Source organism: Sturnira hondurensis, unplaced genomic scaffold, assembly GCF_014824575.4.
Source record: "Sturnira hondurensis isolate 20B ecotype Veracruz unplaced genomic scaffold, ASM1482457v3 Scaffold0006437, whole genome shotgun sequence".
Taxonomy (NCBI): Eukaryota; Metazoa; Chordata; class Mammalia; order Chiroptera; family Phyllostomidae; genus Sturnira; species Sturnira hondurensis.
In genome coordinates, this window is record NW_028079068.1 from 11,502,396 (window position 1) to 11,574,484 (window position 72,089).

General features: G+C 37.5%; 1 protein-coding gene across 4 annotated transcripts; it reads left to right on the top strand.

Annotated features, from left to right (window-relative positions):
* The first annotated feature begins 994 nt into the window (after window positions 1-994).
* ZNF800 (zinc finger protein 800) lies at window positions 995-50,177 on the top strand. Of its 4 annotated transcripts, none has more exons than XM_037049280.1 (6): window positions 995-1,188; window positions 2,135-2,253; window positions 7,806-7,901; window positions 16,601-16,744; window positions 19,342-21,034; window positions 47,802-50,177. In XM_037049280.1, exons 2-6 carry the CDS (start codon window positions 2,193-2,195, stop codon window positions 47,989-47,991), a joined length of 2,184 nt encoding a protein of 727 aa, XP_036905175.1. In that variant the 5' UTR covers window positions 995-1,188; window positions 2,135-2,192; the 3' UTR covers window positions 47,992-50,177. The 4 variants fall into 4 exon arrangements, with proteins under 4 accessions (XP_036905175.1, XP_036905174.1, XP_036905173.1 ...); XM_037049279.1 differs by lacking the exon at window positions 995-1,188 and adding an exon at window positions 1,393-1,477; XM_037049278.1 differs by lacking the exon at window positions 995-1,188 and adding an exon at window positions 1,580-1,669.
* Window positions 50,178-72,089: the final 21,912 nt, after the last annotated feature.

Genomic DNA, 72,089 nt, shown 5'->3' on the forward strand with positions numbered 1-72,089 from the left:
TATCAATTAATGGGCCTACTACAAACTTTCCTTTGAATTCTGACAATGGATTTTAGTCCCTTGATTACTCTTCCGAATGTACACGGAGCCTATCTACTGAACTTTGCTTTTCTAGGACCCTGAAAACTGCAAAGGTTTGGAGTGGATCTTAGCGGCGGGGGATAGACGAAGTGAATGAACTTTTTCTCTCTCAAAATTTCCTCATACACGTATTTGCTTCTCTAAGATTTCTATTCCAGCAGTTGGGCAGAAGGCAGAGAAGGTAGCTCTCTTGTCCTCAAGAAGCGACACACTGGTTTGCTGAACTTGACAGACCACAGATACCTCAGATCTTCGGGGATTTTCCAAGCATGACGCGGGAGACGAGGTGGGAATGCGTACTGCACACGTGACCCAACTTCACTTTCAGGTTCCGAAGCGAAGCGCTGCCTGGAATCAATACCGATCTTCCACCATTAAATTGTTTTCCTCCAAAGGAGGACCAGATGAAACCCCCTGAAAGGCACACTATGAAAATTCCTAGGGGAAAAAGATCGACGTTTACCATTTATAAGTGCGCCGACTTCCTTTTCGGAATCAGCACCTCTTCACGGCTCACACATTTGCTAAGCCTTTCCCAATAGTTCTTTCCCGAGCTTTCCCAACCCTCCCTCAGTTTCAGTTCCACTCTAAGGAGAAAAGCCATAGCAACAGTTTGGTTGCCGAGCAGCCCGTCTCAGGGGCGCGAAAACCGAGCCAGGGTCTCACTCCTCTTCGTGCGCGCAACACAGGGCTTCGGCTCTCCAACTACCCGAGGGAGTAAGCGCATGCTAAGCGCAGGTCAGCGTCCCCCGCCGTGTCGCGGCTCCAGGAACACCCATCGCGGCTCCCTCCCCCGCCCGGTCACCGCACTTCGCCTCCCCACAGGCGGGGGCGCCGGGCCGGGCGCATGCGCGAGGCGCTCCCGGGCGTGCCGGCCACACTACCCCCCACCCACTCGGAGAGCTTGTCACTTCCTGCCCTCGCCCCATCTCCGTCCGGGGTCAGTCAGTCGCTCCCTGTCGCAGCCGGAGAGTCTCTGCTTCCCCCTTCTTACCCTCTCCGTGGCGGTAGCTCAGGCTCTTCGGGGAAGGGCAGACGGAGAAAGAGAGAGACTGACTTAATAAAGTTTCCTGAAACAGCAACTACTACCAAAAAAAAAGGCCCAAGGTTGGGGGAGACTCCCATTCTTCTCCGCCCCTTTCCAAAAGCCTGAGGGACCGTTGCAGGTGGAGAGGTGCCGGGGGAGCCGGGCTTCGGCGGCAGCCGTTGCCCCGGTGAGGAGCTACTGAGCTCCTGCCCGCTCCGGTTCCAGCTCCTTCGGTGGCGGCGGCGGCTGCTGCGGGGCGGTTCCTCCTGTCAACTGTCTGCGCCCGAGCGCCGCCCGCCCTCCAGCTCCTCAGCGCGGAGGGACGCCGTGAGTCGCCGCCGCCGTCGCCTCGGGCCTCGGAGGGACTTGGTGAGCTGTGGCGCTTCCGCGTCGGCGCCGGCGGGGACTCTTTGGGAGCGCGTCGGGCCCGAACCCCAGTTCCCTTCGTGTGGTCCGCGGAGGCCGCTTCAGGTGGGGCCCGAAGCCGCCTCCCACTCCTGGCTGCCCCCGAGGCCGACCGGCCTTCCTTCCGCCGGCCCGCTGGCCCGCTTTCGGAGTTAAGTAAGTTGGGCGCACTTGGTTGTGGGGACCGGGGTTGCGCCTAGGAGACCCCAACGCACGTGCGAGGTGGGAGGCCGTGGGCCGGCCGTGGGGAAGCCGCTGCTGAGCCACCCCTGCCGTCGCGCCCCTCGCCCCGCCGCCCCTCGGGCCGGGGCGCAGACCGTGCCACCGCGCTCCGCGCCTCCATCTCTGCGCGCGCCCGCCCGGGACGGCGAGGCCGCCGCCCGCGCTGCCGGCCAGGCCTTCGTCCTGTTCGGTGCTGCGCACCGGAGGCTGCGTTTCCGGGTAGGACGGGGAACCTGTTCGGGAGTTCGGGCCGGAGAAGCCTTCGTGCGTTTTTCTTTTTCCAGTTCCAGAAGGAGCGGGTCCGTGGAGGGACAGCGAGGGCGGGTGAAGGGGACATATCTGGAAAATGTCCCCCCAGGAAGTTCAGGGTGAGTGACTGGTTTGTGCTTCTTTCAACAGCCAAGCCGCAATGAAGAGCTACTTACAGTGAAAGGAAAGTAGGTCGCGCCCACTGAAAATGCCTTTAAGGGACAAATACTGTCAGACTGACCACCATCATCACGGATGCTGTGAACCAGGTATCCCTCTTTCTTCTCCAGTTACTTTGCCCTCCGTCATTGTCACTCTGCCCCTGTTTCCTTCCAGTTTTCTTTTCCTGCTGCCCAAGAAGTCATTCCTAAGTAATCAGGCTATGATTTTCCTTAGCATAAAACTGGTTATGAAGCTAAATGGTTGTACAAATGAGAGGTCTCCGCTTTTTGATCCCTTAAAAAAAGTACCACAAGTGTCACCTTAAATCTTTTCCACAAGATCAGTTATCCAGTCCCCTTTCCTGCTGTTTCGAGGCAGCCTGCAGTTAGTATGCCCCATGCTCTGTAAATGTTTAAAACTGAAGAAAGGGAAAAGTAGTAGAATACTAGCATGAACCTTCATGAAACTTGTTTTATTTAAACTTGAAAAAGTTTAGTTTCTTATGCTTTTTTAAAATCAGAGATTAGCCCTTAAAGCCTAAAAATGAATTTAGTTTGGGCTAAAAAAAGTTGGTTGAACTCAAATTGTTGGGAGAAATAGGTTTTGCCAAATGCAACCTTTTAAAAAATATCTTGGACATAACATACTGTATTGCAGAATTTTTAAAAATCTGATTGTTTAGATAGGATATGTAAGTATTTCCAGGATAATTTATTCAATGGAACTTTTAAAAGTTGAATTTATGAAGTGAAAAAGTTACTTTTTTGTAGTCTCACAAAGAATACTTAGAAAACTTTAATTTGATAAATGTAATATGTAAACTGTTGATAGTTTTTCTGCTTAGAAGCTTAATGTGCTTTTTCACAAACTGGTACAACTTAGAAGGGAATCATTGGATATGCACTATCTCTAAACCAAATAAAGTCTAACCTATTGTAGTTAAAGGCAGGTGTTTATCATTATTTTTGACCTAAGAGTTATTAGGACTTTCTATACTTTTGCTTGCTTTTTGTTGGAGTGTTTTAACTGCTCTAATGTATTCAGTTTTACCACAGTAGTGTTTAGAGTGCTCTTTTGTTTAATGGGAAAAATTTGCAATGGTAAAAGAGAAGAACTTCCATTTTCAGAAAACTTTGGTGTATGTGAGAATAAAATTTGTACAATAAGCCTATCACCACTGATATGCTAAAAATCAGTAATAACTCACCTCTGCTAATAAAACAGGTTATCTCATGATGGGATCGTTTCTATTCACCTGTCCGCTTATCTATCTGACTTTCAACACCCTCCTAACAGTGCATGTTTTGTGTATTTGAGATGAAGATATCACTTATGTTTTAGCAGATGTTGGGTGGGGTTTGCTACTTTTGAAGTAGAAGGCTATGAATGCCTTTACATTTTTTATTTATTAATTTTAGAGGTAGGGTGAGCGAGACAGACACACATATTGATTTGTTCCACTCATTTATGCATTCATTGGTTGCCTCTTGTGTGTACCCCAACCTGTGGCCTTGCCATATAGGAATGATGCTCCAACCAGCTGAGCTACCCCACCAGAACTGTGAATGTCCTTTATACTTGTGTTTCTCATGCACTTTTTAATTCCAGGGTTTTAAGAATTGTTTGTTTTTGTTTTTAAGAATATTTCAATTCAGATTGAACTAATTAATGAAATCATCTTATTCAGGAAGAAGTTTATTGATTCATTTCTTTGATAGGTTATTATTGAGTACCTGTTAGGTGCTAGGCACTGTCTAGACAATGGAAATATAAGTGGTGAACAAAACAGATGTCATTTCCTTGTACAACTTTTGAGTGGGATGAGAGAAACATAAATAAAACAAGATAATTTGTGACCAAATCTTATTTAGTGTATTCTGGTAATTAAAGTTTTCTAGAGACTTTAATGTCTTTTCAAAGATGCTTTCCAAGACAGAAAACTGTACTTGAAAAATAATTAAATAAATTTTTAAAAAAGATGCTTTCCAGAGTTGAACTTTTAAATATGTATTGGAATTTTTTTGATTATTTTTCTCCATAATTAACAAGATATTAGATAAGTTGAATTAATTAAAAATTTCAGTTTTCTTTTACTTTAAGCTTTTCATGCAGTTTATTTTGCAAATTATCAGGTCAAAAGTAATTGGTATTTCTTTGCTTTGTTATAATTAAAACACTTTCTGAGCATTTAGTTCAGTGGAAAGGTAGAAGTTTGTTAACTTATAGGGTAGTTAATTGTCATTATTTCAGAGGAAGGTAGGTGCTGGGTGTGAGGATGTTTCCAGGATTGAGAGGAATATATTATGATAGAAGATGACATGATGTTTGAAAAATTATTTTTTTTCTTTTTGAAAAATTCTTTAAATGGGCTCTCCTGAGAGGTCCGTCCTGGTTTGGATTATGAATAGTGGGTAAGTTCCTTAGATGAGAGCAGTGTATTTTTAAGCAGGCCTTGATAGGATGGGTCAATTTGTAGTGAAGGGTAGTGTTATAAGCCTCTTAGTGTATGTGCTTTTTTAGTTACGTTTGTTAAATGATTGTACTTATTTATTTTTAGAGAGAGTGGGAGGGAGGGAGAAAGAGACGGAGAGAAACATTGATGGGTTGCCTCACATATGCCTGAACCGGGGCTCGAACCTGCAATATAGGTATGTGCCCTGACTGAGAATCTAATCAGTGACCCTTCACTTTTCTGGGACAACACCCAACCAACTGAGCCACACTGGTCAGGGTGGTAGTTATATTTTAAGAATGTTATTTGCTATAGAAATTTTCAGCCTTTCAAAAGTGCAGAGAATGGTATAAGGAACCTGGTAAAACCATTTCATAACTCCCATCAGTTATCAATACATGGAGAATCTCTTTTCATGTCTGTTCTCCCCTTCCCTTGATTTTCTTCTACACCGTCCAACTGCTCCATCATGCTTTTATTTGACAGCAACTTCCAGACCTCATAAGCAGAAGGATCTTTTAAGGGGCTTGTTTTAAGGTATGAGAGACTCTTACAAAAGCAGGTGTTTTATTCTTGAAGTGTGTTCCTGGAAGTATGTAAGCGAGATCTTAACTTCTTAGGGTTTGGGTTTTCGGTTGGAGGGAGATGCCTCCCCCTGCCCAAATGGTTATATAACCTGATCTTGGGGAGGAGGCGTTAGGATGGATGATAGGAGATTTTATGAAGTATTAATACATAAAACTTTTTAGTGTTGAAAGTATGTTTTCAAATGAAGAAATGCTAGTTTCTTAAGTGGGAACTACACAGATATGTATATCAAATGAGGAAAGGGGACTGTAAGAAGTTGCTGTTTTTTCCTTCATCCTTCCCTTATTCATTATTGTTTTTCATGCTTCTCTGCTAGAATTCTTGCCACTTAAAGAGACAGGCTTTGAAGCTTTTAGTTCTCTACCATTGTACAACTTCCACTTTCTCTTTTGTAGTTGTTACTATTTATTGTAAAGTTATCAGTTATAAAGTACAAATGATGGAATCCATCCAATCCATATAAATGATACCACCAGTCTATTTATGAGCTTCTGTAATTGTTTCTCTAAGGTGTTCAGTTCTACTTCTCTTAGATTTTGGAAAAGATTTCAGTTTTTGGTGTCAGACAAGCAGTTGATTTACACATGATGGTGATGCTGGTGGTGATGATGATGGTGGTTGTAGAAAATTGGTTGAGCAGTTAGTATATTCCATGCTCTGTTTTTAACCAGTTTTCCTGTTAGCTAATTTAATCCTCACATAGTCCTGTGATCCAGCTACTTTTATTATCCTCATTTTAGGGATAGAAAAGAAAGATCAGAGATTTTAATTTTTTCCTCATTTTAACTAGTAAGTGGCAGAAGGAGAATTTCAGTACAGTCCAGCTCTGGAGTCTTAATCACCTCAGTTAGTTAGTGCCAGCGTTAGCTCTTCTTAAAATGAGTTGTATTTGGGTGTATGTTCTGAATTCATTTAAAATGCCCCTAAAGTTTCTCTTAAGATTAGGAAAATTTTGCTTAATGAAACGCCTTGGTCCTGAGACACAGGTCCTCCTATTTGTGTGCACTGGCCACAAACCTAAAAGAGACTCTAAGGCTGTGTCAATATGCATAGTATAGCAGACTTCAGCCCCCTTGTCAGCTAAATGCTGTCCAAGCCCAGGTCCTGAAGCTGTAGCAACACATATTACTGAAATAACCCTCCTTATTTCCCCACATTGAGCAGATTGGGTGAAGATGGTAATAGTTCAATAAAACATAACATTGAGAAAAAGAGGTGATTAAAGTGGGCAGTTTTTCTCCAACATAACCATCTCTTTTTATTTGATTTCTGACAGAAAGTTCAGGTTCCCATTTCAGTTACCTTGTTTCATAATTACCATAATCTAATTTATTGCATACTTCACAGCTAATCTGAGAGTTTTGGAAAGCAGGGATGATCTAACCTCTGTATATGAAAATAAAAAAATTATTTAAAAAATGGAAATATACATATTTTTAAAGATTTTATTTATTTACTTTTAGAGAGAAGGGAAGGGAGGGAGAAAGAGAGAGAGAGAAACATCAGGTTTGTCAGCGATACCTCAGTTGGTTGCCTCTTGCATGTCCCCAACTGGGGACCTGGCCTGCAACCCAGGTATGGGCCCTGGAAATCGACCTGGTAAGCTTTTGGTTTGCAGGTCGCCACTCATTCCACTGAGCCACACCAAATGGAAATATTTTAACTTATAATGAAAATGTATACTTCCTCAAATGCACACTTCTAAAAGCTCTGAAGTACTAGCGAACTGTGAGGCAGAAAGCAAAATTGCCCCTATAAATACCACCTTAATAGAACTTTTGTTAAGTTTTGTTTGTAACCCAGAAGACTTCTGTGTTTATTCATACACTCACTTTATACATTAAATTTATTTCTTTGTGTATCTTTTGAAATATATATGAATATAAATGAGATCATATTCTATAGCCTGTTTTTGTTGCTTAACAATCTGTTACTGACATCTTTTGTTGTCAGTACACATAGATCTAGTTCATGCTTTCTAACAGCCATCTGAGATTCCACAGTGTGAATGGTTAATAGTTTATTTATTTTGGTTCCTTTTGAGACTCTTAAATTGTTGGAACTTTTTCTCAATTATTTACAGTGCTGCAGAGTGCTGCAGTGAACATTGTTGTACATCTGTCCTTCCTTGTTCAACCAAGTTCTTTCCTTAGGCAGTGGTTTTTAGGTTTTGTTTTCACAATTGCCCAGAGAGCTTTATTAGATTGTCCAGAGGGAAGGTTTTGGAATGGCTTATGAGGTGCAGTCAGGCCATCATTGCCCTAGGATTTTGGTTAAATATAGTGGTCCTTCTTCAAGGGGAATAAAAAGGCAACCATGATGAATATATATTAAATAATACCAGGATAGGAAGATGTTTGCATTTAAACTAATTAGCTTTAAGTAGCATTATTTTAGCCTTGAATTGAGACTAATTTTATTTTTATCCTTTTTATTGAATTGAAAATTATTTTGGTTATTTTTTCTCATTTTATTTTGCCTTACAAAGATGATGGTGAAATACATATAAGTGTGATTGTCATTTACATGATTGTAGCAACCATTGTTTTACTTCAGTAGTAAATGATTTAAATAACCCTTTTTTGTGGGGATCGGGGTGGGTGTTTGTCTTCCATGTAGTTTATATCCTGGAACCTGGAGATGCTCCTTTGTTACAGCAACCACTACAGACATCCAAATCTGGTATTCAACAAATAATTGAGTGCTTTCGATCAGGTATGAATGTTTTAGGATGTACTTTTTATTCTTCACATAATAGTTTAAAAACTACCTAGAAATCCTTAGAAGTAATCTAGAAGAAAATGAAAATGTATATGCACTGTTTTAGTAGAATATTTTTAATGTCATATTTTTAAAAAGTGGATGAATAAATAGTGATGTAGTCTAGAGATTCTTTTTCCATGCTATATATTATATATTGATTTAAAAGTAAACTTAGTATCGTTTAAAGAAATGTATTAAGTGGTATATATCTGCAGATAAAGTGCCTCTTCCTCTTAAAGATTCATTGTTATTTTTGACATGTTCTTTATAAACTCTCATAGGGCAGTAGTATATTATACTGGGTCTTTATAAGTTTTGGAAGAGTGAATTATTTACTCAGACTGTCTAAGATATCACTTGTTCTAGGTTAATTACTTTATTATCTCTGTAACTCACCTTCTTCTGCCTAACTCTAGAGTTTATGGAGTTTGAATATCTGTAATAGAGCATAAGATAGAAAAAAAGACTTACTGCAGCCTGATATCTTCAGATACATTTGTTTAGTTTTTCTTTCCATTAGATTATTATAATAATTAGGTATATAAGTGTATTTGTGCAGTTGTAATCCAGTGCTTTAAAGTAGTTGTTGCTTACTACATATAAGTAAGTGAGAACTGTTAGAACTCCTTCCAAATTATCAGTAAGATCTTAAGTTACTGTGACTCTTAAGATCCACTTGTCCATCTCAAGTGGATTCGGCTTCTCTGACATTGAAAACTATTGAGTCAAATGGGAACAAGCAAACACACATGACAGATGGGTATCTAACTGACAGTCATTTAAAGGGTTAGAATATCTTTTTGTTATTTTATTTATCTTTGTGAAATTATTAAGATAAATATGAAGTTATATTATTATTTATCTTAATGAAAAATACCCAGATTCAGAGGAAAAGATAGTTTATGTGCAACCATATTGTTTTGTATTGAGAAATTTTTTGACGTGCTTGTTTTAGAACATTATAAAGCGAAAAAAGCATATATTTGGTTTAGTTTAGGATTCCAAGAAATAAATTGTTTCTTAATTTTAATAAAAAGGATTTTGTTTTTGCCTGTCCAAGATCATTTCTTCGACTTTCTATCTGTAGTCCTCATGGCATTGCTTTTATGTCCATTTAATTAAGTGTTGAGTATATACTGTATTCCTATGCTTAGGTTGATTGGTGATATAACCTGTTTAAGGGTGCTTTTTGTTGTTTTTTTACTGACGATTGTTGCTTGTGATTAACAGTAATAATTGATAGGTCAAATTCTCTTATGGTAAATACAGTTAAAATTTTAGTTGATAGGGACTGTATTTAAATACATTTCTGGCATAACAGAAGAATGATTAGTTTCTATTTGCAGTGAGTTTCTATTATCTAATTTTAATACAGAGATAAAATTTATTCTTGTTCATTCTTACATCCTGGAAATGAAGGTAATAGCTTTTCCCATTTAGTAATATCCTTGCTTTTTAGAAACTCATAATATGGAATTAATAAGGTTATTTTCTACTCTTTCATAGTGTTATTTGATTAAAAAGTTAGAATTGGTTCTTTCATAAATGCTTTGTTTTATAAAAAAATGCCGCTTCAACAAGAACTATCCTCAAAAATCTATATTTTTTTAACTTTGAAAAATAAATACATTAAAGTGAAATTGTTTCTTTCTTATGCTGTGGTCATATCTGTTTTCTGTATTCACCATTTCTTTATAAGCTGAAGAAAAGGGAGTGTGAAAATTTGTAGTACGTTTTTTAAAAAAATGTCTCCAGCAAATTTGCCTTCTGAGTTATTTTTTATTTAGGCAAATTCCGAAGGTACTATAATTTTAATTCTTTAGGTACCCAATAATTTAAATTACTAGTGATTTAGAAATATAGTGACTAGTATAAAGAAACTAATTTTGTATTTAAAAAGGAATTGTTTTACTTCACTAATGTGTCTTATAACTAAGCAATTTTAATCTCTTCAAGATAGTAATCTGTTACATATTTGGATAATCTAAAGTCTACCAAGGTAGCCCTTCTACAGCTCTGAGGTGTTCAAGTTGTGGCTGACTGCAGTTTTGGGAGGATGAGATGGAGGTTTGGAGGGACTGAAATCTTTTCCCATTCTGCAGGTTACTCCCAGTCCCAGTGTACTCCCAAGCCTGCCTTCAATAACTCACCTCTATCTAGGCTTTTTTTCAATACAGCTAGGTCACACATACTGTATTTAAAGAACTGTCCTGCTGATGTTATATATCTGACAGATATTTAAAGGTGGAAGTCCATGCTTTTGCTCTTGTTAATGCTTCAGAGGCTAAGTCAGGTTGGGCAGTAGTCATGTTAGGATATCTACCTTATCTTCAAGCTCAGATAATTGTCTTTAGCCACAGTGTCATCTCTATTTAAGTGACTCACCTTTTCCTGCCTACACTGGGGTGTGTGTGACCTGGTATTAATTCCTACCCAAGCTGGAAATTCATAAAAGGCTGGGGAAGGAGTTGACTCACTGTTTAGGTCCACCAACTCCATGTGTGCTCTATTGACTGCATGACCAGTTTTGACTGCATTCTCTTTGCCTCATACTTCAGCTTTTGCTTTGGCCTGTTTTTCTGGCTTTAAATTACAGATGATTCTTTACCTTTGATAGCTCTATATTTTTGTCTGCTTGACTTATAAGTTAATTTGAATAGATTTATCTTTTTTGGATTAAGTGATATTTGCTTATGGGTTTAAAAAAATAAAGAAATACAAATAGATATACAGAAATAAGTTTTTTTTCAGGCAACCACTAACCCTTACATATACATGACCATACTTATTTTCTTCCTAATAGAAATGGTAGAAGAATCTGCGTAATGTTATGCATATTTGCTTTATTAACAGTACAGTCCACTGTTATTTGACATCTGTCTGTAGATGTCTCTCTCTCACTCTCTCTTTCTCTCTTTTTATTTTTTAAGAAAACTGCCTGTTTTGCCCTCAGTGACTTGCAGGTTCTACCCTGAAATTCCTGACAGTTGGGTGACTTGAGATGTTGTTTGCTTGGAATTCTTGACTTCTGGTACTGCCTTTTCTGCACCCTTCCTTTTGCTGGAGCCTTGCCTTGGCTGTGGTAGTCCTTCTAGGATCACTTCTGTGACACCCTGTCTTCAAATTTCCCTTCTTTTTATTAACACTTTTATTTTAGTTTCCTTCCTTCCTGATCTTTCTTTTTAAATGGAAACAAAATTTTAAATAATAAAAAGTATACTTTCATGAGACATTATTAAAATGGATTTAATTGAGCTTAATATCCTTTCTTAGTCTTGGTAGAGGCAAAGGAGCTATGGATTGTCCTAAGGTTAGAGAAACAAAGAAGGGGGAAAAGAGGATAATCGTTTTTTCTGGTATTTAAAATTGGTCTTTAATGTGAAGTTGACATTTTTTTGAATTCTTGAAATATATAATATAGTAAAAAGAGATAATATATAATATTATAGAAGAAAGATTCTGCCTGTAGAATATACAACTCTGTGCAAGGAACGTCTTTTTTGAATTTTAAGAAGGAATAAATTGTAGGGAAAATGAGAATTAGCTTTGTATGGTGTTTGCTGTTGTCATCATTTTCCTAAATTTAGGTTTGGTCATTTAACTTAGAATTTTGGGGGGTTGTTTTGTTTATACTGCTTAAAGCAACATTCATGTCAGTTAGTATAAGCTGTAACTGGGTCCTGATGCCCCAGTCTTGACTCTGTAATAAAGACAGGATGGAATTATGATTTATCAGAGATACATAAAGGAGTGCCATTTTTTCGTGGTTACGTAACAATTCTAGGACATTAAAATTTTAGATATTTTATTTATTTTTCATTGCCTTTAGGGAAGAGAGGAAGGGGGAGCTAGAGTGACAGAGAGAGAGAGAGGGAGAGAAAGAGAAAGAAAGAAACATCACCGTGACAGAGAAACATCAGTTGGTTGCCTCTTGTAGGTTCCTTGATTAGGGATTGAACCTGTAATCTAGGTATGTGCCCTGACCAGGAATTGAGCCTGCAACCTTTGATGTATGGGATGATGTCCCAACCAACTGAGCCACACCAACCAAGGCAAAATCTAGATATTTTAAAGATGAGACATTTTTTGATAAATAAGAAAATGTAGATTTACTTATTGGATTGATTTATCACTGATTTAATTAATCTTCAAAGCATGTTACTTGGGGCTATATTGCTAGAAGAGTGGCCATTTTTTATTAGTCTGGGAATTTCTCAAGGGCACAGATTGTATACTTCACTTCATATCTTCAGTGAATAACAGCACCTGGTGTTTAATAGGTGTTCAATAAATACTTGTTAAACCAAACCAAAAAATGTATGGAGTAGCCACTAAAATAACTTTATTTTACTTATAAATTTCTTGTAGTATGTGGCAGTGTTCCATGATTAGCTTGGTGTGTGTGTGTGTGTGTGTGTTTTAATCAGCTCCTTTAGGTGGTGGTTTTAAGATAACAATTTTAATTTTCTTAAGTTTTCCTAATTCTTACCTTTAAGTGCTTATGTTAAGGGATGATTAGTTAGAAATTTTTTCATACTTGTCTTACAACTCAGGAGATTTGACAGGAGTTACAGATTTCCTTGCAACTTTGGGATAATAATTGTGAAGACAGCTCATGTGTGAGTCAACAGTAAAGCAAGCAGTATACATTTTAAATGGTTACTGCGATAACTTAAAATGGTCATTGACCAACAAATCAGTATATTAAGAAAAAAAGTGAAAGCTTATCTTTATCTATCACAGAAGAGCCTAAATTAATATTATGCCATGTAAAGTGACTGTTATCCAACCTAATGTAAAACTTTTTCTTTTGGAAAAAATCCTTTAAATATGTTTGTCAGTATATACAATGTATTTGGCATTAAGGAATAGCACAAGGTAAACCGTTATGCTATTTATCTAATATGAATAGATATGAAATTCATGTGAAATTTATCTAGTTTTTTAAAAGATTTTATTTATTTATCTTTAGAGGGGGAAGGGAAGGAGAGAGGGAGAAAAATATCAATGTATAGTTGCCTCTCCTGTGTCCTCTGTTGGGAACTGGCCTGCATCCCAGGCATGTGATGTGCCCTGATTGGGAATCGAACCACAGTCCTTTGGTTCGCGGGCCCGTGCTCAATCCACTGAGCTACACCAGCCAGGGCAAATTTATCTAGTTTTTATTACACATCTATATTGTAAGAATCCGAAATATCCACTAGTTAATTTCTAGGCATCAAAAACCTTGGAGGGCTGTTTTTTTGAAAAATACTAATTGATGATCTGTATAAGTAGTGACTGCTAACATAATTTAAGGTAAGAAAGAGAGAGGAAAAGGAATAATTAGGAGCAAGGCAGCCTCGATTTCTCTTTCCCTGAATCAACGATTGTGGAAGAACTTTGTCTTGCTGTCAAGATAGATGACCACGTCTGTTGTGTCAGGTGATAGGAAGTTTTAACTATTGACAGAGGCACAGTTGGTTGACTGTATCTAATTGTTAGCAAAGCAATTAGGAAATGTAACTGATTATAATAAAGGTATAAAAAACACCCCCAAACCTTAAATGGCTACTGAAACTAACTTGGGGAAAACTTTTATTGTCTGTATTCATGGAGTTAAAAAATACAACTTTATTCTCATTGGTAAAATGTAGAGTTTGAAAATCTTTGAGGTCTCTTCTTTGATTTGCCCATGAACACTACAAAGGCTAGAAAAGTCTTGTTTTTATAGAGAAAGTCTTTTTTTTAACACATAGAGAAAGCTCTTTAATACATCATTTAAAAAAATGTTAATCAGGCATGGTCCTGAGGCTGGAAATAAAATGATGAAATGGTGAGCATTAAGGATATCTTATCCATCCTTTTAGAACTTCCAGGTTAATGGGGATACAGAAAAGTAATTAATTACAAGATAGTGGGATAATATAGTGTAGAAGTATATAGGGTGTTATAGGAATATAGGTGAAGAATTTGTAACAAAAAAAAACAAAACAGGAGGGATCAGAGAGGCTCCCTGGAGAATGTGATCTATAACCTGAGATCCGAAGGGTTACTGCAGGTGAGTCAGACCAGGGAATAGGGAGAATGTTGCAAGAAGAGAGAAAAAACTTAGGGGAAAGCCTGAAAAGTGTGATAGAGAATTTGGTGAATCTGTGGTCCTGAAAGACATTGGTATGCCTGGATCAACACAGCTGTTTTTATTGTGTGTGTATTTGTATGTGTGTATAGGTGGGATGTGGGTAGGGGAGCTTTGTGATCAATAAATAAGATTGATTAGTCAAGTTTAGAGCCAAATATTTACCTATTTTGGATGCTTATTGGGAACTCTACTGAATATAGAGTTCCCTACTGAATATAACTCTAACTAGGAATATATAAGAAATTGATACTGCATTTTTTAAATGGTTGATTGGGAGAACCTGGTAGACAAAATTATGTGTCTGATTTAGGGATGCAGTTTTATATTTTTATGAGTAACTTTAAAAAAATGCATAACCTTATCCTGCACTGCTTATGTAACTTTCAGTTGAGTCCTTAAACTAACCTAGTTCAGGTGTTATTTCTTTGTCTGTCTTTAGTCCCTGTTGACTTTTTAAAGGCAGAGTTGAATCTTTAGTATATGTCTTGCAGGTTTAATTTAGGATTAAAGTGTGTAAAAATTTGCTATTTTCTTCCTACTGGTATACTTCCACTCAGCTGTACTTCCTTAGAACTCTTTAGATCAGTTAGAGAGGTTTATCTAAATATTTTTTTCATTCATCTGCCTCTCACAGTTTGTCATTCACTTAGGAGTTTATAACTCTGAACTCTAAATACAGCAGCAGTTTATTCATATTTTGTAATGTGAAGTGGACTACACACATGTATGTGTCTATATGTATATATGTAGTTTATATATCAATATACTTTTTTATAAAGAATAATTTTTTTAAAGATTTTATTTATTTTTCTTTAGAGGGGAAGGGAAGGAGAGAAGGACAGAAGTATCAATGTATGGTTGCCTCTCATACGTCCCATGCTGGGACCTGGCCTGCAACCCAGGCATGTGCCCTGACTGGGAATCGAACAGTGATCGTGTGGTTCGCAGGCCCGCGCTCAATCCACTGAGCTACACCAGCCAGGGCCTTTTTTATAAAGAATAATTTTATAAAGAATACTCAAGCTGTCTTCAGAATCTTTTTAAATTTGTTTTCTGAATACATTTGGTTTGTTCATTTTACTAGATGGATATATCAAAATGCAAAGATTATAACAGCTCTTTAAGGTCACACAACTATCAGAATTGGAATCTCTTAAGAAATAGTAAAGTTCTGATAACCTGCTAATCAGTCTTTTTGCAGTGGAATTTAAAGGTTGGTCTATTTTCAAAATAAGATTAAATTACCAAGTGATTACATAAAAAATTAAACATGAGCAGATTATTAAATATTGAATCAGAAGTATTTAACTTTTATGGATCCTTCAGTATTAATCATATTAGTAAAGTAGTATTTACTTTTCAGTAGTTCCAGAGCTTAGTCAGTCAGATGCTTGTTGGATGACAGAACACTTTATAGCTAGATAGTCTTAAAGGGTTTTTTTCCCCCCAGGATACTTGTTTTAGTTTAAATCAATATTATCATGTTATTTTATTTGAGAAAATTCATTAATTAGTAAAGCATTGCAGGTCAATTTCGTCAATTTACCTGTGGCAAAGACCTGTAGGAAGTAGTGACAAAAGACCTTCCATTTGTGTTTTATTCCTGGTGGGTGTTAATATTTTAAAGATCGGGTGCTTATTGCCATTTATTTTTTTCTCTGCCTTTGATCTTTTGTCACAGTGTTTAGATTCCCTAGATCACTGAAATTTCTTCAACAGAAATTTATTGAGCACTATTAGAGCTGAACACTTATAGTTATAAATAAGATAGACTTGGCTGCTTTGGAGTTTTTAATCCTAGTGGAGAAGACAGGCTTTAAACTAGTAATTATGTCAATATTTAATTAATTACAATTGAGGTAAGTTTTTGAGAAATAAAGGTTTTGAGTAAATTTATAGTAGTATCAAGAGACCTAAGCAAAATTCAAAATTATGGACAAGATTCACTGTCACACTAAATGGCCATAATTCTATGTTGGCCTAGAACCTGAGGTAATTTGATCTAACCTTAAAAATAAAAGTCACAGTCTTGGGACATGATTTTGAACTTCTTTAAGGAATCAGGGGAAACGTGTTACAAAATTCTTATGTTCACTTTTTAATGTAGAAACGAGCTGGAAGAACCAGGCAAAATCTTTGGCAGGGAGTGGGAGGAGATGGAGACATTTAATTTTTCAGTTCCAGTCTAGATCTATAGAATCAGAGTCTCTAGAGGTGGATCACATACATCTTTGTTCCCAGGTCTTTGTGATGAGCAAACATGTTGAGACCACTGTTGGGATATCCCAAGACTTGACTGGCTGCTGGATTAGGACAAAAACACCAATTTTAGCTTCCTAATATCCAAATGATAGAAGGATTTTTGCTTAGAACGTAGTTCGTAGCTTTGTTGTGAATAATACACTGTGGTAGTGACAGAAATGCCTGTATGTTTTGTTTTTAAAAAGTAAAACTGCACTATTGGATTTCAATAGTGGTGGTTCAGTTTAAAAGTTACTTTTGTGTTAAGTTTCCTTTTTTTTCCTCTCAGGAACTAAACAACTTAAACATATTTTATTAAAAGATGTGGACACTATTTTTGAATGTAAATTATGCCGAAGTCTCTTCAGAGGATTACCAAATTTAATTACCCACAAAAAATTTTACTGCCCACCAAGTCTCCAGATGGACGACAGTAAGTTTTAATCCAAGTATTCAGTTATGCATTTTATGATTAAGTATTCTTATATTACAACTATATGTTTGCATTAAATTATGGATGTCTAGTTACAGATAATTTAATGATAGAGAGTAAAATTAAATACTTTACTCAATGTTATATTCATTTTATTTGTTTATTTTTGTTTTTAAAAGATTTTATTTACTTTTAGAGAGAGGGGAAGAAAGGGAGAAAGAGAGGGAGAAAGAGAGGGAAACATTGATGTACAAGAGAAACATTGATTGGTTGCCTGTTGCATGCCCACAACTGTGGACCAGGCATGTGCCCTGAATGTGATTTGAACCAGTGAGTGACATTTTTTTGGTTTGTGGATTGAAAGCCCAGTCCACTGGGCCATGGCAGTCAGGGCTATATTCAGTGTTTTAGATATGTACTTTCATGCCTGTGTTTTTTACTTGGATTTTCTTCAAGCTATATAAGGGGCTGGAATATATATAAGGGGTTAGTTTTATGATTATTTATTTGTATTAAAATATTGAGTATTGTTTTTGAATGTTCATATGGGTCATATATTTTATATTCAGGGTTTTTGTAAGTTAAAATATTAATTTTCGAAGGGGGCTATTGGTATTTTTCCTTTTTACTTCTTTAACAACTTGTTACCAGAGATGACTGATTGATTACTTAGATTACTCTTGAGTAAATGAGTTGATTTCTTGGGACTGGTAGAGAGCATTAAATATTTATTAATCTTTCTAGTGTTTTCTGAGTCTTGATTTTAAGGTCAGTTTGTTTTCAGTGAAATTTATTTAGATTAGTCATTTTATCAGAAGTTAGATCGTATTGTGGGTTAACTTGAGATCTGAAATAGCTTTAGGTGATGAAGGCAGATAGTAGACTAATAAAGTCTTTGTGAAACAATTTGTTTGTTGAATTAAGTGTATTGCCTGTGTATGATTGAGTTGCAGTATATATAATGGTGTTATTTTCTTCCTTTAAAGAACTAATGTAAATTCCTTGAAATATTTTAATAAAAAATGACTTTCATTTTTTTTTAGATTCAGCTCTTTGTGGACTTATAAAATATAAAATGTGTTCTACCAGTTTGATACTATTTTGCATTGTGGACTTTGTGCATTTTTTCAACTTAACCTTTTTGGGATAGGAATAAAATGCAAACTTCAAGTATTAGCTTGAAGCTGATTTAAGGCATGTGATAGGACATAATATTAATTTGTTTGGATACTGCTGTTAGGTCTACTATACTTTTTTTTCAAATCGTTGAGATATAATAAAAGGGCAGTCCCTAAGAATTAGGGTCTTTTTTTAATCCTTACCTGAGGATATTTTCATTGATTTTAGGGGTAGGGAGGAGAAGGAGAGGAGAGAGAGAAAGAAACACCAATGTGAGAAAGATCAGTTGGTTGCCTCCCATAGTCATTCCAATTGGGTATTGAACCCACAACCTAGGTATGTTCCCTAACTGGGAATTGAACCTGCAACCTTCTGGTGTATGGATGATGTCCTAACCAACTGAGCCACCTGGCCAGGGCAGTGAAGATTAGTTTTAAATCTAGCTTTTTAGTTAAGTACCATTAGAAATTAAGTTAATTTTCTGGTAGTTATTATTTTTTAGTATGAAGTTGACTTGTAGAGGGAAATAGGTAAATAGATTTGCTGGATTAATGTGCTCTCTTCTAGGCAATACTCATTCTAGAAATACTTTTGTGAAAGTGTTATTCTTATAGAAACTTCATTTTAAAAAGGAAGTAGATGAGAAGAGCTATAATAAATCATTTGTTTATTTCTAAATAGAAAATTTGATGCTGTATTTAATAAGTAATAGGTAAATTTAGAGTTGTATGTGGAAACATAACTAGTATTAGACAACTCTGTTACAATACAAATACTTAGTTGCCTACAGAAGGTGTAATTATTATACAAGTAAATAAAAGTAGCTCTTATATTTGGGATAAATCTATAGTTTTTAATCATTTGTTTTAATAGAATTGTGTCATGTTAAGGAGACATATAAAGGGACTAAGTTTAGCAAATACTTGTATATATCATGTCATTCATGTTTATGTTTTCCTATAAAGTTCTTTATTTTCATAAGTATGTCTTCATATAATTAGAGTAGGAAATTTATTATGGATAAGGTTATTTAACAGGAATGCTGTTATGTGTTCTTTAAAAAATTATTTTCATATATATAGTAAAATTCTTCATGATATTTTATCCATCTTGGGTTATGAGAACTTAGATTTGCCTTTGGTTGCCTAAAATCTTAGACTGAAAATATGAAATGCTAATTTATTGTTAGGACACCCTGTGCTTACGTATTTTATAGTAAGGGCACTTAGAAGTGGAGTGACTCTCAGTTGCGTCTAATCCTTAACATTTATGTACTAGTATTATGTTGAGGTTTTGAATTAAAGCAAATTTTAGTTTAATACTAGTTTTTATTTTCATAAAATATGGGAAAGGGATAATGCTGTTATAAAAATAAGCAACCAGAAATATAATAAATTTTAAGATTGACATTTGTAACATATTAAAAATTAGAAAAGCTAATATTTAATGTTAAAATATTGTTTTTTTTCCCCTAACAGACCTTCCTGATGTAAATGATAAACAAAGCCAAGCCATAAATGATCTTCTAGAAGCCATATATCCAAGTGTGGACAAGCGAGAATATATTATTAAGCTAGAACCCATAGAAACTAATCAGAATGCAGTGTTTCAGTACATTTCAAGGACTGATAATCCTACTGAAGTCACAGAGTCAAGCAGTATTCCTGAACAAACTGAAGTTCAAATACAGGAAACTAGCACTGAACACTCTAAAACAGTTCCAGTTCCAGTTACAGAGATGGAAACTGTAGAGCCTCCTCCTGTTGAGATCATTGCAGATGAAGTTGCACCTACATCTGATGAACAACCTCAGGAATCACAAGCTGACTTAGAAACTTCTGATAATTCTGATTTTGGTCACCAGTTGATATGTTGTCTTTGTAGAAAAGAATTTAATTCCAGACGAGGTGTTCGTCGTCACATTCGAAAAGTACACAAGAAAAAGATGGAAGAACTAAAAAAGTACATTGAAACACGAAAAAATCCAAACCAATCCTCTAAAGGACGTAGTAAGAATGTTCTGGTTCCATTAAGTAGGAGTTGTCCAGTATGTTGTAAATCATTTGCTACAAAAGCGAATGTAAGGAGGCATTTTGATGAAGTTCATAGAGGACTAAGGAGGGATTCAATTACTCCTGATATAGCAACAAAGCCTGGGCAACCTTTGTTTCTGGATTCTGTTTCTCCTAAAAAATCTTTTAAGACTCGAAAACAAAAGTCGTCTTCAAAGGCTGAATACAATTTAACTGCATGCAAATGCCTCCTTTGCAAGAGGAAATATAGTTCACAAATAATGCTTAAAAGACATATGCAAATTGTCCACAAGATAACTCTTTCTGCAACAAACTCTAAAAGAGAGAAAGGCCCTAATAATACTGCCAACAGTTCAGAAATAAAAGTTAAAGTTGAACCAGCAGATTCTGTAGAATCTTCACCCCCTTCCATTACCCATTCTCCACAGAATGAATTAAAGGGAACAAATCATTCAAATGAAAAAAAGAACACACCGGCAGCACAGAAAAATAAAGTTAAACAAGACTCTGAAAGCCCTAAATCAACCAGTCCGTCTGCTGCAGGTGGCCAGCAAAAAACCAGAAAACCAAAACTTTCAGCTGGTTTTGACTTTAAGCAACTTTACTGTAAACTTTGTAAACGTCAGTTTACTTCTAAACAGAACTTGACTAAACACATTGAGTTGCACACAGATGGGAATAACATTTATGTTAAATTCTACAAGTGTCCTCTTTGCACTTATGAAACTCGTCGAAAGCGTGATGTGATACGACATATAACTGTGGTTCATAAAAAGTCATCCCGATACCTTGGGAAAATAACAGCCAGTTTGGAGATCAGAGCTATAAAAAAGCCCATTGATTTTGTTCTAAATAAAGTGGCAAAAAGAGGCCCTTCGAGGGACGAAGCAAAACATAGCGATTCAAAACATGATGGCACTTCTAACTCTCCTAGTAAAAAGTATGAAGTAGCTGACGTTGGTATTGAAGTAAAAGTCACAAAAAACTTTTCTCTTCACAGATGCAATAAATGTGGAAAGGCATTTGCCAAAAAGACTTATCTTGAACATCATAAGAAAACTCATAAGGCAAATGCTTCCAATTCACCTGAAGGAAACAAAACCAAAGGCCGAAGTACAAGATCTAAGGCTCTTGTCTGGTGAGGAACAGTTAACAGAGTTTTGCTTTTACCCCCCACCGAACTAAAATCATTTGACCATAATTTATAGCTGGTTCCATTTTAACACGTTTGCTTCCATATATCTCATGGCAGTGGGAGCTGCAAGAGTAATGCGCGTATTGCATTTCCTCTTCAGTGACCTTTTTTTTCAGTGGCTTGGGAACAAAAGTTAACTTCAGAATTTATCTTCCGTAGGACAATGCAATATAGTTATAGGTAGATGGCACAGGGCAAGTTCTCTCCTCTCTGTTGTAAAATACACATTTATATTGGCTTATGTTTACAATAGACGTCTTCTGTTTAACTAACTTTGCACAGGTTTAATTTGATTCAGTGACTTAGTCTAATTGATGCATTGTAGGAAAATTAAATATATTAGAATGAATTTGTGAAGGCAATAATTATAGGAAAAACTCTTTTGAGGCACTGTAATTATTGTAAAAGTAAATCTGTGACAGCTAAATAAAGTGCTGCAGTTAGAAAAAATCCCCAAATTAAATTTAGGATGATTAGTATTTATTATTTACATTTGACATAGTGCTTCTAGATAAAGGGGAAAACTTGATAAAAGTTTGAAATTTCTTTTTTCTCCTCCTTGGGAGTATGTACTATTTTTAAGTTTGATCTATGAAAGAAAAATGATTACTTAGGTCCCAAATCCTCTTAAATTTTCCTTTTTGTTTAAATAAACTTTTTGGTGATCATTTCAATATAGTTAATATTATTAAATAGGGATTTTCTTGTGTTTTTTCCCCTTTTTTTGTGTGTGTGTGGTTGTGTGTTGCAAGAAAAGTAAAATCCCTATTGGGAAGAAAGAAAAATATTCTACTCTTTTAGAAGGTTTTGGAACAAATGTAGATTTTAAAAATGCAATGTAAAATAAGGATTAGACTCCCTGTACTGCTTTTTCAAGTCTCTATATTTTTAAAGTTTACTTTCAGTATCTTTGTCCCTATGTTAAGGCAATTAATATATTTAATTAGTATTAAATTAGTTTTGGATTTAACTTCTAAAGCAGTAGTGCTGAGCAGGTTAAATGTTGTGGTTTGATTATCACATATTTTTAAAAGAAATACTTTTGTGGAAAACTTGAGATGAAACCATTCTTTAGAAGTCACTTATTATTGTGTAATTTTAAAAACAAGCTTTTATTGGTAAACTCAAAAGTGTTCATTTATTCCCATTTCTCCTCAGATAACTTCAAGTGATGTACGAAAAGGTTTGGAGTTCATTTTTGTGGAAAGACTTTAAATTGGTGTTAGAACCACTAAACGTCTTCAAATGGTATTTTGAGGAAAAAAAAAAGTTTTTATAAATATTTGACTGTAACTGCTGTTTTCTCACTAAAGTGATTATCATCTAACCACTTGTTTCAAAGGCACTGCCTTTTCCAGCACTTTTGAAGTAGCTGTGACATTACATATTGTCATCACAGTCCATCAGTTAACCACCTTTGACCCTGTGCATTTGGTCTACAGTTTCTACAGAAATGTTGCAAATTTTGTTTTTCAAACATTTTGTTGATTGAAGTGATGAACAACCTGAAGAAAATATCACCACTGGTGATTTTTAATTGACAAAAAGACTTTATATCTTAGTGATTTTAGTTGTGTTCCACCTTATTTGGCAGAATTTTCATCTGGATTGTACAGATACATGATTTCCTAGTGAGTGTATGTTAGGACCAAAGACAAATTAGTTTCGATACATTATACATATTTAGCCTACTAAATGTTTGTCATTATTTTTGCATTCATTTACTTCTAACTTGTTCTCCAGCACTTAAATATTTGAAAATTTCATTCTAAAATATATATTACAGGAAAGTTCTAGTTCATTTTCATCCATGGATCATTACGTTTTTTATTTGTAAACATCTGAGGGTTTTATGGAAATTTAACATTCCCAATTTTTAAAAAGTTTTATACAAAGCACTTTAATGATAGAAACAAGTTAATTTGTCAGTTTTTTTTTAAAGACCACACATTTACTAATGTTAATATGAAGGTAGTAAGTAGCTTACTAATATTTTATGGATGCAGACAATCCATGCACAACCACTTCTTATATTAGTTTATTTCTTTAAATATTGCTTAAAAAAAAGTCAGATGGGGCATAAACCCTGATTTTTTTCCTCCCAAGTAAAATCTTAAATGACCACTTTAGATAATATTTGATTCCTACTGTAAAATTTGGAAAATAATGATTTCTTGTTCATTTTTATAATCAAGATTTTAGGAAAAACAAATACATCTATCTTTATGAAATTTTGGACAGGGTTTATGTATTGATATTTTGTACTTTTTAGGGAATATTTTATTTTTTAGTAATTTTTGTCAAATTATAATTTTAAAAGGTACAGCAGAGAATATACCATGTTTTTATAGAGGTTCACACCTGTATTTAGGAGGGACCCTGTCCATCTATATACTTTTTGTATACAATTTTGAAATGTTGAAGATCCACAAGGTCATTATAAAATATTTCTATAGCTAGAAAAACATTTACCCTTCCCAGTGCTTTGCACTAAAATATACTGTGAAAGGAAACTAGAAAGACTGTAACTGTTGCTGGAAATGTTCTATATTGAATGTACATGCTCTTGTTGGAAAAATGTACTATATGTGATGGAAATAAACCAGACTTGGAGTTATTTCAGCTAAATGTGCTTCAACAAAGGTGCATTGGTTGAAACTTAAATGTTTTATTATCAAATTTAAATATATTCATTGACTATGAGCAGCTACACTTGAATTATATCTTGATAGTTTTATTTTTAAGAATTAGAGTTATAATTTCTCTTTAATTTAAAAACAGATTTACTTTTCCACATATGGAAAACTTGTACTTATAGGTCTAACTTTAATGATTAATAGTGTAATATATTTAGGGAACTAAATGTGTAGGTGGTATTTCATTTATAAACCATCTTCTTTAGTTGCACATTATTAAACCTGTATGTTTGACTTTTGCAAGGTGTTATCTTTTATGCATTCCTACACACAAGACATATTCCAAAGATAAGACTTAAATACTTAAACCAAAAGACGAGTCCTAAAAAGCTTGGGGTAGCTGTTTGCCTACAGCCTTTCATCTGTATGTCAGACTTTTCTTCTCTGCTTTACTTGTTAAGTACTGTGTGGAAGAAAGAGAAATAGCTTGATTTTTGTGGAGGGTAGCCCAGTCCCTGGAACTTCACTCACCTGTTTCCACATATCTTCTCTGTCATAGCTCTAGGGCCACAGAACAGGAATTTAGATGGTGGAATTGAGGGTTCAGGGACTGTCAAAAATGTTATGTGGGTCGTTGAGGAAAAACAGCACTTTTTCAGGCTTGGTTTACATTAGAAGGGCCTAGAGAGATTAGGAATATTTTATCATAGTAGCCGAAGAGATTATGGTGGACATAGAAGTTAGAGGTTAAACTGGGACTAGTTTTTAAGGTAGAGTGAACAAGTAAGAAGTGATTAAAATTCTTTGTTCTTCCTATTCCTTTCTGGTCTTCATTCTTATTTTTTAGTTTAAGTTTCGTTCTTGAGCCCTGTCATTCTTGAGATTCTTGAGAAGAGATCTAGGAAATTTGTGCTGGAAGATTTTTTTTTTGCTATATAAACATATTTATAGCACTATTTGTTACCGTTGTAGGGAGTCAAAGGAACCATCAGAAACTTTGTAATATATAAAGACCTAGCTGTGGCTACAAATAATATTCACCTTTGCTGCTATTTGCAATTAAAGAGTTTTTCTGTAGGATTCAACTCATCTTTCTTCCTTAATATACCTTCCTCCCCTAAGTGTTGGAAGAGTAGAAACAATAAAAGAAATGGCTTGTACTTCATCTTCCCAAGTTTGTATAGTGTGAGAACTGGATGGGGTATGGCTGACACTGGGCATGTTTTTCCTTAGTGTTCTTTTTTTTTTTTTTTAAAGAGTGTTTTTTAAAATATTTTATTTATTTATCTTTTTAGAGGGGAAGGGAAGGAGAGAGGAAAGAAACATCAATGTATGGTTGCTTCTCGTGCACCCCCTGCAGGGAACTGGCCCCTGCCGGAAACTGACCTGCAACCTAAGCATGTGCCCTGACTGGGAATCGAACCGCGATCGTCTGGTTCGCAGGCCCGCACTCAATCCACTGAGCTACACCAGCCAGGGCATTTCCTTAGTGTTCTTAATGTTCTGCATTCTGTTCGTCAGGTTGACTATATATTCTTAAGCAATTTCGTCTGCCATGTGTTCACTGCTGCCGCACCACAGAGGGGAACATAGGTGCATCTGGTTGGGAAAATGCTGAAAGTTGGAGGTTTTTCTGTTTGTGCCTCCTCAGCTGAATTAAATTGCTTATTTGTGCATTTTTGAAGTCAGGCACTATGTGTTGATTATTTTGTTTAGTGCCCAGCACATTTTGCTGTATACCCAGGCACTTTAAATAAATTGAATGATATTAAAGTAATTACTAGCTTTTTCCATTTCAAAACTGTGCTGTCATATTCTTTTGAGACTTGGGGTCCTAATTTTATAGATTTCTAGTATCTCAATATTGATAGAATTCACCTATTTTAGAAAATGCTACTGCTACTAAAGTGAGAGTTTATGATAATAAAAAGGAATTCTTAGAATTAGCTAATAATAATGAACATTCATAGAGTGTTTATTGTATGCCAAGCACTCTGCTAATCCTTTACATACACCAACATCCCTATGAAGTAAGAACTGTCATTTCCTTTTCCCCATTTTATAGAACAGGAAATTGAAACTTACAGAAGTTCAGTGATTTACTCAAGTTCACATAGGTGGGATATTACAGAATTGAGACTTGACACTAGGTCTGACCACAAAGCACGTGCCCTTGATCAGTACCCCTGACATTTGCACATTTTACCATTTGCAAAGCTCAATCACTATATTACCTTATTGGTAGCCTAGTGTGATGTTTTGAAGCCAAATGGTGAAATTTTTGGATTCACGAATTATTTCCTGTGTGCATTGTGCAAGTTACTTAAACAGTTTGTGTCCTAGTTACCTTACCTATAAAATGAGGATCCCAATATTTCCTAACCTCATAAGTTGTTTTGAGAATAAAATGAGAAACATTTAAAATACTTAGAGTAATGCCTGACATGATACAATAAATGTTAGATATGATTACTATAAGTGATCAAAATGTGGAACTTTATTACCCCTTTAGAAAAATATGCATTAAAAGAGGGAACTTTATTGCTACATATCATATTTTAGCTACTGCTTTTGTGTTTAATTCAGTCATTGAAAATACCATTTTCTATAAATTCTAATCTGATATTACTAGTTTATCATTCTTACAAGTTTTTCATTTGTCTTGCAAAAGGTAGTTGTAAGCACAGTCATTATAAGTTATGTTTTGTTTTTGTATTTACTCCCCAGAGTAACCCATCTGTCATAAAATTTTTATTATTATGTGTCCTGTCACACAAATATTTTATTTTTGGTCATGTATAAAATATTTACGTGGAATAAATATTAATTAACATAGCTGAAATATTTCTGTAAAATACAGGTAGTTGCTATTTGAAAGAAAGCATTTAATTACGGAAGGAGTAGATTCTTCAGTAGAGCACAATTTAGTCTAAGTCAGGAGTTTCTTTGGTGAGTGTGTCATGAAGAGATAAGAAGAAATGGCACTTTTCAACAGTTTTGCCAATGGTAGTCTTGGTGGCAGTACTCCAAATTTTAGCTGAGGCCCAAGTACTGTTAAATTATCTGCTGAGAGGGCACACACCTGATTGTTGTTGATCTTGCATTTTTAACAATAGGTGATGATTTTAGGAATTTTAGGGTTTAGGGACTGGTACAATTTGCAACAGCAGAAAACCTTGTTTCTAGATTTGAATGACCTTTCATATCCTGAAACTTCAGATCAAGTGCTGGGGTTCCAAAACTTGGCTTGTGTGGCTTCTTAGTAATTCTGATACTCTCAAATACTTGTGTCAGGTGTCTGGAGCATATTCCTGACACACAAATTATTATAATGTTTAAGCAGTAGAATAGTAGAATGTGGTTGAAAATACAGCCAAACCAAAATAAACACCCCCCATTCCCCCCCACTGAATGCTTGAGCAGTAATAACTTGCAGTGTATTTGGGAGTCCTGTTGTATATAATCTGGTAACACTTTCAATACAGAGTGTGTAATGATGATCGAGGAGAAGTTATTACAGGAAAAGAAACCTTAGGTGCATAGAACTCTTGTTACAACTCAGGTTGAATATTTGCTTTTAATCCCTCCTACCTGTGGGATTATCCTGAAAATAAATTAACTCTGAGAAGTGGAACTGTGGCTGTAGACAAACTCTTTCTAAGCTGTGCAGAGTATTTTTTTAAAAACCTGAGACTGTTTTGGGTGCTTTTTTAGACCTGAAGCCCAAAGTACCTGCTAGTTGTTACTGGTAGCTTTTTATTTTGGATGGGAAGAAAAAGCAAGGAATGCTAGAAAATAGCGAAGCACTAGGAACATTTTGTGTGCTCAAGTGACTGAATCATATGGAAAAAAATTAACGAAGGAAAGGATTTTTATGTAGTTTCTTTGAATTTATGAGATAGAATTTATTAGGGTTGTTTTATATGAGGTGCTCTAGGAGAATGGCCATGTCACCTTCATGCCTTTTGATCATTAGTTATTTATTAAGTTCCCTGGAATCCACTGTGCTGGGTGTTTGTAGATGTTTGAGACTTTGAAGAGCATCCTTGTCATTCTATGTATGGACAGGCTTTGAGGAGATAAGATATGGGGCTTCCATAAAGATAGGAACATACTCCTAAAGTTAAACTTTCCTCAAAACACTTTTATAATTTTTCAATTTGCCCTTTCTTTGCCTGGCTGTCTTGACTAGTGCACTATTGTTTCTTGTGACTGTAAGACAACAAAATCACTTATTTGCCATGAAATGTAGACACAAACAGATCTGTACATGCACAAGAGGAAGAAACTTTTAAAGAGATGGTTTTGTTTTCTGTAACTTCCCTGGATCTCTTTTTAATCTTTAAGTGAATAATTGTAATGATATGAATTACTAATTTTTAAGGTTTAAGATGCTTCTTTGAAGGCCCTTCTTTCTAAAACAGTTAACTAGAGCTAAGGAGCACAGTAATTTAAACCACAGATACTACAGGATGGAAGCAAAACCTGCAGTGCTTGTATTACCAGCCACCACCCGATTTACCGTGTCATCTAACTGCAGGTGTGTGAGTGCATGTGCACCCATATATCCAAATACTGGGCTATGCTTTTTATTTTGTTTTATTTTTTTGGTTGCAAGCATGGAGTTTTAATTGGTGTATAGCTAGTAAGGAGAGGTTTATTAGAAGGCTTTATGTGGGGAAATGAGTGAGATAGAAGTGGCCAGGCCTTATGGGACTCTAGTGGTAATTGTACAAACTGGCTTTGCCATCTAGATTTCATAGAAACTGGAAAAAATCAATGTAATTCTACTGATTAAGTGTTGGCATCTTAGCAATGAGAGTATTGCTTCTCTGCTGCTCTTACCCCCTTTCAGGCTCTGCTTTTACTTTTTTGAAAATGAATTACCTCATTCTGTCTTCTCAGTATGGTTATTACTACCTCCTCACTTTTGTTGTTTACTTTCTCTGTGTCTTTCTGCTATGTTCCCTCTCCATATAGCTTGAGTTCAGACTACTGTAAGAGAAAGTGTGGTTGGTTCAGTTAGATTGGGCAAATCTCCTATGCCAGGCCTTTTCATAGATTGCTGGCCATAGGCTGTTCTTCATTGTCTGGCTGCTCTTGGAACAGGTGCTCTCTGTTGGTCCTGTCATTGGTGATCATGGTGGCAGAGTCACTGGAATCAAATATGGCCCTGGAGCCAATAAAAGGAATCTTAGGATGAGAATCTTGCAAGAGGGATCTGGGTAGTACTAGAATGTAATAATGTTTCCAGTACATATGACTTTCTTCCATTTTGAAGGCAGTAGAATTAAAGGTAATGTGTGGGCTTGACTGTCTTATGTCAGTGCATCACCAACAAGCCTTTCCATGCTCAGAAAATATGGGGAAGAGGTTTCTGATAAGCATCTGCAGTTTCTTTCCTAAACTGCTTGGTGCTATTTCCATCTTTGGTTTGCAGATTCATGGACAGCCTGAAGTTTTCACTCAGAGCCATTACATTTCCTGTAACAGCCTATCAGGCCATTCTGTCAGTTGCTGCTAATTTCCAGACACCCACAATTATGCTTCACAGTTTGGATGATTTAGTGAACCCTTAAAATATTGCTTCTGCTTTTCTATTTGTATTTCCCACATTTAGGTTCACTCTGCAATAGCTGCTTTATATCTTGCATTCATTCCTTCAACAACAGAGATTATTGACTGTCCATTGTGAGCCTGGCACTATCCCATAATTTTGGTGAAACAGAATCATACAGTGGTTAAAGCATGGCTTTTTAAGAACATATAGACTCAAGTTCAAGTTCTGGCTTCTTTACTTGCTAGCTGTGTAGTTTAGGCATGTTAACTTTTTCTAAGCTTTACTTTTCTTGTCTGTACAGTGGTATTTAAAAACTACCTTATAGGTAGGTTTGTTGTAGGAATTTATAAAAGTTTAATGGTATATTGCATATAATATACTTAACACAATGTCTGGCTCAAGTAAGAGCTCAGTAAACATGTATTACTGTTGTAGTGATCACTAAAATGGATGATTTGCTGCTGAAATACTTCCTGACATTTAGTTTCTGGTTATCTTGATTTGCCATTTGATGTTCATTGCCTTTTTTGTTGGCATTAATCCACCTGTTTAATGAAAAGTCAGATGTAACATCTATGAGAAAGCCAAAATATACAAGTTTATTAAGTTATAATGTCATTTTATGGGTCTTCAATATACTGCTGCTTTTCGCAGCACATTTTTTGCTAATTGTTGAAGGATTTGTTGAACTCTTTGATATTTTGCTTCTTTGTGGTTAATGTCTTATAGAACAATGCAGAGTTTTGGGTAATAAAACTCAGAGCACATTTTGAGGTTTTTTTGTTTTTGTAAACATTAGGCTGTGGGTACACGAACATATTCTGAGTTTACAAGCAAGAACTATGTTTTTTCTTTGTATAACCAGTGCCTCACAGTGTACGTGGCATATAGCAGGTGCTAAGAGCATGTTGAAGGAAGAAAAAAAGGAAGGCAGGAACATTAAGATCAGTTATCTTCATACTTATCATTAGTCCACAGTATGTCCTTGCTTTTAAGCTTCTTTTCCAGTACCTCATTTGATACACAAGGGGAGATCCCCCAGAAAACCCTGAATTATCTTCTGGAGGCTAGGCCCATTGTGGTACAGGCTCCCCCCACTAAGGTGAGTGTTCCAAGAACCCATCTGTATCCGTGTACTAGCTAGTGGTGGTGTGAGAGGCTGCGTTTGGCCTCAGTGAAATTTTTTGGAAGACTTTTGGTGCTTTTGGCCATTTCAGCTTATAAATTGGTGATTTACAAGTGCACCTGCCCAAACTGCTGTGTTGAGTAGTTTTTTACTAAAAACAGCATGACCCCTGTGCCCCACCCTCTCTATTCACCTGATCTCTTCTCAAGTGACTTTCTGTTTCCCTGGATGACAAAAGTCCTCAAAGGGTAATTTTTGCAAGTGTGGGAGAGTTGAAACAAAACAACAACAAAAACAACAGAAGTACTAACAGGCATCCAAATCAACAAGTTCAAAAACTTGAGTAGTGGAAAAAATGTCTCAATAGGTGTATCCATCAAATGGAATACCTTGAAGGTGACTGAAGTTTATACATGTAAATAAGGACACAATTTTTTGTAAATAAGTTTCATTTTGGGGGGTTCCCCCTTGTATATAGCTTCTGTATGTGCAAGCTCCTCTTTGTTTCTGTTACTGATGGAATCTTGTTACCTGCATTCATTTTGTGAGCTTCCTTGATTCTGCCATTGCTACTAAGTAATAGTGACAGGTTTCAAACTCTGGGAGTGCTGTATTGTCTGTATACTCTGATAAGTAGTCCATCATCAATCATACACTGTATGGGTGTACACTTGTGATTTTTTTGATAATTCTTTTTAAGTTTTAGCTTTGTTTAATTTATGCTTCCTGAATTCTGTGAAATATAGGTCACATTTTACTTTGTATTTTACTTCCAGATATAAACAAAGCAAGCATACAATTATTGATTGCCTCTTCCATTATCTGTATAATCTTAAATTGGAAATTATTAGTTACTTCATTTATCCAGTTCTCACATTGCAAACTTCAAAACTTTTACACTGTCCTCGAAGCCTCTAACCCTGTTTTGCTTCCTTGATAAGAGGCAAACCTTATCTATGCTGTGTCAAAGGGTAGAGGACATCTCTTTATGCTCTCCTTTTGCTTCACAATTATTTTTTTTTTCTTCTGTTCCTTTGGTTGTTTGGAGGAAGAACTGTTCTACTTTTCCAAGTCCAACAATTCTACCCTTGCCAGTCTCCTTCCCTGGAACTTCCCCCAGCTATTCTCTTCTCTTTCCTCCCTTCCTATGGTCTGTCTCCTTTTCCACAAGCTTTCCCCACTCAGCTTACAAACATGCTCAAATTCCATTTAGCCAAGAAGTAAACTTCCCCTCCATTCTACTTTCAGTGTAGTTACCGCTGTCTATTACTCCTTCCTTTACTGTCAGACTTCCATGTGCTCTGATTTCACTATAACTCTAATCGTCTATTTCCTTGTCTTCCGTTAGGCAGTAAGCTCTTAGGAGATCTGTGTTTTGATCACCATTGATTCTCCAGGGCCTAAGATAGTTCCCAGTATGTAGTAGGCACCCAGTAAATAGTTGTTCAATGAATGAACAGTATAGAGTCATGTCTATACCATTCACTTGTGAAGCATCTGCGATTGTTTTCTACCTCTACATTTCTACTGAAAGTTGGAAGGGCATCGATGATCACATAATGCTCAGTCTGATGCCTTGACCTTTCCACAACCATTAATGCTTACAATTTACCTTTTCCAGATTTTATGATCACTTAAAACTGGGTCACCTTGGGTGGTCTCAGCCTGGTATATCCAAAGTAAATAGACAAGCTCAAAGAATCTTTGGAAAATAATGAATCTTTCTACTATTTACAGAAGTCATCTAAGGTCAAAAGATACAATTACATAAAGTAAAAAACTTCATGTAAGTTCTCTTTACCCATCTCTTTTCCCAAATCCTCTTACAGCTTGGCAGCTTTCTCCAATCTCTCTTCTGTAACATTCCGCCCCCTACCCCCAACCTGTAAGTCTTCTACCAAACACCCCTTGTCCACTTTTCCCATCTTCTGGGTCTATTCTTTTCTTCTAAGAGTAACTTCTTTCTTTTTTCTTTACTTTTATATTGACAGTATTACAGATGCCCCTATTTTTACCCCCTTTGCCGGCCTCCACTCAGCACCCCCTTCCCTCTGGCCATCATCACAATGTTGTCTGTGTCTGTGGGTTATGCATGTGTGTTCTTTGGCTGATCCCTTCACCTTCTTTCATCCACTTCTCGCCCCTTCCCTGCTCCCTTCTGACAGCTGTCAGTCTAGTCCATGTATTCACGCCTCTTTCTATTTTGTCAGTTTATTTTGTTCATTAGACTTCACATATAAATGAAAGTAACTTTTTCCAGTTTAAATCACTTCAGCCTCCTGGCTTCTTCCAGGATTTTTTTTTTAAACACATTATCCTGCTCAGCATTCCGAAAATCTGCGATAATTTTCTTGATTTCATCTGGTTTGCCCTCGCTTAACTTTCTTTGCATGATTTTAATCAATCTTTAAACCTTATATGAGATACTATCTCCTCCAGTGTGTATTTCCAGAACTCCTGGGTTTGGTTGAGTTTCCCCCTTGTGTATTTCTAAGGTGCCCCATCTATAACTATACTGAAATGATGTATTTGTGTCCCTCCCTTAGGCTGTAAGCATCTTAAGGGTAGATCTGTCTTTTACTTATATACCTAATATCTAGCATCATACCTAGAAGGTGGTGGATGTTGACTCATATTTATTGAACTGATGTTTCTGTGAACTCTGATTCTTCCTTTCTTAGCAGTGGCTTTTATTTTGTTACTAGGTCTTTAAATATAAGTCAGAGTTTTCTTAGTCCCTTTTCTTGTTTTATATTCTCTCAGTGATTCATCTTTTCCCAGAGCATCACTTAGCACTTCTGTGAAGATACCCTAGACCTGTTTCCTAGCCTGCCTATTCTAGGATCATTTTTTAAAGACCATTGTTTTCAGAGTTGCAAGTCAGACACACATGAATATTTCTCCAGTATCTTAAGTGCAACAGAAACTTACACTTATCTTCCCTTTAACCTTGTTCCTTCTTTATGTGTTCCATATCTCAGTCATTCACACTTCTAGCCTCCCACATACCTAGGCTAATGAGAATCCTAGGAAATAATTTGAGTTCTTTCTCTCTCACACACTTTTTTTTTTTTTTTTTTTACCTAATTAGCAATCAGTGCCTGTCCATCTTGCCTTTGAATGTTTTTCACATTTGGATCCTTTCCTGCTCCACCGTTAGTAGTTTAGTTTGGACTCTTATCTTTCCTATACTGTTGCAGTAGTCACTTAACTGACCCCCTTTCTAATCTGTCTTCCAAGCTGCTCTCAGAACTATCTGTTGTTACTGTATGTCCATTGCTTTTTATCACTTGACTAACTTATTCTCAAGACTCAGCTTAAATGTCACTTCTAAATAAAGACAATTTAAAGTATGTCTCCTTGCCCTGGCCTGGTGGCTCAGTAGGCTGGAGCATTGTTCCTTGCAGCAAAAGTTTGTGGGTTTGGTCCCTGTCAGGGCATATACCTAGGTTGCAGTTTCCATCCCCAGTTGGGGTGCATACAGGAGGCAACTGATTGATGTTGTTTCCTCCATTCTTCTCATTCTAAAATCAATAAACATACCCTTGGGTGAGGATTAAAATTTTTTTAAAGATTAAAAAATAAAGTATGCTTCTCCTGTAGTTCTGTTTCATTTTTTATCATGTAATACAGTTTGTAATTATGCTTATATCTGTGAATGGCTTTCTTTAATGTCTATCTTCCCATTGAACAGACTTATATAAGAGACTGGGGAGGGGAAAAAACTAGGGAGGGTTATGTAGATCCTGTGCCTACCACAATGCTTGGGACATAGTAATGCTTAAAAAACTTTTGTTGAGTGTGTGGGTAGATGATAGATAGCTGATCGGTATAGGCAAGCAGGAGGTAGCAAAGGCAGAGAAATTACAGGGTCCTGGAATCTTCCTACATTCTGCAATAGTAATGGGTTTCTCCCTTATGCCTCTTGCATTAATTTCCCTGAGGATGGGATTTAACAATTATATTACCCCACACTCATATTAATGCCGATGTAGCTATAGTTGATTTGGGAGCCCTTGGTGATGGCAGCTAGATTTGTTTACCTTTTAAATTGATTCATAGGTGGTACTGTAGGCATGTAACCAAACAGGTATTTGCTAGGCTGTGCCAACCCAGATCCCTTTTTAGCCTCTTGTGTGACGTAAGCCTTTGTACTATTTGCTAATTAAAGTGTTTATTACTTGTAGGACGAGCTGTGTTTGAAATGAGGTATTTATTTGCCTTTTAAAGATTAAAGATTTCATTTTAACAAACATTGTGAATAGAAGATAAATTGTTAAAATATTATCTAGGGACAGATTAGCAATAATGAGAAAATTAAACTTTTCTCCCATTGATCCTACAGGGGTGTCAAAAGAATTTCAGGACGATTCTTCAGATTTCACGGTGTTAGGTTGACTTGCTTCATTCATTCAGTAGACACATTGAGCTCCTAGTTTGTGCAAGACAAACTTAGGTGTAAGGGTTACAGAGAAAAACTCAGTTTCTCCTCTCAAGTACTATGGAAGAAGAACACATTATAAGGATATACAACAGTGGAATATTAATTATGAGAAGTCTTCCCTTAAATCAATGAAGGCTTTTCATAATTCCTAAGTTCTTTCTTGAGTTGAGTTTTGAGTTAGTTGGGCAGAAGACTTTCCAGGTAGGTACAGAGACATGAGACTACATGTAGACTAGGGAAGTAATATATGACAAAGCAATGGCCAAATCAAGAAAGATTTATGTACCTAGTAGTAGTTTGAGTTATACTTTTAAGATTAGGGGTAGCTGTTGAAGGGTTGTGAGCAGGGATATCTGATAGCATTGAGGAGACTGAATTGGAGTGGAGATAAGAGGATAATATTTGTCGTGGAGAAATCAAATGGAAGCCAGTTTCAGAAATCTAAGAAGTGATAGAGGTCTAAATTTAGGTAATCACAATGAGACTGGAGATGGGTACATAATTATTTCAGAAGGAAAACTTTCCAGGCAGTGGAGATGAAGAAGGAATTTAGTATGATTCTCAGGTTTAGTCATTCTGATTGGGCAGGTGGCTGGTACCATTTTTAAAGGTAGGGAATGGGAAAAGGAACACTTCCTGGGGGAAATGTTGAAGTCAAGTTTAGGTGCGTTGAGTTTGAATTGCTTGTGGGACATGTAATTGGAGATGCCTAGTAGGGGTAGGAGAGAGATTGTGCAGGGGCTGGAGACTTAGGAGTCATTACTGTACATGTGGTTGTGGCAGCCATAGGTTTCGAAGAGATTACATGGAAGAATAAATAGAAGCAACATAGCACTTCTCATGTTCTCTTAGTTTATTATTTAATTTAGTTCAGTGCCTTCCTATTTCAGTTTTTCATTTAGAAAATGATGTTTGGCTAGCACTGATCTTCTCTCCGTGTCCTTCCCTACCCTACCTCCCATACCCTGCACCCACTGCCATGTATAGAATCTGTAAGAGAACATGTATTTGGTACTACTGTAAGAAGTACTTGGACTGGGGGTGGTATATATAAGGCGACTAAATGGCAATGGAAAAATACAATAAAGATAAAAAAATTTTAATCAACTTAAAAAAAGTACTGGATAGTTAAGTAATAATAGTATTAGGCAATGTGAACTAATCCATTTGTTGTATTTAGAGGTATTTAGAGGTCTTTTAGAGGTCTTATTTAGAGGTCTTTTAAAAAATCTGTAGGACCTATTTTAAAAGATTATTTCTTTAAAAAGGAAATATCTTATTTTCAAATATAAAACAATCTATTAGTATTCTTGGACTGAACAAGGTTTGTTGAGTCCCATAGCTTTACTCCGTCTAGGAATTGTTTGTGATTTAGTCTCTATGCCTTTGACCACAGCAGAAACTATTTCTGAAAAGAGAAAGACATCTGGGTAAACTAGTAGAATCTTACATAATCCATACAATAAATTTAAGTAATTTAGTATCCATAGCCAGATTCTACAGGAAACAAGGTGATAGTAAACATTGAACAAATAATTGAATATATTAATTTTACTTTTTCAAGTTGCACTTTTGGACTAGTGCATATTTAAAATAGCAGTTAATAAAAACTAGGTCCTGCATCGTCATATATGTTCCTGTGACCTCAGTGGTTTCTCCCAATTTGCTTTTTTCTTTTCATTGAATTTATTGAGGTGCCACTAGGTAACAAAATTATACCAGTTTCAGGAACATGATTCCACAACACATCGTCTGTACAAACACTGTACAGTGTTCATCACCTCAAGTCAAGTCGCCTTCCATCACCATTTATCCCCCCTGTACTCTCTTTTCATTTCTCCCTGTGCACTCCCACCAGCAATCACCGTATTGTTCTTCATGTTCCTCAGTTTTTCTCTCTTTTTTTCTTTTTTGCTCAATCCCTCTAATAATACAATATGGATTAGTTCACATTGCCTAATACTATTATTACTTAACTATCCAGTACTTCTTTTTTTAAGTTGATTAAAATATTTTATCTTGTATTTCCAATCCCTCTTTTTCCAACCCTCCTCCCTGCCCCCAACCCCAAAAGTGTCAGCATATTCTATGAGTCTGTCTATTTTGCTTGCTTGTTCATTTTGTTCATTAGCTACCACATATGGATGAAATCATGTGGTACTTGTCTTTCTCTGACTGGCTTATTTTTCTTAGCGTAATACTCTCAAGGTTCATCCATGTTGTCACAAAGGGTCAGATTTCTTCCTTTTTGTGGCCATGTAGTATTCCATTGTGTAAATGTACCACAGTATTTTTATCCACTTGATTACTGATAGACACTTGGGCTATTTCTAGATATTTGCTCTTGTAGATAATGCTGTAGTGAATGTAGGGGTGCATATAGTTTCCTGAATTAGCATCTTGGGTTTCTTTGGATAAATTCCTGGGAGTGGAATCACTTTCTTTTCACCTCCTTTTTGAAGGGATAACCTAATAGTAAAACTTTAGATCTTGCCATCTAGATAGCCACTAGAATTTGAGAGGAGATTTTTGTTAACTCCAGAACTGAAATGAAGCAGCCTGTTTACCCTGCCCAGGTCAAGAGGTATTTAGAAAGATACACAAAATGACTTTTAAGAAGTCAGCCCTGTTTGGTATACAAATCAATGATTTAATACTGAAAGTGAAGGTGTGTATACCATTTGATCTATACAACTTAAAATCTGCTTTTGAAGGGAAAATAATCCAAATTTTATGGCTAATTTATGACCCTTAAGAGCGGAAGTCAATAATAGATATGATGACAGACTTGAATAAGAAGAGGATAGCTGTAATAAAAGAACACTTATTATAATCTTACAGTCTGTGGTAAAATGAGGAAAATCCTTTAAAGTTTTTTGTTCTAATGTTTTGAAAAGGGTTTCTTTTTCTTATTTCTTGAATTTTAAATTTATCAATAGTAGGCATTAATATAAACCTCATGTCCATGTCAGAGTAACACAAGGCACATGATGTAGCACAGAATCATTTTAAATCATCGAACTTTAATACCTGTTTCAAATCTTTTTAAAATAAATTTATTTTTTAATATGGATTTTTTTTTATGGCAAGCCTCTATATACCCATTCTTTTTCTTTTTAAGATTTTCTTTTAAAATTTATTTTTAGAGGGAGTAGAAAGGAGGGAGAAGGAGGAAGAGAAACATTGATGTACGAGAGAAACATTCATCAGTTGCCTCTTGCATACCTCCAACTGGGGACCTGGCCTGCAACCCAGGCATGTGCCCTGACCAGGAATTGAACTGGTGACCTTTCAGTTTGTGGGTTGACACACAACCCACTGAGCCAACCAATCAGGGTTATACATCCATTCTTCAGTAAGTCATTAAGAGGCTATTGAATAAAGGTAATATCAGTTAGGCAAAGGCTTGTAACAAATGAATAGTGGAATATATTTGTAGAATATATACTTTCTGCATTGAGGACTTTGTTTGCTTAATCTTCTTTATATTTGTTGATATTCTTTCTCATACTGTTCCAACATTTTATAGATTTATAGTGTGTTACCAATAAAACACACACTTGAATGCATGGGTTGCACACACAAACACTTTTGAAAATGAAATAATGGATACCTTTAACTTACATTGCATATTTTTCCAGAAGTGGTTAGATATTATTCCTTTATCTTTACAGGGTCACCAGACCACTGAGATAATTGAGGGTAGTTTTTTTGTTTTATTTTGTTCTGTTTTGACATTTTTTAAAATTCAGTGAAACCCATAGCACTCAATTTCATTTACCAAACCCAATTCAATGGAAAAGTAAAACAGGCACCTCCTTATATTCTGGTTTTGTGTATTTTGGGGTGGAGGTGACTCCTGAGAATGAAGGTTGTGATAGGAAATAATACTAGATACTTGTAAGAAAATACTGGAAGAGGGTTGCCAAACATCCTATATGTCTAATTTTCTCATACTTCAGGGCTCTGCCCTATTAAAAGTTACATCTAGATGCATATTGATCTTGTATTTCAGCCTGTTCAGTGGCTTGATATATTGCCAGCCTGTCATTGCTTCTTTGTAATATATTCTATGAAGAATATTTGGCATCCTAATATTTGAAAAATATTTCTGGCATTTTTGCTAAGTTACTATTTAAAATCCATTTATGACAAAAAGTAATTTATCATCCTGCTACCAGAACTGACTCCCCCTGCTCACTTTGGACTGTGCTGTCACTGTCATGTAGATTTCTAAGTCCTGTTTCTTCTGTGAATTTGTACTCATAGCCCCAACCCACAGTGACCTCCTCTTCTGATGAACTAACAACACTTACTTTTCATTTTCACCTTTTGTTACTATTGCATTTTTATTTAATTGCAGTGTCACTATGATTAAGTTTAAAGCCCTTTGAGACCCTAAACTAACAGTTGTACTCCATAGCATGTAGGGTTATGAATGGGGGAGTCCCATGTCCCCATTCTCTGTTCACTCTTCATGTCTTACTTTTACTGGTCTAAACTTTCTGTATTGCTTTACTTTTGGCTACAGTGTTTCTGTTAGTATGTTGTGTTTATGAAGATTATGGATGTAATGATTTTAGGAGATTTTTGGGCTAATTTTATGGGAATGAACAAAGGAATGATTTTGAAGCTTTTTTTTCTATCTCAGGATTCATTTTTAAACTACCATAAAAATTCTACCTCTTTATATGCTTTTAATAATATTCACTTATCAAAATGTATTTTGAGAGTCCATATCTTAGAAGCAATTGTATATATAAAAAAGAATTAACTAGACCTTTACTTTTTTATTAAAGTTAAATTTATTGGGGCAATGTAGATTAATAGGATCATATAGGTTTCAGGTGTGCATTTCTGTGGTATAGATGTGTGTTGCACTGTGTCCACCGCATAAATTCACACCATCTTCTGTCACCATGCATTAGGCTCCCCTCAGACTTTTACTTTTGATAGAGAGTAAAAAGGTGATAAACATTATTGAGTTCATAAATAGGAATTTTCTTCCCAGACTTTCTTGCTTATTATGTTGTTTTTATAGTCTGGTGGGAACAGAGCGGGCAGTAATGTAAATAATTATAATGTCATGTTATGTATGTCACCACAAAGTAAAGCTTTTTTTATTTAGCCACCTGGCATTTTGTATATGCCTTCTCTTGAGCCATAATTCTGTTGAATTGTAGATGGGACTTTAGAGATTTAATATAACCTCATTTTAAAATGGAGAAAATTGAGGTAAGTGATTGTACAAGGTCACACATGTAGTTAGTAAAGAAGTCAGGAATGGAGGCCATCTGTCTCTTAAAGATTACTTTATTAGGTGATAACATGTACATGTAAGAGAAACAGTACATAGAGGTGTACTGTCAAAGGTAAGTCTTTGTTCTACTCCATTTCCACTTCCCTCATTCTCTTCCCCAGAGTCAACAGTTCACTAGTTTCTTGGGCTTTCAGGACCTGCTTTATGTATATGTGCTCATATAAATATAATTTCCCTTCACACAAATGCTAGCATATTGTACACACTTTTCTGTTCCTTGCTTTTTATCATGTTTTAACACTATGTCTGAAAATTGTAGAACCCAGATATTTTTATTCCTTGGTCCATGAACTTTCCATTTTTTTACTATATTGCCTATCATTCAGATATCCACTTTTTGTTAATGGAAATGAACAGTGTTAAATTGTTCTTTGTTTCTAGCATATCATATTGAGTACCTCATCTGCAATATAATGTGTTTCACATTTCTTCCCAGAACGAGATTGTGGTCATTGATTTATTTTATGATAAATGTTGAAGTTAAAAAAATCATACATGAAATGTGTATAGTAATTACTGCTAGTTACCAAAAATAGCTTATTGGGATATTTTCTTTTCCATTTGATAAAGAAATGGCAAGTGAAGTTTTCAGGGAAATCATTTGCCTTTAGACTTGTGTAAAAACCTCTGTGGTATGTACAAAACAGTTTAATATCTCAGTGCCAGTGAAAAGCAATGATTTTATAAATATCAAAGTACCAATGTTTTCTAAATTTTAAAACTTCACTCTCATATGAAAAAATAACAAATAATTTTTGTTTGTTTCTTGAAATAGTTTTTAACTGTATCTTATAGAAATATATCCTTAATCTCGATCATTCTTCATTTATTTTGGCCAAGTTATCTGTGAATGCAATTTTTGCTTTATTTTTCAGAGGTTATTGGTACTTATCAGAACTGTTTGATTTTATTTTTTAAAGGTTTTTTATTTATTTTCAGAGAAGGGGGAGGGAGAGAGAAGGAGAGGGAGAGAAACATGGATGTGTGAGATAAACATCGATTGGTTGCCTCTCACACATCCCCAGCTGGGGACCTGGCCTGCATCCCAGGCATGTGCCTTGACTAGAATTGAACCAGTGACCTTTTGGTTTGCAGGCCAGCACTCAATATACTGAGCTACATATACCAGCTAGGTCCAACTGCTTGATTTTAGATCTTTTAATGAAACTGTACCAAAAAGTACAAATTATTTTTTAAAAAACGTGTCCCATGCCAAATTTCCATGATAGCATTCATAGAGGTTAAGTACTTACAGTGGGGCTAAATAATTTACTTATTCAGTTACCCAGCATTCTCCCTAAAGATGGCAGGACTTCTCAGTGTATTATTTACTGAGTAATTCTCTTTGGAAATTGTATTAATTATAAGTCCATTATTGATTGGAAAAAAGTTAACCAGATTAAAAGTATTTTTTCAATAATACCATCATGATAGTTAAAATTCATTTAGTAGAGAGAAGATTGTATTCTTTTTTTTTTTTTTTAAATATTTTATTTATTTATCTTTAGAGAGGAAGGGAAGGAGAGAGGGAGAGAAACATCAATGTATGGTTGCTTCTCGTGCATGCCCTGCTGGGAACTGGCCCCAACTGGGAACTGGCCTGCAACCCAGGCATGTGCCCTGACTGGGAATCGAACCGCGATTGTCTGGTTCGCAGGCCCGCGCTCAATCCACTGAGCCACACCAGCCAGGGCAGATTGTATTCTTGAGGTACATAGCATTAGTGTAGGTTTTGTGTGTATTATCCTCAACCCTTGACATGAGGTCTTACTGGTTCTTACTGCATTCTGACTTTGTATTTCTTGGTGTAAGATATTGACTGCAAGTTTTGTCAGGAATTGTGATGGCATGTTAGGACCTTGCTGTATATAGATCTCCCTTCTTTGGAGATGTTGTCAGAAAACAATGATGAAAACACCCCAAACAGGAAAAAAAAAAAACACTGAGTAATTGCGTATTGTATATATTTGTAGACATGGGAAATATTTTGATGTTTTATGTCCAAGTTCTACTTGAATTTTTTTTGTTTTGGTGACTAATTCTTTTAAAAGTGAGACAAATACTTGTTTGTTTGTGCCATTAAAAAACACATTCAGCCCTGGCTGTTGTGGCTCAGTGCTGGGTTGCGAACCAAACGGTTGCTGGTTCGAATTCTAGTCAGGGCATGTGCCTGGGTTGTGGGCCAAGTCCCCAACAAGGGGCACAGGAGAGGCAACTGCACCTTGATGTTTCTCTCCCTCTCTTTCTCCCTCCCTTCCCCTCTCTAAAAATAAATAAATAAAATGTTTTTTAAAAAACCCCACACACTCAGCCTTATCCTCTGTAAAAACTAAATTCTAAATTCACAAGGTGGTACTCTGGAACATGGAGAAAAAACACTATGTTTTGTTCCTCCTTTTTCCATCATTTCTGTTTCTAATTAAATGGTTCTTTTGTGTGCATGTGTGCGTGTGTGGTTGCATGTACATGTTTGAAGTCATACAGTGTTGTAGTTTGAAGATGATGAAGAGCAAGACAGAGAGGGCAGGCTAGCCCTCCCTGCCAGGCCTCGCAGGTAACTTTGATGTGGTCACTTCGTTCTAAGATTGGCCCTGATTATTGGTTCATCTAGCAAGGTGACTGGGTCTGAGAAGACTGTGTCACACTAACTAGCCTCATAGATAATGGGGTATAATTACTGCAATGCTAGTTTTTAAAATTTGCAATGAGAGGGATCAGGCACACTTGCTTCTCATCTTTATGGTTCAATGTATTTTCTCCCAGTAGGCAAATCTGCTTGGAAAACTTAATTATAATCATGAGGTTGTTAGATGAGCATTGAGTCAGCTTTCTGACCAATATATCAGCTCTTGTAGTGTGATACATTTATGTTTCCCACAGGAGTATACAGGATCGGGCAAAAGTAGGTTTATAGTTGTGAGTAAGCTAAACAGTTTATTTGCGCATTATTTTAATTCATTATGTATTATTTTCTATACAAAGAGCTGTAGGCCTACTTTGCCCCACCCTGTACTTGTCACTCAGACCAGATATTTTTCGGTTTTTAGAGCATCCTTTCTGTTAGACCAAGGTGCAGCTGCATGGGCAGTTTTTGCTTTCTTCTTTCTCGGTTTCTTTTCTTACAAAGTCACCATAGACTATCTTCTTTAGTACATTTTTTTCCATTAGAGGTTAATAAAATTGTGCTAATGTATGTAAAACACCCTAATGCCTGGCATATATGTAAATAAATAACATTAATTAATGTGACTAGTGGTGAGTTCAGGTCATCTTGATACTTAAAATGTCAGAGGAAATCTTTTGTCCTCTTTCTATAGATGTCTGATCTATCACATCTTTTACATTTTTTATTCTTTAATTCTTTTAACTCCTTAATTTATCCTTAATGTTGAATCTGTGGGCTAATTAGGACAATTGGGGCTTTACATGATTTAGCTACTATTTTGTTTTTGAAATTTAGATTTTTATCAAATGTTAGTTTATTTGCTTCAAAATGCTGCATTTCCCACAGTTCCTCCATCTGTAATGTCAGTCTAATAGAAGAGGTGATCTTCAAGTTGCTGCTCAGCTGTAGAATGTATGTGTAACTTTGTATCTTATCTGAGCAAATGCTGTCAGTTGTAGTCCTTTCCATCTAATCATGCTTAACTTCATTTCAGGTTCTGTCTAAATTTTTTTCTCATGGAGTGTAATGCTATTTAGAAAATAGCATCTGAAGCCTTAGAACAGTAGGATGGCCATGGAATTGGGAGGCAATGATTGAAAAACACAGGGGTGGACATATAATGATGGTGAATTCAGCAATCAACAATGACATTACAGACCTGACAAGTACACAATTGACAAATCAAAACTTTCTGTGAAAATGCGTATAGAAAGGACAAATGAGATGAGTCAGTTGGTCACTCCAGTAACAGTAAGCCTTGTTGGCCTTCCCCTCTCCATGCATGCGGGGATGACTTACTCTTTTAAGAGTTGCAAAACAGATTTGTGAAAACAGAGGAAAAATTGCCACAGCTTTCTCTGGTGTTTGCAAAAATACAGATCATGGTGTAATTTTGAAGCTGGTGGTCTCAGGACCACTCTGAGAAGATGCATGGATAGCAAACTGTGGGAATTAAGAAAATGGGTAAATTATTTCAGACTGCAGTAATGAGGGAAAGCATATCAGAATGGCTTTGGTCTGGGTCTCAAGGGATGGGCATCATTTGACTAGATGAGAGGAAGATGACTTTGTTTTTTGGTGGGTGAAATGTCAAAAACAAAAACGTTGGTTGGGAAATAATAGTGTATGTTGGGGACGTGGAGAGTCAAATACTTTGGTGCCAAGGTTCTTAAATACAGTCTGTGAAAGAGAATCGAGGCAGTGCTTCTGAAAGTGTGCACTATGCCATTTCTGTTCAGTGTACGAATGGATGAAACTATTGTACCTCTCAGTGCATTGAGCTTCATGTTTTCACGTGCTCTCTGATGCCATCAAAGAATTCCATTTTGGGATGATTTTTGGAAATTGGAAAGGGTGTCATTTAAAAAAATATTTATTTACTTTTAGAGGGGAGGAGAGGGGGAAAAGAGAGGGAGAGAAACAACATTATGTGGTAGCTTCTCGTATGCCCCCTACTGTGGACCTGGTCTGCAACCCAGGCATGTGTTCTAGACTGGGAATCAAACCACAGCCCTTTGGTTCACAGGCCAGAATTCAAGCCACTGAGCCACACCTACCTGGGCATTAACATCTTTTAAATTCTCTCTCTCCTGTCTGTGTTTCTTTAATAAATATTCAAACAAGAGAAAAAAATGACAGCACTTTGAGGGCAGATGTGTACCTATGATTTTAAAGCATGCATCATGGTGGTCCTGCTAATGAGCAAAGGATAGCCACGCATCATTGTGCCTTCCTGTTTTTCATATCAACAGTTGTCACCACCTTTCCAAGAGGTATTGCCAAGAATATGAATATTCCAAGGAACAGAATATGTGTTTTCTCTCCCATACAGAAATTTGCTGACTCTCCAGAAGTCTTAAATGAATTTGAAGATAGAGGGAATAATGTGACTTTAACTTGAAATTCTTGGAGGAAGTTAGTGTTCTAGTACATAGGCTACCATAACATGACAAAGCGTGCTATGGAATTCTGCTTTTGTGCTCTGTACCTTTGGGTCTAGGATTTCAGCATTTGTTGCCCTGGAGAAAGAAGTTGCACTTGATTATCAGAGATGATGTATTTGTTGCTGTGTCAAACGCCATATCATGGTTTCAACTTAATAAGCCAAAATTCACTGAAATTTACTACTGAGCAGTTAGAATTTTTTAAATCTTTTTCGGGAATCAACAATTTTTATTTCACAAAAAACTAATGTGAGGGAGGCACAATCCTTTTTAAATAATGTTTTTTGTTTTGGGGGAGGTTTGCTTATGTTCAGGAAGTCAGTTTCTAGGCAGTGAGATAAAGTATATGGTATATGCATTTCTGTGCAAGTTTCTGGAGGACAGAGTCCATGTCTTTAATCAGAATCTCAGACTGGTTTTTAACTCCCCTGAACAGTTGAAAAACAATAATTTAGCTAGTGTGGAGATAATGGGGTGCTCAGGGTGAATTTGAGCAAAGGATTGACAAGAAATTAAAAAGCTCATATGAAGAATATGGTGGGAAGGAAAGCTTTAGAAGGACTTCAGAGTGGTGGGTGGGGTGGTTTGGGGTTTCGAGTTAGCCCCAGGCTCTGAGTTCCTTTACTCTGAGGGTAATGTTCTTCTAGACAGAGCTTCTCAAATAAATGAGCAGTATTTAAGACAATGCTCACTCAGAAATACCGAATTAAAATGAAATCGCTGTGTGGATAACAAGTTGAGCTGTATAGCACCAAACATAAATGCTCTTCCATTTTATCTGTATTTAATCCTGTTATGTTAAATCATTTGGTGATAAGGGTTTTGGAGAGATGAAAGCCCACACAGCTTCCTTTTTATTCAGAAACAGTTGATTAATGAACTTTTAGCCTCTTGGATTTGTCCGCTTTGTAAATTTTATTTCTGATTTTTTTTTTTACTAAAGGTATGCATTTATACATGATAATTTTTATCCAGTACCTTCAGACGGAAGGAAACTTGTAGGGTGGTGTGGTTCAAGTAACATTCCAATCAACATTCTGAACTTAGGTTTACTCATCATTAGGTAAAATCAGCCTGACAACTCTGAGGTCGCTTTAGCTTAAAACATCCTCGGAACTTATGATGTATCTCCTGTCAATTTAGAAACAAAGCCCTGGAACCCTGCCTCTGCGTCATACTAGTATAATTTTATTTTCATCATTATATTTTCCTGGAATAAGGTTTAGCAAAAACAGACTCCCTAGATATTAATAACTTCCAGAATTTTTTAATTCGTTGTGATTGGAAGACCAAAATGTTAAGTATAGACTATAGTTTAATTGTAATAGTTTAGTTTTGCTCCTACGAAAGTCTTTCAAGTTAAAAATTATTGAATACATTGTTAAAACATTGGTACTTAAAAGATTTGTTTTAAAATATGCTATTTTTTCTGTTGTTAGCAAAGTTTGTGTTCCCAGGTCTGTGGAGATAACAAACCAAATTAGATGTTAGAAGCCTGGAAAGCATTTTTTTCCCCCTCTGGAGTAGAAATGTTTAATAGAATAAAATGAGGTATAACTCACAAAAGGGAGCAGTTTTGATAAACTGTGTAATGGTTAAGGGATAAACTTGCTCGGTAATATTGAGATTTACTTAGAACCTTTGACGAACATAAAGTACTTCTGCAGACCATTAATTCTTAAAATTTTTTGATGTCCACCACTTTGCTACACAATATAAAATAACTAGATTTAATACATTTCAATTGGGAGGAAGTTTGAGTGGGTACATAAGAATGGAGTAAAATTCCTTTTATTAAATTAACTTGTATTTTTATCATAAAAATAAAATATCATATACAATTTGGGAAATAAAGATTATCTGCATCCTCATCACCTGGAGATAACCAGTTAACATTTTGGAGTCTTTTTCTCCATTACTTTGTACATGTGTAGTGTGTTGTGTAGACACTTAAGTGTATATACACTACAAATGAAGATGAAACTGATTTTATTCCATTTAGTATACTTTCCCATATGATTAAGTATTATTCCTCAACATTACTTTAACAGCTGGTCAGTATGCATTATAAGAAAAAGACAATCTAATGAACCCTTATTATTCGTTACAGGATATTCCCAGTTTTTCTTTAATTTTTTTGCTATTATAGATGTGTCACTGAATACCCTGTATGAAAATTTTGTATTTATTCATGATTATTATTTAAGGGAGAATTCTGAAACTCGAATTTCTGCGTCAAAGAGTACTCAAAAATTTAAGAGCTTTGATTCATTTTCTTAAATTGCTAAAACATGTATGCGACTTCAATTGGCTGCTGTTTCCTTCTGGTCAACACAAGTTATCTCCTGTGTCAAAGTGACAGCCAGACAACCTGTTGGGCGGAAATGCCATCACACGAGTTTGGGTTTGCGACTTTTTTGATCAGCTGGGAGGCGCCGGTGCTGGGTAGTCCCGTTTCTAACCGGCGTGTCTTTGTCTTTCTCCCTGGGGACCGCTGCCGCCCGTGCGGCCGAAGCCTCGGGAAGCCGTCGTCCCGCAGCGCTGCCGCCACGCGCACGGCTGCCCCGGGGAGCCGCTGCCCCTCTGGGGCTGCGGCTGTCACCACGCGCCAGGCCGCCGCCAGCTGCCGCCCTAAGCTCCGCGGGGGCGCTGCCCGGGAGCGCCAGCTTGCCGCCCGGGGCCTACGGAAGCCCGCGCCCCCATGAGTGCCACCTCCCGGCCACCGGCGGGATGACGCCAGCACTGCACAAAGCTCGAGTACCTCAGGCGCCTCACCGCAACTCGCCTCTGTGCCCCCCGCCAGCCCGCCCTCCAGACCCTGTGTCATCAGCAAGCTCCCCCGTGCCTGCGGATTTCACAGACCCCCCCCCCCCCCCCCCGGCTTTGGCGAAACCTGGTTTACCCCCAAACTCCCTCCGCAGACCCTCGGGAGGACCATGTGCCTTAGGGCCCAGTGGGTGGAGAGGATGGTTTTCTTGCTAGTTTTTGCTACTCTCAGAGCGTTACATCTTCATGCTGCCTGCCAAAATCCTGGTGTCTGAGAATCTTGCCCCTGGACCAGGGATGTACAACCTGTGACCCACAGGCCTCATGAGGCTCAGGATGGCTGTGAATGTGGCACAACACAAAATTGTAAATTTAAAACTTTATGAGATTTTTTTGTGATTACATGTTGCAATGTATTTAATGTGTGGCCCAAGTCAACTCTTCTTACATTGTGGTGCAGAGACACCTAAAGTTGGACACCCCTGTGAATACCACCCTCTTTCCCTCCACATAATTTATCAACTACTTAGTCAGTTGCTTTCACTATTATTTCTTCAAAGACTAGCTCCCATTTTAGTCTTTGCCATCTCAAATCCTGTCACCGGGTCGCTACCCCCAACCCCTCCACCATCTGCCAGAAGATTGTTTTCATAGTGCACAAATCCTCAGTGACTGGGGCCATCGACGCAATCTGGAGCTGTGTAATGCGTTACTGTGATTGGACTTGAACTCTAATATCCAGTCCCCTCCTGTAACTTCATCTCCACTGACCATTTCTTGGGAATCAGTCCTTGCTCCCACACCTCTGAACTGCCACCCCAGGGAACTCACTTCTGCTGGGTTTGCACTGAAGAGTGCTTCTCCCAGACTATCAGCCTATTCCCTGTGCAAGACTGAGCACAGTGAGGATATTAGTGATGGTCCATTCATGTGGAACGCTGGACTCCTCTAATGAACAACTTTGGCGTGGGAACTCAGCAGCCTGGCTGAGACTTTCTTAGAACTGTGTTGCGTGCAGTCTAAGGCCCTTCTTGCCCAATCCCTGTCTCCTTTCATAGGTGTCAGACTTCCATTATGGTATGAAGGCCTCCCCCTCCTTCTAATTCCTTCCCTTTATACTCCAGTGTAATGTTCCCTCAATAAAACCCTTACAAGTTGAACCCTGTCTTGGTGTCTGCTTCCAAGGGGACCTGAGCTAACACAATGTGAAACATTCCACTCTGATCACCATTGTCCTATCTTGGCTCCCTTGTTCACTGACAGCTAATTCATTATTTTTTTCCACTATGTATCAGCCCCTTGGATTCATGTCCTTCCTTTCTAGCCTAGATCCCATGATCCATCATTACAATCATCCTCCTTGAAACAATGCTTTCACCAATCTTGAACCTGAGTTTTTTCCAATTTACTTCCCTGTAAAATTCCACAATGCTGGATGAACTTTACCATTTGCCTTCCATGTGCCTGACTGGGATAAGCATTTTCTTCTAGAAAAGCACACAATGTAGCCAACCAGTTTTACTTTGAATTTGTTATCTCAAACTTCAAATTGGTGCTATTGTTCCTATTGTAGTGTTAGTTTCCCACTTCTAAAACTACTATTTATACTTTTTAGTCCCTCCTCAAAATTTTCTGATCCCTTCCTCCCAGTTTACTTCAAATTTCATTTGGAAAATAGAAGGTATTACATAAAAACTTCCTCAGCTTTCACCACCAGACCCCCGCACCCGCTTCATCCAAGGTATAACCTCCAGGTACCTTGGTAACCATCTTCATCCTTTTTTTGACTATGAAGGAAGTTTCAAAGATTAGTTCCTCTTCTTGAGGTCTGGATCTCACCCCCTACCCCTTGCCTTTTCAAGAACTTTTCTCCTTAGGTTATCCCCTTCCTCTCTACCATCACTCTGTCTCGAATGAATCGTTCCCATCAGATAGCAGACATGCTCCAGTGTCCACCATCCTAACTAAGCATCCCCTTGTGTGCATCTTTTCTTCCATCAGTGACATTTCTCAGTTCTCTTTCGTAACCAAATTTCTTTATGCAATTATCCTTATATATTGCTTCTGTTTTCTAACCTATCTATGAGGTGACTCCCCCATCACCACCACTGAAAATATTGTTAAGATCACCAGTCACTTCCTGCCCTGGCTGGTGTAGCTCAGTGGATTGAGCGTGGGCCTGCAAACCACATGATCGAAGTTCGATTCCCAGTCAGGGCACATGCCTGGGTTGCAGGCCAGTTCCCAGCAGGGGACTCACAAGAGGCAACCATACATTGATATTTCTCTCCTTCTCTCCTTCCCTTCTTCTCTAAAGATAAATAAATAAAATCTTTAAAAAAAGAATTAAAAAAAAGATCACCAGTCACTTCCATATTACTCTCTCCAAAAGGGTATTTCCTGTCCTCACCTTGATTAGTTTTTGTTTCTTTAAATGTTTTTTATTCATATCTAAGGCGTTGCTCTCTCCTGTTTTTTTTGTTTCACTGATCACTCCTCAGCATTATGCTACCTATTTCCTGCCTAAATTTGAATAGTTGAGGTTTCTCACCTTCATTTGGGCTCCTCTTTTCTTTCTCTGTCCTTTCCCAGGATGATCTTATCAGTTTTTATGGATTTAAGTATGCATTTATGCTAATGAGTTTAAATTTGTTTTCCACTTTGAACTTTTCTATAAGTTCTAGACTCCAATGTCTAATTGCTGCTCAATATCTTCCTTTGGGTGATACGAATCTCTCAAACTTAACATGTCCACAATTTAATTCCTCATTCTCATCCCAAACTTGTTTCCCCCATTTTTTCCTTAAACAGTAAAATAGCACCACCATCCAATCATTTGCTCAAGCTAGATATCTAGGCATCACCTTTGATTCTTTTCATGACCTCTCCTACATCAAGTAGACCAGCATAATCAATCTGTTTTACCCTCAAATATGTATTTTATATCTCTGCTTCTTTTCATTGTCAGTGTTATCACTTAATCCTCATCAGTATTTTTTTCTTACCTGACAGCCAGTCCTTCCTGGTCTCTTCTCCTGCTCCTTGACCCAAGACCCACTTCTTGATAGAGTAGTAACAATGGCCTTACTCAGAAATTGAACTGAGTAAAGCATTGCTCATAAGATAAAATCTGAACTCCTTACATGACTCATAGAGTCCTGCATAATCTGACCCTGCCCTGTATCTCTACCCCCACGTATGCTGCGCTGTTTATTGCCTATGATGCAACCACACTGCTTTCTTCCTCCAACATGCCTAGATCTTTTCCGCACCTCAGAGGCTTAGTAAATGCTGTATCTCTGCTTAAGCTTTTCTCCTTGGCTATCCTCTCCCCCACCACAACCTTGTCTTTTAGATAACAGTTGAAATACATCATCTTAAGAAAGGTCTGCCAACAACATTGATTGAAAGTAGCCTCTGACCTCCCATTTACTATCTCAGTTCTTTACTTGGATTCCTTATCTCAATTTGTAACTTTATTTATTTGTTTATTTACTTTGTGTGTGCGTATGTGAAGAGACTGTGTCTGGATGTCTAGATTCTTCAACATTGTATCCCCAGCCCCTAGAACAATATTGGCACATGTTAGGTGCACAATAAATATCTGTTGAAGGAATAAACAATCTGCTAATTTTTCTTTTGAGAGTTCACTTTTTATTGATTTGTAAGAGCTGTTTATATATTACAACCACTACCCATTTGTTTATTTTGTAAGTTGCAGACATTTTCCCCCTTGTCATATATGTATCAATTTAATTCATGATGTCTTTGATATACAAAAATATTACATTTTTCATTTACATAAATTTATCTTTTCTTTCATGACTTCTGCTTCTTGGTGATATGTTTTAAAAAGTCTTCTTCGTCTCAGTGTTAAATAAGTATTTGTCTATGTTTTCTTTAAATTTTTTTTAGATTTAAATCTTTACTCCAAATAAGATTTATTTTTGATATAGATTGATTAAGACTATAAATATTTATTTAGCTGATGCATCATTGTTTATTGAAAACTCTCTCTTCCACTGTTTTGAAAATTCCATGTTTATCAAATATTAAATTCTTACATATACTTGAAGTGTTTCTGGATTTTATTTATGTGTTTGTTCATTTTTTGGTATCTTTCCCTATTCCTGAACCTTGCTGTCATTTTACAATGTCATTTTAAAATTTGCTTTATTGTGTGATTATCTTTTTAATGGAGTAAACATTGTTCTTTTTCAAAATATTTTCATCTATACTTGTACATTTCTTTTTCAAGATAAACTTATATTTTGGGCAGGTTTCAAAAGAAATTCTACTAGCATTTTGTTTAGAATTGTTTAGAATTGTTTAGCATTTTGTTTAGAATTTGCTTTAATGTTATAGATTAGTAGAGTTAGAATTGCAATCTGTGTGATATTAATTATTCCATTCAGGAACTTTTCACATGTCAAAGTAATTGAAGGTTTCTTATATATTCCTCAGTAATTTTGTAGATCCCACATATTTCTTATTAATAATATTAATAGGTGTTTCATATCTTTGTTGAAGTTATTTTCTCATTATGTTTTATAACCAGTTGTTTCTTGCAGGGTCAACCTACTGATTTTTGTATTTGGCAACTTTTCTGAACTCTTTCATTAATCCTTCTAGTTGACTCTCTTCTAACTAGACAATTTGAAGTGTAATTAATTTTCTCCTTTTCTTTACAATATTTATACCTCATATGTTAAATAAATGATGCAATTAATTTCATCTTATTCCTTACTTTTTAGGAATGCCATTAATATTTCATCAGGTTCTAATATTAGCTGTTAGAGTAAAAAAAAAGTCTTTATAAGATGAAGAAAGTTGTTTCCTGGTTTAAGTATGCTAATCATTTTATTGAAAGTTGTTATTAAATTATATTAAACATATTCTGGGATACTAGAAGTTACCATGTGGTTTTACTCCCTTGACCTATTATTACAATAAATTATTTAAATAAATTTTTCAATATTGGATTATTTTTGCATGAAATGCATCCTGTTTCATTAGTGTAGGTTTTTTTCTCTTTCAATATAATAATGTTGAATTCAACTTTTTACATTTTACTTAGGATAATTGTATTTATACTCACATGTAAAATTGGACTATAGTTTTACATTTTTAAATTCTGTTTTTATGAGATTTCAAAAGTGCCCTATCCTCTAGATTAGTATAGAGTATAGGAATTGCCTATTCTTTGACGGTTTGGAGGAACTCATCCACCACATGGACCCAGGCTGGTTTTAAGGGTGTGTGACTGGAGTTAAATCTCTGAAAACAACGTTTTCCTCTGTGGTTTTGGCTTAGACAGGTTAATTACTAATTCTTGAGTATAAATTAAAAACATAATAATTTTAAAAGAAAATCATGCTTTTTCACAGAATTTTAAAATTTATTAGTAGACTCCTATAGTAATGAAAACATTTTGTCTATATTTGTAGTTATAACTTCTTTCTCATTTCAAATCTTTTTAGTTGCATTTTTCTTTCTTTATTAGACTTGCTAGTCTTTTAAAGGAACTAACAGCTATTTTATAAATTATGTTTTTCTATTTTCAACATCCTTAGTGTAATTTTTACTCTTTATTAATTCCCTCTTTATCACTTTCTTAAGTTTATTTTATTGTTTCCTTATAATTGACGACTTAATTTATTTTTATTTCTTATTTAATAACAGGACATATAAGGCTATAACTTTACCTCTGAGCACAACTTTGCATCTCAAAAGTTTTGATATGTAGTCTCTTACTTGTTGCTATTTTAAAACAACAGATTATAATTGCTGTTTTTATTTCACTTTTGATTGGTTTTATTTAGGATAGCATTGTGAGGTTTTGTCGTTGTTAATCCTATTTACTTTTTAATAAGGAATAGATTTATTAATATTTATTTTGCTATTTTAATAAAAAGCTAATTGCATTTAGAAAAAGTGAAGTTATCTCAAAGTGGTCTTGTCTGAAATTATATGCAAACAGCACCTAGAGCTCCTCTTTATATAAGAGCCAACCATTGTGCCAACGCATGGGAATACACTGATTACTGACAACAGGGATTTGGTATACTCCTAATACCAAAAACTTACTGGAATTGTGATTTCTATATAATGTCCAATTACTCATGTAAAAAACAAGAAAGAGCTTTAAAAATATTTATTATATCATAAGTCCTCAGGTATATAGAATTAAATGATCACCTAATAATTAGAAAAACTCATTACCAAAGTTTACGAACTCAAGAACTATTTGAACATTGTGAACATGTACTTTGACACAAAATTTTCGCATTACAACAGTTTTTCTTTTAGATTTGACAAAGGTAGTTCTAAAAATATTTAATTTTGTAATTACAAATGTAATTCATGTATATAAAGAAAATAAAAATGACTTATTACTCTATAATGCAGAAAAATGCTAATATTTTATTGTATTTCCTTCTAGAACTGTATCTGTGCAACACTCTTTCTTTTTTATAGAATTTGGCTCATCTTTTGCAGCGTTGTTTCATTTTGTCACTGATTATTTGTAAGCATTTCAAATAAGGAATGCTTACAAATAATCATTACATAAGGAAGTAGAGATGTTTGGGAATTGATTTATTTCAGTATGAGTAGCATTAGCGTTGGGCTCTTCCCGCTGTGGTTTCTGTGCCCAGATGGCTTGCCCTTCAAGCCTGGTCTTGAAGACTCTCCTGATAGTCATCCATTTAATTCCTTTGTTCCTCAAACTAGCTATAAGTAGTTTCGGTCACACTCAACTCCAACTGAAACAGTAATTTTGTCTCATTTGATAGTATTTGCAGAATTCTTGTGCCAAGAGATGTACTATGCATATATGTGCAGGTACATGCCTCCTTTATACATGTTTGGGAAATATCACCTATTATTATTTGCCTATTTGGAGGGCCATAGAACATGTTCTTATATTAAGGACTCCGAGAAGTTCTGCATTAAAGGAAAAAGTTTGCCTTAAAAATTTGTTTTAAATATTTTATTATTATAAAACTTTAGGAAACATTGATTTTATTTATTCATTTAGTAATATCTTGATGGCCCTTTTGCTTGGCTTCTATACTCCAGTATTATGTCACTGAATTGGTATTGATGTTGTAACTTTCCACTGATTTGACATGTAGAATAGATTGCTTTTCTGGTGCCTATTGTTGTTATGCACTGGAAGTTAGTCCCAGCATGGCCTGAGGCTCAGATCCAGCATTACTTACTCTCAGACCCAGTTCCCAGTTAAAAGAGGCCCTGCTTTGGGTCCCATGCTGTACCGGGTTTGCTCTGGTCTCCTTTGGTCACTCTTGCTCTGCCAGGATAAAGGGACTGGGGAGCCTGGGACCCAGAGTTCTCAGTCTAAACAGCTTTGCTTTTGGAGCCCCTTCGGTGCATTTATTGTGCCTTCAGTTGAGCACTGAATTGGCAACTAGGCCCTGAGGGTGGCCAAAGGATGGCTACTCCCTGGGTTGTGGACAGGCTCCATCCCTTTTCCCGGCTTCATGCTCCTTAGCTTCTCCTAGCTTGCCCAGCCTCTGGAGTTGGAGCATGATGTGGGAGGAGCATAAGGGGACCTAGAAAGTTCTTAATGTACTGATAGTGTTCAGAGTTGGTATGGAAGTCACTGGCCTGGAAGGTGTTTAAAGTGAATTTTGGTTCCTTGGATATTCCTAGGGGGACCTGGAATTCCTTTCTGTGAGTGATACACTCTGTGCTAGCTCAGGGTTTCTTGAAAAACGACCCATGGTGGAGAGCCAGGCTTGGGTGTGTATTAAAGAAAAAGAAAGCAGTCATTTTCAGTGTTTTCCAATGTGCCATAGACCAATTAGTAGTTTTGAAAATATATAGTACAAATAAATTTCTAGTAAAATGAAATAAAAAAGACACAAAATAAAACACCTTAAATGATCATATTCTACAGACATAAAATTATTCTGTCAAACTTTGATAACATTTTCTAAAAGCTTACTTTTGGTTCAATATCATAGACAGGTAACAGCCTGCAGACCAGATCCAGCCCTCAGACTGAAGAGCACTGATCTAGCTCATTGCTTGCTCTTTCCCCAGTGCCTGACGATGGCTACTTGGCTATGTTCCTCTGAGGCCTGTCTGCCTCTCACACTACCTGAATATTCCTTTTCTCTCACTCACACATCGTCTGCTCTGTCTGCTCCATAGAAAATGTCAGGATGGGCAGGACAGGACAAAATGGCGGCTGAACTACAACCCAGAAAAGATGGCTGACATCAAACTGGGGAGTTGAAACGGCGGGTTTTGCCAAAACGGATATCCGAATAGCAACCCGAGCCCAAGGAGACCACCAATGATATATTGCCACTTTGTTCAAAGGGAACCAATCCCCAGCTCCCACGAAGAGAGCCAACCAAAATAAAACCCCGCCACATTCCCTGCTGGGGCGCGATTTCTTTGGCCTCACTTTGCAGACTGGAGGATGTCACCTGGGTGCGCAAACCCTAGTAAGGCTCTATACTGCCTAACTTTGTGGCTGATTGGCATTTCTTCCTCGGCGGAGCCTAAGAAAACCTTCCAGAAAACACTACGACATCCTTTGCTCTGACTGCCCTGATTTCCCAATGGGGCTGCCTCTCTGGCTCACCTTCCAGCTGCTAACCAACAGGGAGTCCTCAGGTGTTTTTGGCAGAATAATGTGTTGGAAAGAGCTCTGCCTGGTTTCAGGAGTTATATCTACCCTCCATGGCTAAGGCTGAGTGAGCGACCTCCAGAGTGCGAGCCTCTAAGGAGACAAAGCTTGTCCCCTGCCCCCAATGCATGGTCTTTTAGTCAGAGATGGGTACGACCCCTCAGAGGAGGGGCAACCTAAGCCAGACACGATCACTTGGGAGGCCCTCATGGAAGGACTTGGGTTGCTGCAACAAAGAGGGAGTGATGGACCCTTGCCCCCCAGCTATTCTGACATAGCTCAAGTCCCCAATTCTGTCTCGGAGAAGCACTTCCTGGCTGTAATCCACTTAAGCCTAAAAACCTATGACTGGGAAGGCGGTGCAGCCCTTTGCTGGCTAGAGCGGAATCTGGGGTGATCAGGCCTAAGAAAGAATATGTAAAATCCTGTGAAACCTGCTTTGTTTAGAATGCTCTCATTTAAATGATAAGGGTCCAAGCTAGAAGATTGTTCCTCAAAGTTTTCTGGCTCTCTAGTTATTTGACTCTGACTGAGAATAAGTCCTCATAGTTCTTTGAATGCTATCTATTGTTTGATCCTTACCTGCATTCTTGAACCCAATAAAAGACCATAGAGGAAGGGCTCTTGGGCCTTCCCCTTTGAGAGATCTGCCACCTTCCCTCCCCAAGCAGATCAAGTCTTGGTAGCATCACTTTCATCTGTGGCGGATGGGGGCAGTTTGCAGGCAAAGTTGCCCCCACAATAATGAGCCCTCCCACCTGAAAGATGTTCACACCTAATCCCTAGAACCTGTGACTGTGTTACTTTATGTGGCAAAAAGGACTGTGGAAAAGGGATCTTAAAATGAGGAGATGATCTTGGATCCTCCAGGTGGGCCCAGTGTGATCCTAGAGGCCTTGACAAGTGAAGGAGGCAGGAGAGTGTAGAGGATGTGATGCCAGAGGCGGAGGTGAGGCTGATGCTGCACAGAATGTGGACTGCCTCTAGCAGGTGGAGAAGGCAAGGAAGCTGACTCTTCTCTGAAGCGTCTGGAAGGAATACAGCCCCGCTGACACCTAGAATTTAGTTTACTGAGACTTCTGACCTCAAGAATGGTAAGATAATAAATTTGCATTGTTTTAAGCCACTAATTTGTTGCAGCAGCAAGGGGAAACTAATGCAAGGAAGAGTCAGACCCCAGCTCGCTGTAGCTCCACATTTGTAGGGACACATACTAACTGGGTTGCCTCTTTAAAGTCCCTTTACTTTGACTTGTCATAAACCAGATTTGTTTCTTTAAAAAAAATAAAACCCTCGCCGGGGAATGTTTTTTATTGATGAAAGAGAGAGACACACATCAGTTGTTTGCCTCCTCTACATGCCCTGACCACACTGCATATACAAGGCAAACCCAAAACCAAGGTATGTGCCCTAACTGAGAATTGAACCCACAACCCTTTGGTGTACAGGATGATGCTCCAACCAACCTAAGCCACCCAGCCAGGGCTAAAGTCTCAATTTTAATGGACAGTGCTTAATGACCATCTTATCCGTTTTGAGCTGAATGAAAAATATTCCCCCAAATTACAAACCTTACATTTGCAATTTTACTTTCATGTCATTCTTTAGCAGCATCCATTGTTTCTAAGTAAATGGGATATGCAATCAGCAATTTATTTAATTGCTTTGATAATTTTTTCTGGCACTTTTTCATCCAAATACCAAAAAGTGTTTTTTAAAAATTAGATTTTATGCAAATAATATAATTAATTCTCCTTTGTAGGTTTTTGCTTTAGCATTAGCAGAAATCTGAAAATGATATATGCAAACCCAAGTTTCTTAGGCTAAAACAGCTCTTAAAAAGCAGTTGGCTATTGTTTTCCTTACCTGACTTTCACTATTCTGTGATATGTGATTATTTATCATTATGCATAATAAATCAAACACAATAATGTAATGCTAATTTTTTGGAAAACCTTCAGCTATTATGTAGTTCTGTTTTTAAGTCAATAGAGGTTCTATAACAAATGTAGGCTGAGGTTCGGAAAGAGAATAGTCAGTGCAAGACTTAAAGTTCATGGCCCTCAGAAATGCTTCTGTTCATACTCCAGAATGTAGATATGTGCTGACTATTTAAAACGTAAGACAGCACATTCAATTCAATAGAATGTCAGAAATTGTTTCTCTTGATTAATTGCCCAGGAAACATCTCTAAGTACTTGGGTGATCGTCCTCTGGAATATACTATTTCCCACAGTTGCCCACATCAGCCCTATATCATATACATAAAATTCAAAGGAACCGAATGAGGAACTAGAGATTGAGAATATCCATTATGAAAGGACTGATTTTCTGGCTGACACAGATGCTTTGAAATAATCAAACCTTTAAAAATGTCATGCTGCCTTTAATTTTTTTCTTTTAGTCCCTGGGCTCTCATGTAAGTTGGAAAGATGATAAAGGAACTAAAAGGAGAAAGGGTTTGCTTTTGAGCTGTCACTACTCTGGGGCCCCCATTAGAGAAACTCAGTTCATTTTGATTGGATGAGTTAATAGAAACAGAAGGAAGAGAACTGAAGAAAGTGTAGTTTAAGGAGATAAGCAGGAGATTGGGACAGGGACCTGACTGACATCTTGCAGTTCTGGCCATAGACACTAATTTTGTCTCTTAATGCAAACTTCTTGGTTATAAATGAAGTGGAATCTAGAATTTACTTAAGTGTTCCTGGAAAGAGTAATAACAGTGGAACCCTCTTACAACACAATGAAGCATAGAAAGTTCTGCTACATCATATGTTGTGGTTAAAGATGGAAAGAAGGATAATGTTGACAATTGGGAAAAACAGAATGAAACCATGAACTCATCAGTTAGCATACTGTGTACACTTCTGTTTTCATGACTAATCTTTTATTTGTTTTAGGTAATATTTTTCCCTTTAATTACTTGGGAACCAGAAATAATTGTGATTTAAATATCTACTAGTAGATTTGAATTTCACATATTTTTATTGCAGAAATGCATGTTATCACTACTTTTCCAGGCTGCCACCAGAAACCACATTTCAAGTAGTCCCTTAAGTTAAGAAATTTATTCAAGTAGCAGAATAAAATCTAATTAAGGCTCACAATTATTTCCAGCAATGTACATTGGTATTAGTCTTTAAGTGTCAATTTACATTAAATTTATTTCCATTTTAGCTGTATAATAGGAAGGAGAACATTTTAAAAATAACCTTCACTTATGTATAAAAAATAATCTCTGAAATGACAGTTGAATGCACTCTTCAGAAAGTACATAGACTTGAAGGAGATAAGTCCTCGCATTTCTTAAAATCAGGGTTGTTCCTACCATCGTTCATCCTTTTCTAGGTGAGGCTTTTTTCACACTGACATTGGTGGCAATAGTGATGTGGTATTGCTGGTGTTGCTTTTCAAAAAGTCCTTTTATCAATCAAGTGATATGCATTGTTGGCACTACATGTTGAGTTTAGTTCAAACAAAAGCCATGTAAAACTGTTTCCAAAAACCTTTTCCTTTGCAGTATTGTGAAGCCTGAAGGTTTGTGTCAAGCCATGAATATGGAAAGGTCTGTTTAAGTTGTCAAGAGGTAACTTGACATGAACTTTAGAAGGAGGAGGAGAAGTAGGGTTCCCATGACTAGGACACTCGGTAATCCAGGTGTGAAGGAGGCCATTTTGTTCAAATGCAGGATGACAGTTTGTGGTTCCTACAGAGGCTGACTCTGCCAGCTTGCTCATGCCTGGAAAGAAGAGGATGGTAGTCTGTGCAACTTCTGCTCACAGACTCTCCAGGCACGTGTGGGGAGGTTTCTAAGGCACGCTGCTGCAGAAGGCACAGGTGTGGACAAGTTCTGAGAAGGTCAAGTGAGGTCTAGGTGGCTGGAGAGGAATGGAATGTGGAAAGGACTGATGGTCAGTCAGCCTGCCGCCTTCACGTGCTGTCCAGATGTGGGACTTGGAGACCAACTTTGGGAACAAAGGTTTGGGGACTCTGAGGGAGCTCAGGATGTGGAGTGTTCCATCTCCCCCAGATACCGAGTGATTCCCTAGTTACAATGCAGAAGGCAATAAATTCCATGTAGAAGCACATGGTCAACATATTATGGGTACATGCTTACAGGAAATAGCTATTTTAATACTTAAAGAAAAACATTAACAATGGGCTTGTTGGGAGACATGTATCAGAAGGCTCATACTGCTGTGTGAGAGAATTCAGTCTATAACAAGAAATTTAGAGTTTGAAAGATCAGGTAGAAGTGTCCTAAAATCTGATTTTTCTGGAAGATCAGGTTGCTCAGAAGGTGGTCAGCTTCCTCACAGTTCCAGAATAGGTATAAACTAAACAACACAATCTCAAATTTCCACAAAGATTTTTTTGGTTAAGCCAATAAATTTACTGATTAAAAATATCTTTTCCTGTTTCTTTGATGTTTATTTGAAGTTTTAAAAAAATTGTTGTTCAAGTCCAGTTGTGCCCATTTTCCTGCCACCACTTTCCCCCTCCCACCCCCCCCACCTCCCACTCTCGGTCCTATCTCGCTTTGGCTTTGTCTGTGGGTCCTTTATACACGTTCCTTGGTGACCCTACCCTTCTTTTCTCCCATCACCCTCTGCTTCCCCTCTGGTTACTGTCAGTTTGTTCTTTATTTCAATGTCTCTGGTTGTATTTGGCTTGCGTGTTTGTTTTATTGATTAGGTTCCACTTATAGTTGGGATCATTTGATATTTGTCTTTCACTGCCTGGCTTATTTCACTTAGCATAATACTCTCCAGTTTCATCCATGCTGTCACTAAGAGTAGGAGCTCCTTCATTCTTTCTGCTGCACAATACTCCATTGTGTAAATGTACCACAGTTTTTTGATCCACTCATTTACTGATGGACACTTAGGTTGTATCCAATACTTCGCTGATGTAAATTGTGCTGCTATGAACATTGGGGTGCATAGATTCTTTTGAATTGGTGTTTCAGGATTCTTAGCATATAATCCCAGCAGTGGAATTTTCAGGTGAAAAGGCAGTTCCATTTTTAGTTTTTTGAGGAAATTTTATACTATTTTTCCATAGTTGGCTGCACCAGTCTATATCCCCACCAAGAGTGCACTAGGGTTCCCTCTTCTCCACAGCCTCGCCAGCACTTATTTGCTGATTTGTTTATGATGGCCATTCTGACCTGTGTGAAGTGGTATCTCATGGTGGTTTTAATTTGCATCTCCCTATTGGCTAGTGATGCTGAACATCCTTTCATGTCTCTGGGTGCTCTGTTTGTCCTCCTTGGACAAGTTTCTGTGTAGGTCCTTTGCCCAGTTTTTAATTGGGTTGTTTATCTTCCTGGAGTGGAGATGTGTGAGTTCTTTATAGATTTTGGAAATCAAACCTTTGTCCGAGGTATCATTTGCAAGTATATTTTCCCCTACAGTTGGTTCCCTTTTCATGTTGCTGATGTTTTCTTTAGCCATGCAGAAGCTTTTTATTTTGATGAAGTCCCATTTGTTTATTCTTTCCTTTATGTCCATTGCTCTAGGGGACAGATCAGTGAAAGTATTGCTGAATGGAATATTTGAGATTTTCCTGCTTACATTCTCCTCTAGGACTTTAATGGTGTCATGACTTATCTGTAAGTCTTTCATCCACTTTGAGTTTATTTTTGTGTATGGAGTAAGTTGGTGGTCAAATTCATTTTTTTTCCAAATCTGTAGCTGTCCAGATCTCCCAACACCATTTGTTGAAGAGGCTGTATTTACTCCATTTTATGTTTCTGCCCTCTTTGTCAAATATTAGTTGTCTGTAGAGACTTAGGTTTATTTCTGGGCCCTCTATTCTGTTCCATTGATCTGTGTGTCTGTTATTATGCCAGTACCAGGCTGTTTTGATTACTGTGGACTTCAAAAATATTACTATATGTTTCAGCATCGAACATTATGATGTTTAAAGAAAGGCACAGAAACAGAGCAATTCAGCATACATTTGATGTTAGCGAATCTGATACTCACTGTTGGAGTAATAAGTGCAATTCTGTACTTTCTTATCAAGCAAAACCAAGTGTGTTTCAAGGTACCTAAGACAGGAGGTCGCCTCAAGCAGATGAAACTATGGCATATTTGTTCCTGATGTGTGTGCAAAAGCACTCCCTATCACAGGCCGAAGCCCTAAAGAACTTGTCAAATCCCTCAGAACAGGTGATAGAATTTCAAAATTACGAGAGAAGCTGGTGAGGTCCATCCCCCACCCACTCCCTGCCCCCCATGCAGGTCTGTTGGTTAGGCAACAGATGTGCATTTATCAGAAACTTTCTACTACCTTTGAGTAGAAACTCCTTAACTTCCAGTAACGTGATTTTGTTGAGGAAGAGAAGTTAAACTATGAATTTAGGCAAAGTGGAAATACTGTTAACAGTAAAACTCGGGTGTTCTTCGATGTGTCTTGAAATGATACCATCAATGCAAAGCTCCTAAGGAAGGTCAAGATCAAGTGAGCACAGGTTAGGCCATTGACACCTTTGAGTATAAAAATAATTATTTTAATAAGTGTAAAATAAAAACTGCAAATGGTAAGAAAGCAGTGATTTTTATTTCTTAGCAGTAAATAAAAGAGGGGCATCTTTGGGTTTGTGAATTGGTTAGTTTTTCTGAAATTCCGAGCCCAGCACAGCATCAGGCACCCTGGGAGGGGCAGTTGGAGGCAATTGGCTGAAGGAAAGAAGGAATACCGCACTGACTCCTGGAATTGGATGTGCTTCTTGTGAGCACTCAGGTGGGTTACCTGTGGTTCTGTGGGTCCTACTAGGCTTTGAGTTTTCTTTAGTTATTCCTCATACTAACGAAAGAGAATTTGTGTGCCTTGTGGGGGAGAGTTAGTTATGCAGAAGGAGGGATAGGTAGTAGGTCCAAGTGGGAAATCTTTCTCTGTCCTAGCCCCAGCTTTGTGATACAGTATAATAGAGGCTCAAACCACGGGCTTTGGAGTCAGGTGAGTACACATGGTAGCAATGTCTTGATGGAATTACTAAGTCTCAGTAGCTTCACCTGTAAAATGATAATAAAAATAATTTCTGTACACTGGCATCTATACAGTGAGGTTAGCACAGTATTTGACGTATAATAAGTGCCCAGTGAATGCTGTGAAGAACATTTAGATAAAAGCAGAAGGGGGAAAAAGAAATGGATGAAGACTTATGTGAATAAATTTTATTTGCCAATAGAATGGCTAAAGCTCTAAAAACTGTCAATACCAAAGGTTGGTGAGCATATGAAACAGCCAGAACTCTGAGTTTTATTGTTGCTGGCAGTGCAAAGTGGTACAATTACTTTGGAAAAAATCTGGCAATTTCTTATCAAATTAAACATACATCTGCCTGATAACCCAGAAATTTCACTCCTGGGTACTTATCTAAGGGAAGTGAATGCGTTGGCCCCAATACTTGTACAATTATATTCATATCACCTTTATTCTTAATAGCTAAGTACTGGAAACATCTGATGTGATTTTCTTGAGGAGAGTGGACAAATCACACCGAGGCACACAACATGCAGTGGAATACTACTCAGCAATGAAGAGCAACAAGCCTCTGATACTCAGAAAAAAATATGCGTGAATCTCAAAAGCACCATGCTGAGTAGAAGAAGCCTTACACAAATAAATACATAAAGTATACTTCCATTTTTAAAAAGTTTAAGAACAGGCATAATTGAACTATGATGAAAAACATCAAAACAGCAGTTGTCTCTGGTGTGGGGGATGGGGATTGACTGGAGGGGAACCTGAGCAAACTTTCTGAGATGATGATAGTGTTCCATACCTTGATAGGGTTTTGGATTAGACAGGTATGTTCATTTGTCAACATATAATAAATGAATGAAAATTTGTGCATTACATTGTATACAAATGTTGCAGCAAAAAGTGAGATTCATAAACAAATGTTGAGTGGAACCTAATCAACAAAACAAACAAGTGAGTAAAAGAAAACCAGAGCCATGGAAATAAAGAACAAAGTGATGGTGACCAGAGGGGAGAGGGTTAACAGGGGAGAGAAGGGGAAGGGGCAAGTCAAGGAACAGGAATAGAAGACTCATGGGCACAGACAATGAGGGGCATTGACTGTGTGGGAGGGACAGGGCAGGGGAGAGCAACAGAGAAAAAGGTGAGACAACTATAACTGAACAACAATAAAAAAAGCAGAAAACAAATATTGAACTCTAGCTAATGGTATGAATGCTGGTGTATTTAGGAGCAAAATGTACCAATGTCTGCACCCTACGTTGAAATGCATCAAAAACAAGACAGATGGATGGCTGGGCAGAAGGATGGAGAAAAGGATCCATATGTTACAATGCAAATGTAGTATAACAGCGATTGTCAAATCTAGGTGGGAGTACGTGGTGTACAATTATTTAAACTTTCCTATGTTTTTGATAGTTTTATTATAAGATGACACAAAATCATGGGATAGTTACTTTTGCCTGGTGGTCAGGTTCCTCTTTCTGGAGTTGGGACATCAGCACCTTCATCCTCTGGTGAGTCCTACTAATCTCTTTGCCTTCTTCCCACAAAGTTCCATTCTACTTCCAGTTCTTAGCTCTCGAGGTTTGATTTCTGGATATTTCCTATGCACTCTGCAGCCCTTAAAAGTTCTGGATGTTTCAGCTTCTCAGCTGTTACTGATGGCAGGTCCTTGGGCCACTCAAATCCTGTCCCCATTCTCACCTGTGTTTCCTCAGGTTTCCTGAACTCTCCCAGTGCTGGTCTGTGTGGGGTGGTTCAGCCTCCATGGCTCAAGACATTACCTAAGAGGGCTGGTGGAGGAAGAACCCAGCACTCTCTGGTTGCTCAATCCTGAAATTCTGAGTTCAGATGTTAAGATCAACACCTGGGTTCACACCCTGCCTTACCACTTATTAATTATGTGACCTAAGGCAAATTACATATTTAATCCTCACCCGAGGATATGTTTATTGATTTAAGAGATAGAGAGAGAGGAAGGGAGAGAGAGAAAAAAATCAAAGTGAGAAAAAAACATTGGTTGTGGCCTCCCATAGGTGCCCCTACAGAGAATGGAACCTGCAACCTGTGAGGGTGACTTTCCTCCCAAAGTCCCCCTGTGTGTCACAGATGAGAGTAATCATGACTGAGACATGATGTGATCTGCCTGGGGAGGAGAGGTGGCCATTTTCCCAAAGGAAAAAGGCATTGAGCTCCCTCCTCCAGGGAATTTTATAATATTTTTGTAATACACAGGAATACAGGGTGGCAAGGATCAAACAGTAGATAACATTTTAAAGAAATCTGAGGGCTTAGTCTGAGTCAGAGTCTGCCAGAAACAGAGTTTTAGGGTTTCCTGCTCGATCCCTTAACATATGAATGAAAGCACTCTTAGCAGAGCAGATTTCACAGGTTTATCAGCAAGTCTCTGTGATGCCAGATTTTTCCCCAGGACACACTCTAACAAGGCAAGGAGCTGCACCTTTCCCCATCAGGTATTCAGGCTTAAGGGAATTAGAGCCAGGAAGTGGTTCTCCCAGAGAACATGGGGACTTGAGCTTTGTCAAAGCCAGGGTGCTGGGGGGCGGGGGGTGAGAGTCCATTGCTCTTTGTTGCAGCCCCCTGAGTCCTTCCATGAAGGCCTCCCAAGTGATCAAGTCTGGCTTAGGCTGCCCCCTTCTGTGAGGGGTCTTCCCCGCCATTGACTTCCCACCAAGCTTTGGGGGCAAGGAGAGGAAACTGAGGCAGCATTTGCTACCAGACAAGCTTTGTCTCCTGCAGCTCGCATTCCAAAGGTCATCCCTTCCCTTAGCCACAAGGGGTTGAGATACAATTCCTAGAACCAGGCAGGATGGTGGGGCCTACAACAGCAACCTAGCTATGCGCCTTGACCCGGAACGGAATCCACAACCTTTTTGGTATATGGCACAATGCTTCAACCAAGTGAGCCACCTGTACAAGGCTACTTATATTTTTTGAAGCCTTAGTTTTCTTATCTGCAAAATGGGAATGATAATACAATAATTACTTCTCAGAGATTTCCTTAAGGAGTACATTAAATTAAGCATATAAGTACACATAAATTAAGTACATTAAATTAAGCACGGGTCCTGGCACATAGCGAGTGCTCCAGTGTTAGCGGCTACCATTCTCACTACTATTGTTACTGCTTCTCCTACCACGGGGTAAACTGGACAGCCACCATGAATACATTCAGTTGTAAAACTTCTTCAAAGTCTTCATCTTTCTTGTTTTCTCTTAGAGAGAATTTTTAAATTCTTTTTTCAATTTAAGTACAGTTAACTTAAAATATTTTTTTCTCTGATTTAGATTTGTTAGCTATATTTACAGTAAGTTCAGGGCGTTGCTCTTTTAATTTTTAACCATATTGATTTTTCAGAAAGGGTATGATATTAGAAATAAGGATTCATTTTAATTCCACATTCTCTTCCTGAGCTTTCATCTTCTAAAGGCAAAAATCTTCATATTCTTTCTTTTGCGAATCATAAGGACAAAAATGGAAAATCAATTCTTCCTAAGAAAGGAGAAAATGAACTATTATTAAGAAGTAATGAGTAGTCTGAGAGGGTGTGAGCAGATCAATGGGAACACTGGAGATAGTTTCTTACTTTCGTTTCTCACTAGAAAACTAAACTTTTACCTCAGGCTGTTGCTGATGAATGTCCATCCCCATTGGAATCAGTCCCAGAAATGCAGGCAAGTACCCACCAACTTCAGCTCTCAGGATCTTTGCCTTTCAGTTTTCACTTTTTAAAAAATGATTTTATTTATTTATTTTTAGAAGGAGAGGAAGGGAGGGAGAAAGAGAGGGAGAGAAACATCAGTGTGTGGTTGCCGCTCGTGTGTTCCCAGCTGGGGACCTGGCCCTCCACCCAGGAGTGTGCCCTGACTAGGAATTGAACCAGCGACCTTTTGGTTTGCAGGGCAGCACTCAGTTCACTGAGCCACACCGGTCAGGGCTACTTTTTACTCTTAAAAACGACAACAAACCAGTAACAACTGAGAATATTAATAGTTAGATAAATGCAATTAAAAAAGAATCTAGCATAAGACATGAACTGCTTTTAGCTATCCAATAGTACTAATTAGAAACATTTGACCAGAACTTTTAGAAGCCAGACAGTACAATTTTAAGCCAAAGATGAATTAATTATATTTATAGGATAGGTAATAATAAATTTTCCAGAATGCTAGAGACTTAGAATCGTGAGTGAAAATAAGATACTAGTGGTATTGGATCAGAATCCCTGATACATATGACCTTTGTCTTGAAGCAATCTGCCAGCACTTCAGGGAACTTGTGGGAACCATGGGCAGAGAGGGCAGACGTCTGCCAGCGTGCACTTATGATCTGGTACCAAAACCTTCCAGTGCAGGATCCCATTGGTGCCACAAGAGGCAGCTGTGCATCTATTATTGAGACAGGCTGAAAGACAACTCGTTTTCTCAAGCCCATTTGCAAGTCTCAGCTCTCACCCCCACGGCAAAGCAAGGTGCAAAGCAAGGTGTAGCTCAGTGGATTGAGCACTAGCCTGCGAACCAAAGGGTCACCGGTTCAATTCCCAGTCAGGGCACATGCCTGGGTTGTGGGCCAGGTCCCCAGTGGGGGGCACACAAGAGGCAACCACACATTGTTGTTTTTCTCCCTCTTTCTCCTTCCTTTCTTCTCTCTCAGAGCAAGCCAGCCACTGAGTCCTTAAGCTACACCTGTCAGGCTGGTGCAGAAGTTCCTCCCAGTAGGTTGTATTTCTTGGGAGATAGGCAGACCCCCAAGACCCCAAGTTTCCCCCAGGGCACTAGATGTTGGGAGAAAAAAAAAGTGTGGGGGCGGGGGTGGGGGTGGAGAGATGAAGATGGCAGCCGGGAGCCCCACAGCTGTAGTTAGGCTTCTGGATTCTGAGTGGGACTTAATCTCATCCCTCAATGAGAGAGAAGGGTTGCAGCTAATGCTGATATTAATGTTAATGCAGCTCTGGTCAGTGTCCAGAGGCTCTCAGTAAGGCAGCTGTGGGGACAGGCAGCAGAGAAAGTGAGATAAGGGTGAATCCCTTCGCTTGGGAAAAAAATTTAATGGCTCAGGAACTGGAATGTGGTGACTGTTCCAGAAGGACCCCCAGAAGAGCCTCACACACACTGTAGAGCTTCTCTGACAACCAGTCTGAGGGAGCCTTCCTCTGCCAGCCAAAGACCTTACTGATATTGTAAGGCTATAAAAAGGCCACCTACTTACATTATTACTATTGCTAGGGTGTCAGATTGAGAATATTAAGTTGACACAGGTATAATTTATATAGATTTACAAAAGGGACACATGAGATTTTTTTCATTTATAAAATATTCACAATAGAGTATCCTTCAGAAACAAACTGCCCAAGAGCAGTTGAAATCTGAGTCAGTTTACATTCATCTTACCTGTAGTGAATGTATATCTCATATGGCAAAAATAATTCCTGTGAGACAGTCATTTTGCAAGCAGACTTCAGGTCTCACTTAAAAAAACTACTACCAATAAATCAAGATGTGCCGCCAATGTGTTTCAGAGAGATCAAATCAAAGCTTTGGTTCTAACTACAGATATAATGTCTAGACCAATTTTCTTAGAGACATAGTCTACCACAGATCAGATTGAGGTGACCGGTAGTGAACTTCTTTTATAGGACCAGTTGTAAAGTAAGAAGGTTTCTATTAGATCCACAGAGACAGGTGAGAGCACAATTCCCATAGTATTTCTGAAAGTCAAGTCAATAATCTTCTATTTGTTGCCTGTTCTCTGCCTATTGCGCTAGGTAGTAAGGACAGAGACAATTTCTAAAACTTGAAAGAGTTTTAAAACTTATTGAAGACCAGCTTAAATATGAGACTACTGTGGTTTAGAGAAGGACTGTGGTTTAGAGAGTGGCACCTGTCTTGTTCCATCTATAAACTGAGTAGTTGTCTCATTGGGTTGGAAGAATTGAATGAGTTAATTTATATAGAGTCTATTGACTAGTTCCTGTAATAAGATGCTCGGTAAGTGTTAGCAATTACTACTATGAAAGGCTCTGAATTTTGTTAAAGCCACTGCTTGGGTAGAACAGGGAGTTATAGTTCTCATTTTCAGAAAGAATCTACATTTTGAAGTTGTTAAGATTATATACGAGCCCATAAAATGAAACATTTTGTATTTTATTCCTTAAAGAGTACACACTTACAGGCTCTACACTTTACCCAAATCACTCTCACCTTGGGAGAGGACATTCTGTGGAGAAGAATGTGGTCCTTCCATCATTCAGATCTCCAGGGTTAACCCTCCAGGACTGTCATGATGAAGTGGTCCTCCCTTGAACGCTGCCCCTCCCCCACCATCAGTTTTTGCACACAGGGCTGGTGACAGGCTCTCCATCACCTGCTGCAGATCCGGAACAAAACTGAGTTACCAATTCCTTTTATTCCTATTTCCTAAACAACCATCTGTGATTAGGTTTTTCTAAAAAATATACTACTAGTTACTCTACTTGAACATACAGAGTAAAAGAAATGAGGAAAGTCTACAGTTTAGAAGAAAAATCTGAAGTCTTACAAGGTTGAATGTCCCTATTGGGGCTGATTATGGAATTTGAATTCCTAGCCTGGGGCTGAAAGAGAACTGAGAGACAGGGAGAAGGAGACACCTGAGAAATACATAATGAACATTTTGTTTGTAGTAAGCATGATATTCACATAATTACAAAATTCAAGTGGTGAAAAAAATCAATGAGGGAAAGATAATCTTGCCAATTCGAAGTTACTGAATCACTGTCGAATAGAGTCCTCCTTCCTCCCTTTCTCCCCTTCTCTCTGCCTGTGACCCCAGGGGGTCATGGTCCTGGTGTCTGAGGGTGGCATTTGAGTTGTCTTGTTCCTCTGTGTGCATCTACATTTTCGTGGCTCATCATCCAGCCTTTTATGCAGAAGCCACACGTGGCAAGTATTCCCCAGAAAAGCTCAGCATCTCTCTCTCCAGATTTGGTACTAACCACAGCTCCTGTTGGACTTGCTATTCTGAGAGTCAATAATATCTTCCTAGTCCCTGCTGGTCCATCTGCAGCCTCAGGTAAGAGTCAGCTTGCATGGAACCACAGTTATCACTTAGCAGCTCTGCTGACTTTCAATCCTCAGCTGTCTTCAATGTCTCTCTGGGTTTCTCGGAGGCCCCCAAAATTCAGGTCGGGGAATGGTTGTCATCTCAGACCTAGCTGAGAGCAGACACCTGGCTGCCAGCTTCTACTGAATTGCAGCTCTGTGCTGGTTTGGGTACAGCTGAGCCTGCCACCTTCAAGATACCTATGATGGCAAGCACAGCACAGCTGCCCTCTGTGCTTATAGATCCCCAACCTATAGAGGAATTTTTAATCCTTTACCTCTGCAGCTGAATGTTTATCAAGGGAATAGGTAGGAACAGTCTGTGCCCCTGGGCCTTCCTAAAATGTTTATACACTGCACCATGGTGTCACATCAAAGGGAGTCCTATCCACATTATAGACACCATTGATTTGTACATGATGATTTTATGGAAAATAAGAGTCATATGCCTTGAAGAAGGGGCAAATGATGGAACAGGTGCCCAGGCCAATATGGAAGCCCTTTTCTTCCTCTCTCTATTCATCTTTCCCCATCCCAGAATCTCTCCTTCCTGTAATGGCAAATTGGTTCCTAAATCAACACACATCCTGCTCCATTCTCTGGTTTATTATTTTAAACTTTTTATTGAATTTATTGACTTTTATGGTTAATAAAAGTATATAGGTTTCAGGTATAAAATTTTATAATACATTGTCTGTGTATTCATCCCCCAAAGTCAAGTCTCCTTCTATCACCACTGATCACCCCTTTTACCACCTTCTACCTCCTATTTCCTCTGGTACTCAACACACTGTTGTCTGTGTCTATGAGTTTGTTGTTTTTTTTTAAATTTAATCCTTTCACATTTTTCATCCAGGCCCCCAAACCACCTCTCCTCTGATAGTTGTCAGTCTGTTCTCTGTATCTTTGAGTTCGGTTCTATTTTGTTTGTTTATTTTGTTCATTAGATTCCACATGTAATTCAAATCACGAGGTATTTGTCTTTCTCTGACTGGCTTATTTCACTTAGCATAATACTCTCCAGGTGCATTAATACTGTCACTGAAAGTAAGGTTTCCTTTTATTTTATGGCTGAGTAGTATTTCATTGTGTAAATGTACCACAGCTTTTTTATCCACTCATTTACTGATAGACACTTGGGCTACTTCCAAATCTTGGTTATTGTAAGTAATGCAGCAATGAACATAGAGGTGCATATATTCTCTCAAATTAGTGTTTTGAGTTTCCTTGGATGTATTTCCAGAAGTGGACTCACTGGGTCATAAGGCAGTTTTATTT

Bases quoted from the DNA above. Each gene is read 5' to 3' on its own strand.
- ZNF800 (XM_037049280.1), top strand. From the start codon at position 2,193: ATGCCTTTAAGGGACAAATACTGTCAGACTGACCACCATCATCACGGA. The intron at 7,902-16,600 runs GTATGAATGTTT...TTTTCCTCTCAG, and splicing joins AATTGAGTGCTTTCGATCAG to GAACTAAACAACTTAAACAT. The intron at 16,745-19,341 runs GTAAGTTTTAAT...TTCCCCTAACAG, and splicing joins AAGTCTCCAGATGGACGACA to ACCTTCCTGATGTAAATGAT.